At 60.4% G+C, this 69,316-nt stretch overlaps 1 protein-coding gene across 1 annotated transcript; it reads left to right on the forward strand.

The window, feature by feature from the left end:
• The first annotated feature begins 19,238 nt into the window (after positions 1-19,238).
• FOXO6 (forkhead box O6) lies at positions 19,239-54,682 on the forward strand. Its single transcript, XM_032710041.1, has 2 exons — positions 19,239-20,164; positions 52,247-54,682. The coding sequence occupies exons 1-2, from the start codon at positions 19,736-19,738 to the stop codon at positions 53,657-53,659; spliced, it is 1,842 nt and encodes a 613-aa protein (XP_032565932.1). The 5' UTR covers positions 19,239-19,735; the 3' UTR covers positions 53,660-54,682.
• The last annotated feature ends 14,634 nt before the right edge of the window (positions 54,683-69,316 follow it).

Consider the following 69,316-nt stretch of genomic DNA (forward strand, 5'->3'; position numbering starts at 1 on the left):
GGTCCAGCAAAGACAAGGTGATGGAAGATGTGCTGGGCCACTCACCTGCTGCAAGACACTTCTGTCAAGCTCCATCTACAAAATGGACCAGAAAAAATCTTTTCCCTTGAGTGTCTTGCAAGCTTTCCTCACTTGACACTGTTTGGGAAGGACCTGGGTGGGCTCAGAGGGGAGGCTGGTGATAGTCCCCACATCCTGTCTTCACCCACTGCCTTGAGCACAGGGGTGTCCCACTCCATCCCTCCCTGTGTGACACTGCAGTTACTCTGCTTGTCCCTTATACGTTCAGTGGTGACCCCATGGGCACAGACCAAGACTGTGGGATGCTGGAGCAGGATGAGCTTTAAGGTCCCTTCCAACCCAAACCATCCCATGATTCTACAATTCAATGCTCCAAGGGGCACGACCCTGCTCGGAGCACTCAGAGCCCAGTCCCAGTGCCTGGCAGTGACCCTGCCCGACACACAGAGGCTGTGAGTCCTGCTCACACCTGTGTGCTGCTGGCTCTGGGCACTGTAAGTAAGTCCTGCTCGTACCTGTGTGTTGCTGTCTCTGGGCACTGGTTCCCCGATAGACATTCCTGAGGACATTCCTGATGGCAATGCAGTGAATGCTTCCTTAATGAGGGACGAGAATCTGCGAGCCCATGCCAGTCTAACACGAGCAGGCATCAGACTGGGGCTGGTAGATGTCCCTGAATGTGGATGGGGGGGCTGGGAGTGCTGTGCCCATCAGCCCACCCTTGGGGCTGCCTCTCCCCACTGCCCATCTGATCGGGACATCTTGATCCTGCCAGGCCTTTGCCTTGCAGGACAGTCAGAGGTGGCCAAACCAAGCACAGATGTTCTTACCTCTGGCACGGATGTGGCTAATTCCTGTGGGGTTATATTTGGTCAGGATTCTGGGGAAACTCCCAGTGGGGAGGTTCTCTATCCTCCTACACCCCCTCCCACTTTTTCTATGTACCAGATGCCAATGTGCATCCCAACACTGCCTCATCCTCCTCCAGGGTCTCCTACTCTTGCAGTCCTTTCCCCATAACCAACCTGCAGCCAAACAGCTCTAGGGCTCATCTGTGGACTCTGGTGAGGAGTCATCTGTGAACAAAGACCAAGCAAGGTCTGCCAGTTCTGATTCTACCTGAGGTCCAGAATGTATTTAGAGTCAGGTCCTCTCCCTTTTCAAACTAAAGATATTTCATCCAGAAAACAGGTTTTCCAGGCCTGGGAAACCTGATGGCCCCAGTCCCGCAGGTGTCTTGAGTATGGCATTACCCTCATGCCAAGGGAACCTGCCAGCACCAGCCGAGGGTGATGCCCGGGCTTCAGGTTTCATCAGGATGGAAAGGGAAGCGAGATGGCACAAGCGGGTGTTGTGCAACCACGTGGAGTTACTCATGGCCAGATGCAGCATCAAGAACCTGCTTTTCATGAGGAACTTGACTTGCTAATGAGCCCCGAATCTGGGTCAGGCATTTCCCACAGTGGGGTGGTGGACGTGGGCACTGACGGCGCACGCGGGCACCTGGAGCCACGGGCAGAGCACCCGGATCGGCTGCGGCTGCCACAGCCACGGGGGGACTTTTGCAAAGCCTGTGCCTGCTGCCAGTTCCAGCAGGCTGGGGTGTGTGTGCTCCGCTGGGAATCTGGCCCAGAGATCAGCACAGAAACTTGGCTCTCAGCTGGAGGTGCCTGATGGGGACAAGTCCCTTCAGGCCCTGGCTCCGCCTGATGGCCACGGCTGCCCCTCCTGGGAGCAGAGCAAGGCTGCTCTGGGCAGGATACCTTATTTTCTTCAGCACAGTTCAGCTAGTCTGGGTGCTGCCTTCCCAAAGCCATCCTGGGGTGGGGAAGAGCTTGACCAAGGCTGTGTCACCAGCCAGACTCTGTCCCATGCCCCAGAGGTCCTGCCAAGAGCAGGTCCTGCCCCAGCTGAGCAGAGCAGACACCTCTGAGGTGGCTGCCTGGGTCACCACAGCACCCATCCAGCTCTGCCAGGGTGAGAAAAGCTTTCCCTGTCACCCACTTGATTGTGAGGCTTCTTTCCTCACAATCTAGAAGATCCTGCCATCCCGGGGGGATGCTCCGGCACCCAGCAGAGCCCCCAGTGCTGCACCACGGGGAAAACAACTTGATGGGACTTCCTGTGTAGGGTGTATGGTTTGAGTGTTTTATTCCAATAAATGGAATATTATTTGACCAAAATGTCAAGATTTGGGCCCAGCAGCCTGTTCCATTTGAATGCATGTCTGGGCTCTGGGTGTGAACATGAAAACTGTGCATTAAACAGGGGTTACGGTCCAGGTAAGTGGCTGATCATCCCGTGTGCCATCTGGGATGCCCTTGCCTGATTTGCAGGTTACTCTTGCCTTGTAGTCCTTGAATTCCTTGATCCAAGCAGCACATTGCGTGAAAATCAGTGTAAATAAGGCTCCTGCGGTTCTGCCTCTTGCCATCAGAGCCCAGCACTTGAGTCAGATGGACCAAAAACTGCTCTCAGCCACTTATTTATTTTTTAAAATGAATCCAGCCTAGAGCAGGATTATGTGGATTAGCAGCTGAGCATTCCCCTGCCTATGGAATATGCCCAGCCAGACGGATACGTGCTGATGGGAGCCCTTTCCTCCAAACATGACATGGATTTCCATGGCCTCTTGGCTGCTGCCATCCCAGCCCATCTGCTCAGCTGATCCGGGGGCTGCCTGTCCTCCCAGGGGGCCTGGCCCACAGCCATGGGCAGGGGTGCCAACCAGGGATGCTCCAGGCTTCTGGCTGCAGGACGGTCCTTGGAGATGGCGTGGATGCTGAGGGGGCTCATGGAGCAAAGGGGGTGCAGGGAGATGAGGGCTCCAGCAGAGCAGCCGTTGCCTTTACCAGCCAAGCAGGGGGCATTGTTTTAGCTCCCTGGTGAAATCCCAGCAGATTTGGGATGGAGGATGAAGCGAAAAGCAACAGAACAACCCCCAGGGCAGCTGGGTTGTACTGGACTCAATATTGTGGTACAAAATTGGGCTACAATTGGTGCTTTTCTAGACCTCAGAAGGCACCTGAGCACCTTGTGTGGGAGCATCCCCGGGACATGGTGTCCAGCAAGAGAGACTGTGGGAATGGGTAGGAGACACCCCCCCACCTGCAAAGAAAATTCCCAGTGGGTCCTGTATGGAAGCAGACAGCCCAGTTGCTGTCAGTAGCAACCCAGGGACAGTCAGAGAAGAGTTTCAATCCTAAAGGGCTGGGAGGGCTCTGAACCCCACGGAGGGGGAGCTGGAGCCCTCCTCTTGTCTACCCCATGCAGAGTCACCCCGGGTTCAGAGCCCCATCCCCAGGAAGGGACCTGTCCTCCAACCACAGGTTGGGGGGTGTGTGGGTGTGGGGGCCCAGCAGTGAGTGCTGTGGTTCCTGGTGCTGCTGGGAGCCCCTCACCAAGTTGGGTAGGAGGGCAGGATGGGGTGGGCAGCTGCACACAGGGCACTGCAGGCAGGACAGGCAGCGTGTGGGCAAATGGGGAGAAGCTATTTGGAAGGGCCTTTCTCTTTCTCCACCTTTGCTCCAGGATGATGCTGAGCACTAGAAAACACTTGCACTTGTGGCAGAGAAGGCTGTGCTGTGGGTTCCTGTCCTGCTCTAGGGAGCTGCTTGGCCTGAAGTGTGGATCCCACAGCTCTGCCAGCTGCCAGCTCCCCCTGCTCCCTGCCTGTGCCTGCCTGCCTGGCACAGGGTGAGCACCACGGCAGAGTGGGGAGCTGCCCAGCCCCAGCCTCGTGCCAGGGAAGCCCGTTTGGCTAAACAAGTTTTCACTGACACCTTTTTTTTTTTTTTGCCCCTCCAGTGGAAACCTTCCAGCAATTTTTCAATTGCTCTGCGCTGAGTGGAGCGTGGTCAGCTCCCTGCCCGCTCCCTGCTCCGAGCAGACAGCTGGCTCCTGCCCTGAGCTGGCCTGCCAGGCACGGTGCCAGGCGGGCAGGACGCAGGTCCCACGCTCCCACGCATGGCCAGCGGGTGCCAGGCAGCTGCAGAGAGCACTGGCACAGCCCAGGGCTCAGCCCAGGCTCCCAGCCCCAGACAGGCACTGCTCTGCCCCAGAGGAAGGAGCAAGGTCTGGGCCAGACCCCCTCCTGCAAGCCCGGTGCCCAAGGAAATACTGGTGCCTGGGTGTGCAGGTGCTGGTGACCTCCCATCTCTCCAGTGATGGCCTGGCACGGTCTGCCTGGGGGGCTGCACCCCTCTGCCCACACAGCCATACCCTCAGCGTGGCACTGCTCTGCAACCCTGGCCCTCTCTACACGTGCTCACAAAGGAGTTTCCCAGGACTATCCCTGGGATTAAAGACTAATTTTCTAGAGGGAGATGGGAGGGTGGAGAAGAGGGGGTATAACCAGAGATGGTCCCATGGAGAAAGGCAGAAATAACTGCCATGTTTGATGGTTTCCCTTTCAATACATTGCTGGTAGTTCCTGTCCTGCTCACGCCAGGAGTGACACAGGATCCTCCTGCCTGGCTCAGCACAAGAATGAATAGAATAGAATAGAAGGAATGGAATATTCTGAGCTGGAAGGGACCCACAAGAATCATCCAGTCCAGCTCCTGGCCCTGCACAGACACCCCAACAATCCCACCCCGGCCCTCAGAGCGTTGTCCAAACCCTCCTGGAGCTCTGGTAGCCTTGTGGCTGTGCCCACTGCCCTGGGGAGCCTGGGCAGTGCCCAACCAGCCTCTGGGGGAAGAACCTTTGCCTGAGATCCAACCTGAGCCTGCCCTGACACAGCTCCAGCCATTCCCTGTGGTCCTGGCAAGGTTTGGACACATATGAGCCATGAATCACTGAACAAGCACCAAGGAAAAGAAAGTGTTGAACAGCTTTGTCATTCAGGACACATCATTCCTCCTTCACAGAACAAGGCAGGAGCGTGTGCTGATAATCTGGGATCTTGTAATTAAATACCCTGCAGCCTGAATATGGATAAGAAGGCACAGTTATGGTTTTGTGGACTATCTCACTTGTAGCATTTCTGTGGGTTGGAGTTGCTTTGCTTTGCAACTTAACTGCTCGTGTAGGGCTGTAGCATGTGGCACACCATCAATCACGGGTGTGAAAAATCCCCCAGGCCACCAGAAAATGGAAACAATCTTGAATGCTCCTGAAGTGAAAGCACAAAGCCATTCCCAAGACATTCCTTCAACGGTGAAATGGCTTTTTAAGGAATCCAGACAGAAGATATAATAAGTGAAAATCTGTACAGAGAAAGAAAACCCCACCACCTGCAGCAGCACAATATGACAGGGAAATTCAGGGTGGAAGGACTCTGATGGTCTGTTGTTCAACCTTTTGCTCCAGGCAGGGTCAGACCAGACTGCTCAGGGATTTTTTTCATGATCAGTCAAATCCTGAAGGCCTGCAAGGACGGAGGCTGCACCGCCTCTCCGCTGCCATGTTTGACCTTTCTCATGGTGAAACTCCTCCCCCTATATCCAGTCCAAACTTGTTTTGGTTCATATCTCTTGTCTTCATCCTCCTACTGTGAACAATTGCAAAGGCCTGGATCTGCCTTCTTGGTGGCCTCCTTGCAGATCACAGAATCATAGAATCAACCAGGTTGGAAAAGACCTCCGAGATCATCAAGTCCCACCCTTGATCCAACCCTGCTGTGGTTACCAGACCAGGGCACTGAGTGCAACATCCAGTCTCATCTTAAAAACCTCTAGGGATGGTGAATCCACCACCTCCCTGGGCAGCCCATTCCAATGTCTGTAAAAAAATTTCTCTGTAATTCCTTTCTGTAAAAAATTTCTTCCTAATATCCAACCTAAACCTCCCCTGGCAGAGCTTAAGACTGTAAAGAGGGCTGCAAAGATCCCCCTGTGGAGGCTTCTTATCTCCAGTCTGAACAAACCTCATTCCCTCAGCCTCTCCTCACAGTGGGCCATGCTCCAGTCCATGGACCATCTCAGTGACCTCCTCTGAATTCACTCTGCTCTGTTGATGCCCACTGGAAGACCCAGAACTATGAGGTATCCAGCTGCAGTCAGTGAGTGTCGAGTAGAATTAGGTTCAAACACCTCAGCTCCTTCCAAAGCACCTCCAGCCCCGTGGTTGCATCTCCAGGCAGGTCCTCTCCCACCAAACACACAGGTGTGCAGTGAGGAGGTCACCACAGGGCTCCACCAGGGAGATCCTGGGGACAATTGATGAAAAACCGGGTAGGAGAGGGCTAAAAGCACCATCCTGGAGGCTGGAGACAGACCAGCAAACAAAGACATCAATGACACTTCTGAAAGAGGTGACAGTTTTCTTAGAGCTGCCTCACGAGGGGCAGCACCAAACTCTGCTCTCTGTGACCAGTGAAAGGACCCCAGGGAATGGCTGGAGCTGTGTCAGGGCAGGGTCAGGCTGGGTCTCATGCAAAGGTTCTTCCCCCAGAGGCTGGTTGGGCACTGCCCAGGCTCCCCAGGGCAGTGGGCATAGCCCCAAGGCTGCCAGAGCTCCAGGAGGGTTTGGACAATGCTCTGAGGGCCGGGGTGGGATTGTTGGGGTGTCTGTGCAGGGCCAGGGGTTGGATTAGATGGTTTTTGTGGGTCCCTTCCAGCTCAGGATATTCTGTGATTCTCTGACAGTCCAGGGAGATAATTTGTCCCCTCTGGGACAGCACCAAAACCACAGCACCTGCCACCCCCCAAAAAAACCTCCCTGTGGAAGTGGGAGGAGACGACACCATCCAGGGTGGAGATGCTCAGTATGGGGAAATCAGCTTGGCTGCAGCTGCTCCATGGCAGGGAAAGTGCAGCACCACCCTCCCCGGGCGCGGGGCCAGCGCGTCCCTGCACGAACAGGGAGGGAGCTGCTTGCTGGGGGGACACTGAGGAAAGCTCTTGAAGAGCTTTCGTGCCTCCCTGGAGCATGGATGTGCCCTGCACCAAAGGGACTGTGCCCACTGCGATGGCCCTACACTCAAACTCCAGTAAAAAGGGGCAGTGTTTGCTGCATAACCCGGGCACTCGCAGGGCTCTGCTTGCACCAGCCACAACGAGATGGTCCAGGGGGGCAATAAGTGGCCTGTGATGTGAATTTAGAGCTAATCCCGAGATTTCAGCAGCATCTGTGGGGGTGGAAGTGCTTCCCTGCCACTCCCCTGTGCCACACCCATGGCTCTTATGGGAGCCGCAGTGACAGTGTGCCCCTGAACTGGCACAAACTGGGGGTCCTGAACCTACTGTGGCAACCCCCCTCTGAACCAGCACGAACTGGGGTTCCTGTAGCTCTGCTTAGTGCATGAGGAAATATCCTGGAGCCTGATTCAACTGTGCTGCAGATGGGGGTTTGGGTGGCCTGTGCAGAGCTCTCCCCATGCCTGCAGGATGGAATACAGTGCACTACTCTTACAATCCCTGTCTGGGGGTTTGGGTGTCACCTTCAGCAGGTACAACCCATTGGTCACCCTCCACACCTGCTAAAGGCCTGTAACAACCTGCTGAGCTTCCCTTTGCTCTCCTTCAGACCCCTCTCTGTCTCTGGGATGCCCATAAACCTTCACAGGATGAAGCAGTTGATCTGCAGGGCTCCTTGTTCACAGTGCTCCCCATTTCTGTTTGGACCCATCAGCTGGTTCTTGCCACGTGCTGGGATCTCTGGGGAGTGGGGCAGGTCCTGCTGTGTCTGAGCATCACATTGGTGTGATGTGGCTTGCAGGGGTAAGGAGACAGTAGTTGGGGTTTAAAAGTTCCTCTCAGCTGCACTAGCTAACCCCAAGTAGGGGTGCACTGGCACTGGCAGATATGTTCTATTACAAGAAATAGGGAAATGGATGGTTTTTTGCTTTGCCTTTTGTGAGAGAAACATTTCAGTTCTCAAGTTGCACCAGGGGAGGTTCAGGTTGGATATCAGGAAAAAGTTTGTCACAAAGAATGGTCAGACATTGGCACAGGCTGCCCAGGGCAGGGGTGGAGTCACTGTCCCTGGAAGTGTTGAAAAAACAAGTAAATGCAGCACTGGCTGAAACGATTCAATGGGCATGGTGAGATTTGGTTGGAGATTGGATTTGATGGTCTTGGAGGTCTTTTCCAACCTTTATGATTCTGTGATTCCCCACTGACAGACTGACTGACCCCTTGGGACGTGCCACCAGCTGGGAGCTGCCCGTGCCTGAGCTTGTGGATGTTCCCCCTGAGTGAGGACACAATTCATGTCCACCCTGTGCACGGAGAGGCATTTTCCTATGGATTCCCATTCTGAAGTCTTCTGACACAAGTGAGGGAGCATGTAGGCGTTGCAGAGGAGGCTTAGGAGGTGGAGGAGTTGTTCACCCATTTTCTGTTGAGAGGAGGAGTGGGAATGTTGCCCCACTTGGGCCAGGGCAGGATCATCTGCTGAGCAGGGGCTGAGTGCTGCTGGATCATGGCCCTCAGGAGGTGCTGGAGAGGGCAGGGAACGCTGAGGTGCTGGAGCTCAGTGTTGGGGCAAGTGTTTTGGCACGTGCCTTCCCTGCCAGCTTCTCGTCTCATACGTGTTGCTTAACCAGTTTGTCCACAGCAGCCCAGTTCCTCCCTCTTCATCCCGGGGCAGTGGTGCTGCAATATTTCAATAGAGATTCACCTGGCACAGGAACAGTTCATGCCACACTCACTGGTGCCTAAAGAGTTCATAGAATCACAGAATCTCAGACTGGTTTGGGTTGGAAGGGATCTTAAAGATCATGCCCATGCTTTGGGCAGGGACACCTTCCACTAGCCCAGGTTGCTCCAAGCCCCGTCCAACCTGGCCTTGGACACTTCCAGGGATGGGGCAGCCACAGCTTCTCTGGGCAACCTGTGTCAGGGCCTCCCCACCCTCACAGGGAAGAATTTCTTCCTAATATCCAATCTAAACCTACACTGTCGGTTTGAAGCCAATCCCCCTTGTCTGTCACCCCAGGATGATCATGAACACCTCACCAGGGCAGCAACTCCACCACCAGGAAGGATTTCCCCATGGCTGCACCCCCAGGAAAGAGCCCCAGACCCTGCAGGACATGGTGCCCATGGCATCCACTATTCCTGGCCCTTGGCTGTAGCCCATAACCCCAGAAGTGCCTGGCCACCAGCCCTCTGTGTGGGAGAAGGGCGGGTGGAGATCAGAACACAGGCTCAAATCCAATGTGTAGGGCTCCATCTCCGCTGGTTGGAGGTGGTGCTTCCCAAAGTTTGGGCTGGGAAGCTTGAGGCCTCCTGACCCTTCCCTGGGCTATGAAATGCTTGACCCCGCTGCTGTGGTGCATCTCCACGTGCCTGGGTGCCGAGGACATGCCCGGGCTCGGGAGGGGATCGCAGGGGTCAGGTGTGCTTGTGTGGAGTGAGGAGGAGGCCTCGGGTCTGGGACAAGGAGCTCACCTACCACTCCTTTGTGCTGCAGCAGAGCCCACCTTGCACATCGACCCCGGCACAGCACAGCTCTCGTGAGCTCCACCGGGGTCAGGGGAGACTGAGGCAGCAGGAAAGGAGGGCTGGGAATGGCAGAAGGCCTGCACTGCTGCAGGCTGGAAGCAAAAAGCAAGCAGCAGGAATCGATCCAGCTGTTCCCTCCCCAAGGCCGTCAGGGAGCAGGTGACCGCATCCCCCAGGTCGCTCTGGGCAGGGCGGGACCCGCCGGCCCGGCCCCGAGGGCTGAGGCCGGGCTGTTTGTCTGCAAAGCTGTGCAGAGGAGCCGCTGGTGAGCGGGGCTCGGGGCGGGGGCCGGGATCGCTCTGGACGGGTTGGCCTTGCGGGGTGTCCTGGGAGCGGTGCTGAGGCAACTGGAGCAGAGGATGCTGCCGGAGCGCCCGGGGAGCGCAGCTCCCCTCCGGCACTCTTGGACAGCCCGGAATTTCCTCCTCCCCGTGGGCAGGGGCCGGGAACGGCACGTCCTCCCTGGCCGACCCCTCCGGCCGGGTCAGCAGGTCCCCGCTGGCCCAAGCCACAGGAATGCTGGAGCACAGACCGTTCGGATCCTGCGCTGGTTGACTTCAGCTCATTTAAAAATATCCTCTGACAAATACCTGCACAAACAAGGGAAAAAACCAAACCCACCTCACCCTTAAAAGAAAAAAAAAAAGAAGAGGATCTGTAATTTTCCACAGAAGGGAGGTGCAGCCCTTGGCCTCCCCGTGCCTTGCCCAGCACCGGGGGGTTCGCAGACCCCCGGGCCGGTGTCTTTGCCGGAGGCTCCAGCGGGAGCGGGTCCTGCCCAGCGGGGCGAGGCTCCGGAGATGGAGCACCCGCCTAAGGCTTCCCGGCAGGCGCTGGCAGGAGCGGGGGCTGCGGAGCTCGGCCGCACCCTGATCCCGCCTCACACCCGCGGCTCCCGCTCGGGGCTGCTCCCCGTGCCCCAGCCGGGCTGGCAGTGCCAGCTCCGACACCTCACCTCCCTCCCACGCGGGGCAGGTACCACCTGGCTCTCCTGGGAAAGGGCTCCCGGCAGGAGGGGAGTCCCTGACCCCAGCTGGGGCTTTGGCAAGTGAGGGCGTCGGAGGCAAGAAGTGCCTCCCAGCAGCACTGCTGCCCGCTAAAGCGCCGGCTGGGTTTGACAGCACTGGGAGATACGGGGAGATATGCGGGAGAAACTCCCAAAGCATCAATAGGCTGCCCATCCAACCGGGACAGGGAGGGGAAGCAGCAACTCAGCCCAGGGGGCAGTGCAGCCCCAGGTGGGGAGCAGGCATGGGCTGCAGCTGGGCTGGATGAGGTTGGGGTGCCCAGGCTCTGGACAGAGGACTCAGCCTGTTCTGTGAGCTGAGGCAGCCCTGGGGACAGTCCCCACTCCCTGGACACCCACGAGGCAGCCCCTGGGCTGCACACATCGGCTCTGTGGGAAGACCCCCAGGGCTGCTCGGGAAGGGGGTTGTGTGTCCCCGCCACGGAGCTCAGCCCTGCACCTCACCGAGGGGTCCTGAGGCACTGGGAGACACTCAGCCCTCCAGCATCGGGCCTCTGTGCCCCCCAGCTCAGCCCTGTTCCCCCTGCAGGCTTTCCTCGGGCTGTGGCATCACAGGCTGCATCTTTGCCTCTGGAAGGGCTCTCCCATCCATGCCCTTTCCTGCCAGGACTCCTGCTCTCCCTGCACCCACAGTAGGGCTGTCCAGGGAAAGTGGAATCTTTAGCACTGACTGGGGATGGTGGGAGTGGGCATGGACATAAACCCGTTGCAGACTCCCAGTGCAACAGCCCTGGCAAACCTCCCCTCTGGTTTTCCAGGATCCGTGCAGGGCTGATACAGGGATGTTTCATTCCTGGCTGGTGACCCAGCCTCCTGCCTGGAGCGTTTGCTCTCCAAGGGGCAAAGGAAGGTGTCTGGGCTGTGGATGGCACGATGTGGGCACCTGGCCAGCACCGAGGAGCAGTGGGAGCCCAGGGCTGTCCTCCAGGGCTCTCCAGGGAAACAACAGGGAGCCTTGGTCTGGTTAAATGGCACAGGGCTGGTGCTCAGTGTGGCTGGGAGAAGGTCCTGAGCGCTGCAGCTGGGTGCTGGGTGCTGGATCTCAGTCTGTGCAGAGTAGGAGAAGGCTGGATGGCTGTGGAAGGGTGTGGGAAGACCTGGAACAAGGGGTCTTTGAGGGTCTTGCAGAATTTGGGACATTCTTGTCCTGCTCCTGGCTGCTGTGGAGTTACAAGGTGTTCTCTGGAGCCCATGAACGTGAGGGCATTGCTTCCAGAGGGGGCCTGATTCTGCTTCCATAGGGAACCCAGCTCTGTTGCCAGATCAGAGGGCTCTGGGGGCTGCCAGCACATCCTGGCTGGGGGATGGAGCCTGTCCCAGCTGGAAGAACTCAGTCCTTGGCACAGGTGTGTGTGGGTGCTTGCATGGAGCATCTACGTGTGTGTGTGTGTGTGTGTGTGTGTGTGTGTGTGTGTGTGTGTGTGTGTGTGTGTGCATGGACACACACCTGAGTGTGGGCACACGTGCACATGTGGATGGGTGCATGTGGCATGTGTGTGCACAGGACACTGCACGCATGGGAGTGTCACACATATCTGTGTGTGTGTCTGTGCTCCAGTGTCCTGCCCTCCCCCCCGTTTGGTAGGGAGGGTGGGAGTAACCCCCAGATCCTTCCCACTCCTCTGCTCTCTCTCCCTTGGAAATGCTGTTATTTATATAAGAAAATATGGAAGTGCCTTCAGTCCCTGCTCAGTGACCTTCAAAACCATCCAGCAAATTGGGCTTGGACGGCAAGCCCGGCCAGATGGCCCTTCTCAAACACGCTGGCCATGCAACCGGGGCTTTACTCCTGGCTCCTGCTCCTGCTCCAAGGCAGCCTCGTAGAGCAGCACAGGCAGAATGTGCTCTGGGAAAGCAGCCACGCTCCAAGGAGGAGGTGCTGGGGCGGCCGCCAAGCTGGGCTGGGGAGGGACAGAGCCGGTGGCCAAGAGCCTTTGGGTTGGTAACAAATTGTGAAGCCCAGTGTGAAGTGTGGGGGGATCCAAAACTGGAGGGGAGAGGGCTGGATGTGGGCACCCAGGGTTGCCAGAGCTGCCTCCAGCTGGGATGGCTGTGGGATGTGTGAGCAAGCTGCAGGGTGCTGGGAGACACTGCTGGTGCTGGTGGAGATGAACCTGCAGGGGTGATGGGATGGTGAGGAGCTGGGCCAGGCCAGCAGTGGCTCCTGAAGCCCAGGAGAGTAAAGAACAAACCAAAATACCATCATCTAAGGGAAGACAAGGCAAGGGAAGGCAAGGGAAGGCAAGGCAAGGCAGGGCAAGGGAAGGCAAGGCAAGGAAAGGGAAGCAAAGGGTTAAAAGACCTGTCAGAGCTGAGCCTCTCTAGAAACATGGGAGACAGCTGGAAAAGATTGAAATAACTCTTTGCTATGTGTCTGGGAGCTGTGGGTGCCAGCGAAAGGTAGTCTCATTTCTGATAATATCTGGTCTGACACACTCAATGTGTTTAACAGTTTTCAGCTCACTCAGGCAGATGAGACTAACTAGGAAGCGCTCACACAGGGATTCCGGGATGCTGCATTAGCATGCAATCTGGAGAGGAATGTTCTGCCTCTAAATGCAAATAGAGGCTGAAGCTATTGAAGAAGCTGTGACTGATCAGCCTGAGGGATCAATCTCACAAATTCAGGGATGACCAAGCCTTGGCACAGGTGCCATCGTGCAGGGATGTTGGGGACCCCCAGTGCAGTGCCTGTAGGGGTGCTGGGACCCTTTGGCTCACCTCCACATGGGTCACCAACAGCACCAACCTGCCCAGTGTCACCAACAGCACCAACCTCCCCCAGTCACTGCTTCTCTCTCACCAATGGCCTCCCCTGTGGTCACACTGGGGGAGGTGGATGGTGCTGGTGATTCCCCCCGGGTCAGCAGCACCCACAGTGCAGGGACATGGGGCACAGTCCTATACAGACCTGGAAAGTGGAGAGGGGTCCTGAAGGAGCTCAGCTGCCATGAAATGGTTCCCAAGGGGACTGGCACAGCCCCGCTGATGACCTGTGTCTCTGGCAAGGATTTCATGCCCTTTTACCCGTGGGACACCAGTGCAAGGAATCAACCACATCTGCTAAGGTCTCTTGCCCAAGGGGTCCTCATTTAGCTGGTGAGGGGCTCTGTGTGGAGCTGTGATAAGTGTCTGTGAGCCATCAGGGTGATGTTGAGCCCAGAGGAGCTGCTGCAGCCCGTTGGACACAGGGAATTGTGTGCTGGGCTGCAGATTTCCCTGCTCTCGTGCTTGGCCATGGTGGCTGTGCCTGAAGGGGAGATTAGAGGGTGGACGAATCTGTTGCATGACATACATCATTTTCTACCAAGCAAAGGTATATTTAATCACAGGGAATTGCTGCCAAGAATTAGCATTGAAAACTATTATTAGGCATTACTATTATTAAAGAACAGATTTTCCCTAAATGCTGTTCTGAAGCAAAATTCAACACCTGGAGTGTGCACCAAAGATTGGTTGGAAATTTTGCACCAAAGGTTGGTCAGAAATTTTCCACCCATCTGGTATCACATGAAACATGGAGCCATCAGGTACAGTAGCCTATTGCTAAAGTATCTGTCTGTTTTTTCAGCAAAACTCCAACTCTTCAGAATGCAATGATTTGGGTTTTCAACTAATAAAAATAATTCTTGGAATTTCCTCAAATAAAAGCATGAAAATTTAGCCCTCTGTGACACACTTGGTTTGACACAATGTGACCATGAGCATGACCATGAAGGGGGGGACAAACCCTGCTGCTGTTGGACTGCCTGTGCCTCTTACACAGACTGGGGGTTCAGCATCAGCCCTTATGAGGTGGGGGAGGATCCAGACCTGAGGTGCACAGGCTGAATCCATCCTACCCTATGTCTCCCTTTCCCAGCAGGATGAAGGCAAATTTCCCTCCCTGCTACAGTTCTGGGAAGCTAGTCAGGTGCTGGTCTCACCTGGAAACCTGTTCTCTGTGCAGGGCTGACAGAAAACACTGCCTGGGATGGTTTTCCATCAGATAGCAGGGGTTTATTGGAATCAAATCTTTCCCTGGGAACCTGTCGATCTCGCTGCCATTTTCCCCAGGAAGAAGCCTCCCAGAATCACTTTGACTTTCTCCTTTCAGCAGTGTCAAAATGTTTATTCTGAGCATGTCAAAATACCCAAGTTCATTGCAGGAAAGTAAAAATATTTCATTCTGACTTTATCATTTCCCTCACTTAACTTCCACTTTATGTTCCGTGAAAGTACTTTTTAATCGGCGCCGCTTGAGCTCCTCTCGCGCCGCGACTTCCCGGGGAGGAGGCGACGAGGGATCGTCACACGTGTCATTTCCAGGGCCCAAATTAGCATTTGGGAGAATTGTCATTTCACAGGATGTGCTGCACGTATGGCTTTGCCTCCCAAAGCAGAGCAGGCGCCTCACACGCTGCTGGGGTTGTCTCGGTGCTTCCCCCCATCCAGCTCTCTGCAGACACCCAACAACTGGTGATTCCCATTGGGATCAGGGGCATGAGGTGAGGCTGATGGATGTGATGGGCACACCGGGGTGCTCCCCTCTCCCCTGATGCCACTCTCCCTCTATCCCCTGGTGCCCTTGCAGCTGGGAATGCTGAGCTGTGATGCTAGAAGCTGAATTTTTCCTTGGCAGTTGGACAAACTGGTCCCAAACACAGTCCTTGGAGCCTGCTGGTGGTTTTTGGCATGGGCAGATATCCCACCTGCCTTCCAGCACAGCCCTGCCCAGCGTGGTTCCTCCTTGCTTCCCGCAGCTCCATCACCACCTGTGGGGTTCTGCCCTGGACCCTGGAGCTGCTGGAATGGTGAAGGGGATGGGGGCCCCAAAACAGCTCTCAGGTGTCAATCTGGGTAGGGGTGGAAAGGGTAGAGGGGTTGTTGTGGGGTGTTGAACATGGGATGTTGTGGGAACCATTCAGATGGAGGAAAGATGAAGGTCCTGCTGGCCCGGTGGGGTGAGATGGGAGGTGACACCAGCACCAGAACAGCAAGCCTTGGCTCTGCCCAGAACTGCCAGGGAGATGGGGGAGCAGGAGCTCAGGCTGCAATGCCCTCCTGGGATCTGGTCCATGAGGAGATGCCTGGAGCAGCAGCTCTCCACCTCCTCCTCCTCCACCTCCTCCTCCGCCTCCTCCTCCTCCTCCTCCTCATCCCACAACCGGCCCCTCTCCTGTCATGTGGAGGGCTATGATCCCCCAGCTCTGCCCAGACCCTGCCCTCCCAGCTCCCCCTGTCCAGCGAGGGTTTGCCCTGGGGGGCAGTGCTGAGGTACCCACTGGAGGTCCCCCTGTTCACACCATCCTGAGACCATGCAGAGCAGTTTTGCAGGTGACTCGCAGCAGCCAAACATTGCAACATCCACCACCCCCAGGCACTGGAACATCCACCAGCCTATCCACCCACTGCTGGTGGGCACAGCTCCAGTGCTTTCTGGGGGCAGAGCTGAGACAGGGCAGGTACAGCCCCGCTCACTGACACCCTTGCGTGCGAGGAGCAGCTCACATGTGCATGGCAGAATGTGTCAGAGTTGGTCCTGCCCACTCCATCCCCACTGAGCTCCTGTTTGCCCTTTCAGCCTCACTCTTCCCACCTTGGAGGTGGTGGGCACCTTACCAAGGCTGGGCACATCTCTGTCACCCCTCCCCTCCCGCTCCTGAAGTGTGAGCTTCACACCACAAACCAAGCTGCTGAATGGCTTCATCATCATCAAGAGCAAACTGGCTCATGCCCCAGAGCTGGGGGGCAGAGGAGCCCCCTTTCCTGGCAGGATGGGCAGAGAGGGGGAAGCAGGACACTCCATGGAACACCTTTGTCCAGGTGCTGCTGGAAGCCGTCAGGGAAAGGACAGATTGGGGAGTTGCATCTGGCAGGGACTGCACTGGAATGGGAAAGATCATAGAATCTCAGAATATCCTGAGCTGGAAGGGACTCACAGGGATCTATGAGTCCAACTCCTGGCCCTGCACAGGACACCCCAACAATCCCACCATGTGCCTGAGGGTGCTCCTTGAGTTGTGGCAGGTTTGGGGCTGTGACTGCTTCCCAAGGATCCCAAGACCCTGCAGCACCAACCACCCATCACCCCCTTCCCTGTTGCTGCTGCTGCCCTGATGGCTCTACTCTGCTCTGCTCTTTCCCCCTGGACCTGCTGTGCCCACGCTCATCCCAGGCTCTGGAGCAGCGGGTGAGGGGTGTGCAAGGGATGCCAGGGATGGGAGCACCATGGGATGGGAGCACCATGGGATAGGAGTACCATGGGGTGGGAGCAGCTTTGGTTGCTTTTAGGTGCGAGGAGTCACAAAGTTGTCCAAAACAGGCCTGTCACCTCCCCCCTGAGGGCCATCCCTGTGTGTCTGGGGCAGTTCTGCTGTGCAGGTGGGGAAACTGAGGCAGCAGGGGAGTGAGCCCAGTGTGGTCCTGCAGAATTAGGCACTGATGAAGCTCCATGGTGATCTGGCAGCACGGGCAGGGAGCTCTGAGCGCTGTCCCCAAGGGATGAGTTGGCTCAGGGAGAGGCACCTGCTGCAGGGCAGGAAGAGAAGTGCTGCAAGAGAAAGGGAGCAGCACCAGGTAGGGACAGGCACGGGAAGGGCTGTGCAGGCTCAACCCTCCACTCAGCTCGGCACTGGGGAACTGGGCTGGGAAAACAAGACTGGAAGAGCAGGTGAGAAATGTGGGAGTGTTTTGACTAAGGCAAGACTGAGGGAAGAAACACTCCTGGCTCCAAATGGGCAAAAGGCTGTGGAGAGGGAACGGTTCTGCCTGTGGATCTTCGGGAAGGGGAAGGACGTAAACCACAGCAAGGGAAACTTGGGATAGTCGCTGGAGAAATGCTCTGGGGAGGAGGGAGGCACAGGGAGATGAGCACGGTAGCACCACTCTGGGGTCTGTGGGGTCAGGGGGCGTTTGGGGTCAGGTCTGTCCTGAGAGTGCTCTGGTACCCCCATAGCCAAGATGGCCAGGGCATGTCTGATGCCAGCCTGGCTCAGCCCTCCGGGGCTTGTGGAACCAAGGAGATGAGGGGCTTGGCCAGCAGGTCCCCAGCTGCCTGGTAGGGAATGAGGGAACACACCCCCCAAGCCTTCGTGCTGTGCTGTGCCCCAGGGACAGCTGGAGCCTCTGCAGCCACCACTGTCGCTGTGGGTTGTGAAACAGAGCACTTGTCAACTCCCGCCTGTGTATTGTATTATATTTATTATATTATATCTATTAGATTATATTATACTTTATTATATTATTAGAGCTGTCAGGCCGAGCACTCCCAGGCTGGAACCATCAGCTGCTCAGTTGCTTGGGTAACCTCAGCCCGTCCCCTCGGACCAGGAACGGGGCTGCAGGAGCAGGACCGCACGTGACTGTGGCAGGAAAGACACTGTTACAGGCACAGCTGGTGGCACTTAGGGTGACAAAGCCCGGGGGGATTCAGGGAGCTCAGTGACAGTGTTCCCAGGGCCAGCCAGGCACGGCGGGTGGGGACGGGCAGAGTGGCTGCCCGTCCTGGGGTGGTGGGGAGGGGAAAAAGGTGGGTGTGAGGAGGCGTGTGTTGGGGTGCAGGCAGCGGAGTGGGCACGGGCAGGGCTCAGGCGTGTGTCCCCCGCGGGTGCTGGGTGAGAGATGCGTGTGAGTGCAGGATGAGGTGTTTGCACCCTCGTGGGTGCCGGGGGTGTGCGGGTTGGGGCAGCGCCCCTGCCCTCCTGCCCTGCCAGGCCCCGGGTGGGCTTCGTGTGTCTGACTAAACATCACCGCGTCCCCTGCGGTGACACCACCGGGGAGCCACCGGGCTGCTGGGCCCGGCGGGCTGCGGGCAGGGCCGGGGTCGGGGCCGGGTCGGGTTTGGTATCGGGGTGGGAGCCGGGTCGGGATCGGGGCCGCCACAAGGTGGGCGGGGGGCATGGCCTCATGTGAAGGGGCGTGGCCTCCTTCTAGGGGGCGTGTCTGCCCGCGGTGGGCGGGGCCGCTCGCGGGATGTCCCCCGGCGGGGGCGTGGCCGAGGCTCTCGGGGGCGTGGCCCGCAGCGAAGGGGGCGTGCCCCGCGTTGCCCGGGGTGACGCGCGGATGCAGCCGGAGTCCGTGACGTCACCCTAGGTGGGCGGGGCCTCTCCCTCCTCCCCATTCATCCCCCCCTCGCGCCCGGAGCGTCCCGCCGGCACCGGGCCAATCAGCGCGCGAGGGGGGCGTGGCCGCCGGGCGCCTCCGGCCAATGGGGCGGCGGTGGCGGCCCCGGGGCTACAATGGGGGGCGCCCGGGGCGCACGTGGGGCCGCGGCGGGGCCGGGCGGGGGGTCGCGGCCCGGGCCGGGGCGGGGGGGGCGCGGGGCCGGGGTTGGGGCCGGGGGCTCCGCTCCGCTCCATCCCGTCCCACCCCGCCGCTGCCCCGCGCGGCGCGGGGGCACTCCCCTCCCCCGCCCTCCCCCCGCCCCTCCGGGCCCTCCCCCTGTGTCACGGCGGCGCCCGCATTCGGGAACGGGCACGGCGGAGGGAGGGAAGGAGAGAGCGAGCGAGCGAAGGAACGCACGAACGAGCGAGCGAGCAGCCGCTCCAGCATGTGGCCCGCCCGCGCCGTGGCGGCAGCGCGGCGGCGGCGGCGGCGGCGGGCAGGTGCGCGGCCGCTGAAGCGGAGCGGGGGGGCGTAGGGGCGGGAGCCCGCCCGCCGCCGCCCTCGCCGGCGCTGTCAGGTGCGTGCCGCCCGCCAGCATGGCTCCGCCGCAACGCCGGACCTAGCGCCGGGCCGCCCGCGGGAGGCTGCGCCCGCCGCGCCGAGGGCTCCCCCCGCCAGCTCCGTCCCGCTTTTCCCCCGCCCAGGTGCCCCGGAGCGCGCCGGTGCCCGGCCGAGGATGCTGCCCGCCGCCGCTCGCCCCGGTTCATCTGTTGCTGCCTGAGCCAGCCCGATGGATGCGGCCGCCCCCGCGCCCTGCCCGCCCGCAGCCGCCCCGCTGGCCGCCGAGCCGGGAACCGCTCCGGAGCTCCGCGGCTGGTAAAAAGCGAACCAAAACCAAATCCGAACCAAAAAAACACACCCCCGCTTCGGCCGGGGCTGGAGAGGCGGCCGAGGACCATGCAGCGCGTGCCCCGGCTCGGCGCTCCCGGCAGAGCCGCCTCCTAGAGCCGCCGGACTCGGGGCTCCCCCCGCCAGGACCCGAGCGGCTCCTCCTTCCCCTCTCCCCTCCAGCCGGGCAAGGAGCCCGCCTTCGCACTCCTCTCCTTCTCGAGATTTTGGGGTTTTTGTTGTGTGTTTATTTTTTTTTTTTTGGGTGGAAACCGCCCGTAACTCCAGGGGGGGGCTGTAGGGGGACGGCGGGGAGGGGACCATGGAAGAAAAGCTCCAGGCGCATCAGGTGGAGATCGACCCGGATTTCGAGCCGCAGAGCCGGCCCCGCTCTTGCACTTGGCCTCTCCCCCACCCCGACTTGGCGGCGGAGGAGGAGGATGGGGGCGCGGGGAGACCCCCGGCACTGGCGGCCGGCGGGGACGGAGCCGAGAACGCGGCGGCCCCGGTGGAGCGCAGAGTCGCCGCCGCGCCCCCGCCGCCCCCCGGCGCGGATGTGGGGCAGCTCCGCAAGGCCAAGACCTCCCGGCGCAACGCCTGGGGCAACCTTTCCTACGCCGACCTCATCACCAAAGCCATCGAGAGCTCGCCGGAGAAGCGCCTCACCCTCTCGCAAATCTACGACTGGATGGTGCGATACGTTCCCTACTTTAAGGATAAAGGAGACAGCAACAGCTCCGCCGGCTGGAAGGTACCTCACCCCCTGACCCCAACACCAGCGCAACTTTGCCCCTCTCCCGAAGGTGTGCCAGAGCTTGGAGGCTTCTCCTGGGGCAGCCGGAGCTTGGCTCTGGTTGGGCGGTCTGGGGGATCCCCGCTGTCTTCACGGTTGGGGAGATAAGGGCTCGGACAAGTTTTGGGGAGAGCCGGTGCCTCGTGGTGTTGCGTGTTAGAACCGGGGTGAGCTTGTCCCCGTGTCACCCGCCAGGCTCGAGCTGAGCGCCGGAGCGGTGCCACCGTCCTCCCGGGGGTCGGGGATGGCGACGGGCAGCGGGGTCGTGGCCACCGTGCTCCCGGGGGTTGGGGATAGCGACGGGCAGCGCGGTCGTGGCCGGCTCTCCCAGGTGTCCAAGCACCGGGGTCCGGTGAATGACAACCCCACGTCACGGCTCTCCTGTCCCTGCCGTGCCAGGTCCCCGCGTGCCGGTGGCGTGCCCGGGAGCACAGCCGGAGGGAGGGCTGTCCCCGAACAGGTGTCTCCGGGCTGGCTTGTACCCAGTGCGTCCTCTCGTCTCAGCCCCCGCCTTCCCCGGGGCTGCGTCCCCCTCCCGGGGGACGGCCGTGCAGGCAGCACACGGTCCCCTCAGCTCCAAGCTGGCATTCCCCGGCTCCGATCCCGGCTGGCACTGTGGGCTCTTTAGGATTCCCTGGCAGGGACAGTATTCCTGTCTTGCTTGGTGGGAGCTGGGGATCCCTGGCACGGGAGAGGGCACGGGGAGCGCTGGGTCTGAGGGTCACCCTGGCCCCTGCCCCTCCGGCTGGTGCTGCGCTGGGAAGGGGGAAGAGATCGGCTGTGTCCAGATGGTGTCAGTAAAAAGGAGTGGGTTTCTCTTAAGTCCTCCCCTAAGCCCTGTCACCTCCAGTGTGATTAGTGTGTGAGGAGGCTCCGGGGGCTCTTACACCAGCCTGCGACCCTGGCACGCGAGTCCTGGCTCTGGACCCGGCCCACCTCAGGGGGTCCTTCTTGGGTGAAAATGGGGCTCTTTTGGGGCAGGAAGGCTGGAATCTGTGGCACCTGTATCTGGGCTGTGGGGGCTGGTGTTATGTGGAGGTTGGGCACCCACTCGTGATGGGTGGGCAGAGGGCAGCCAGTGTCCCCCTGGTGTGGAGATTGGCCAGGGAAGGGTGTCGGGGCTGTGGAGGTGGCAGAAGGTGGTGGTTGTGTGGTGCCTCTCAAACCTCCACCCGGGGCAAGACCTGCACAGCCCTGGGCACGTGCTAGCAGAGAAGGGTCTCCCCAGGACTCACACCTGGTGGGGACAGCAGGGGACATACACTCATGGGGTCTTGGAGATGTGTCGGGGAGGTGTGTGAAGGCTCTGGACTGGGGCCTGGGAGGGCTGGGATGAGGAGCAAAGTGATTCCCAGGCAGCCACATGTGTCAGTGGGGGCTTCGTGGTGCATGATGTGCAAGGGGAGGGCAGGCTCAGGGTCCAGCTGCAAATCCAGGGGCATGTAGAGGGGCTACTTGCTCAGATGGGCTCACCTGTGTGTACCCTGTGCACCCTGTGCACCCTGTGATGGAATGCTCTCTCCTTTCCTGGCCCATCTCCAGGTTGGAGCATGTGCCAGGGCTCTGCCTGGGCTTTGAGCAGGTGGTTCTGCTGCCAGGACTGCACTACTGTGGGCTGGTTCCCCCATGGAAACCTCCCTTGCCCTCACAATGGCACTGGGATTTGAACCCCCCAGCTGGGCTGAGCAAAGAGTCCTGCCTCACCTGCCTGCGCTCTGGGCTGGCCCGAGCGGGGTGCCCAGGGCAGAGCGGGGTGCCCTGGAGCCTCTCCTGGTGCTGCAGGTGCTCAGTCTTCAGCTGGGGATGGTGGTGTGAGGGCTGACAATAGCCCAGAGCGAGAAGCAGAGGCCCCCTTTGTGCAGTGGTTTCACCAGACACCAGGATGTCGGGGGTTAAACACCTTCCCGACAGCTCCATATCACTCCTGACTGTCCCCTGCTCCCCCTCGGTGTCCCCTCCCCTGGGTGCCAAGGGAGCACCCAGAGTGCTGGGCAGTTGGTTTTGGGGTAGTGGGCACTGGTGGCTGTTTCAAGCCCTGTAGATGCCGTATCCCTCTGGCCCCAGGCCGGGGAGAAGCGTGGCAGGGCCACAGCAGTTCATCTCCCCGCTCGGCAGAGTCACAGGGAGGTCTCGGCTGCTTCTGTAATGAGCCCCTTTCAGCCTCCTCGTGCTGGAGGGAGCGGGATGGTGGAGGTCTGAGGGCCTGGCCGAGGGCTGCTGCTCTGGCAGGACTTTGTAGAATCATGGAAATGGTTTGGGTTGGAAGGGGCCTCAAAGCTCATCCAGTTCCACCCCCCCGCCACAGGCAGGGACGCCTTCCACTAGCCCAGGCTGCCCAGAGCCCCATCCAACCTGGCCTTGGACACTTCAAACCCTACTCTTGACTTCTCCAAAACCTCTCTGCCCTGCTCTGGCACTGGGAGGACCTTCACAGCCATACCCCTTCCTGCATCCAGCTGGTGGTGGGGATGCTGAACCCACACCTGGCCACGGTGTCCCATGTGTCCCTCAGGAGTGTGTGCCCCAGGCTGGCTGTTGTCTCTCAGATGGGCAGCATGCTGGCACGGGGTGTGTTTTGGGGTCAGACCTCTCCTCCGCCAGGCTGTGCTTTGCATGACATGGTTTCATAGTCAGAAACTCATGGAATGGTTTGGATTGGAAGAGATCTTAAAGACCATCTCGTTCCACCCCCTGCCACGAGCAAGCAGGGACACCTTCCACTATCCCAGGTTGCTCCAAGCCCCATCTGACTCTTCCAGGGATGGGGCAGCCACATCACTCATGGTGAACTCATGAAACCGAGGCACAGCACCCAAACCCCTTAGCTGTGCCCAGTGTCAGGACCAGGACCCAGCTAGGTGTGATGGGGAGCATGGGAGGGTGCTCTGGCTGCTGCCCCCCGGGATGTGCATCCCCCCTGCCCCCCGTGCTGCAGGGGCTGAGCCGGCGTGTCAGACTCGTGCACCGGGAGCTGCTGCTGCTGCTTCCCAATGCAGGGCAGCGGGTGCCTGCTGACTGACAGTTCTGCTTAATTAGGGAGTTGTTATTTTATCAATTCCAAAGCGCTTGAAGTTTTCTGCTCCAGCTCACGCTTCCCTCTCGTTAATGGGAAACCAACACCCTCCGTCAGAAAGGCAGCGGCACTGATGCATTTTAAAGGGTTCTGCTTGCTCCGGTTTGACATCCAAAATATAACAATCAAGCCATCAGCTGGTGGATGCCTGTTTGATGCGGCTCTGACAGCACTGAAAACCTTAATTTCCTAGCCCTCCCTCCTCCTCCTCCTCCTTTCTCTTGCCGGGTCGGCTGAGCGGCGGCACAGGGGCCGGGGCTGCCAGGGGCTACCAGGGGCTGCCAGGGGCTGGAGGCCCATGGGAGTGCTGTGTGCTCGGGGCTGGAGGCTGCCATGCAGAGACACCCCCCACCGAGTGCCACTGTCTTCTTGCAGGGCATGATGGAAATGAATTAGGGAGAAAAAGGTGTGGAAATGGTGTTTGGGTGAGAGTGTGGCCCAAGTGCCCATTGCTGCTCAAGGATTTGGGGCGTTTGGGGACCAGGGTGCTTCCCCTCCCTGCTGCACGTGGAGACCCCTGAGCTGTGACCACGGAGGCAGAGCCTGGCTGGGCATCCCAAGGGCATCCTCTAGGGGAGCAGCTCCTGGCTCTGTGGCTCTGTCACTGGTGCCACCCCCTGCCCCAGCCCCGGCCCTTGCCCTCTTGGATGGGGACAGTGCCTCTGGAGCGTTGCCCAGTGCAGCTGGAGAGGCTCCATCCCAGCACCTGGACCGATGGGGATGACTTTCCCCTCATGGAAGGCAGTCAGGGTGCCAGTGAGGGCACCCCCATGGTGCCATGGGGGTGGCACAGGGATGAAGAGGGGCCTCACAGGGGGGATGGGGTGACCGGTCTCTGGGGGTGCACAGCTCCTGTTTGTGCTGGGATTAGCCCTGGGGGTGCCCCCTGGCTCAGGGGGCTCTGCGGGGGCACAGCCCCGGGACCTCATCTGAATGGGGGCTGCCCGGTGGGGGCTCCCGTTGGGGCGGTTTGGCTCAGCTCAGCTCAGTCACGTATCCCATCTTCTCCATATATGGAGATTTTTCCAGCGGCACGGAGAGCCTGATGCTCCCCGGAGAGCTGCCCAGGGCCGGGAGCAGAGGGGCTGGGAGTGTCCGGTCACCCTGGGGACCACCCAGGGCCAGGGGGAGCTGCGGCTCCTTCACCTCAGGGACCCCCATCATTCCCAACAGCTCCTGGATAAGCCGCCCTGGCTCTCTGGTCTCCACAGGTGCAACACCCCTGGGATCCCCTCGTGTGAGGGGACCCCTCTGACACTTTCCTACAGCACAGGGAGGGTCCCCCCGGATGCTGGGCTGAGGTCCCCAACCCTTCAGCACCCCAGCCCTGGAGCAGGTGTCTCCTGCCTGTCCCTGGCTTCTCACAGGGATGGGGGAGCCCACTGGCATCCCCCCGAGCTGCCCTGATGCGCTGCAGCGCTGCCGGCGGCGTGGCCGGGAGGAATCCCCTTTCCTCCTTCCCACCTCATTTTTCTCTCTCCTTTTGGAGGTTTTCATCTTCTAATATTTTTTCCCCCTCTCTCCCCTCTTCTGGAATCGCTTCTCATGCAGCGCTAACTGCTGAAGTAACACAAACCTGCTAAATGGTCCAGCTTTATGATAGCATAAAAATGATACTACAGCAGCGAGTGGGGCTTTATTAAACCCCAGGGAAAGGCTCCAAATGAACAGCTTGCTCTGCTCTTAGCTTCCCCCCTACTCTCCCCCTTTATTTTTAATAACCACTGGAATATAAACTACAGTTAAGATCCCGTGGACTAGAAGAGCGCTCGCAGCCCAGCGTTCTCTCCATCCATCCCCCCGTGGATCCCTGTGTGCATCCCTCCCTCTGCTTCCCAGTGCTGGGATGAGAGGACCAGCATCCTGGCCTAGAAAATGAATTTTATAATTAAAAAGCCTTGTAAATATTTTTCTAGGGAGGCTGTTCTCCCAGTCAGGCCAGACGTGTTGTGGGAGTGAGCTCGAGCTCCTTGGCCGGGCTTCTCATCCCAGTGGGACCCTCACTGGGATGCTGCTGGCAGTGGGAGGTCCCATGGGCTTAGGGAATGTGGTTGGACACCGGTCAACCCTGTGTCCTCACACGGGGACCCCACAGGAAGGGGATGAATCTCCCCTTCTCAGTGCACCAACGTGTTCTGGGCACGGTTGGACCTCCATCCCCAGGCTGCCTGGGGTTCATCCCAAGCCCCACATCCATGCCCTTGGATGTTCCATGGGGATGCTCTGGAGCTGGGTCTGGATCTCCCCTTGCCCTGCCACCCCCCTGCACCCCAGCCTTGCCTGTGGGGAGGCAGCTGCCTGCCCCTGACCCCCCAGTGGGGTCCCTGCTCCTCGCTCCCATTACTTTTAATTAGCCTGACACTTCCTGTCGGCTCCCACCGAAGAGCCGAGGTGAAAGGCACTTTGGGTTATGGAAGGACACGGGAGGCTCGCCTGTCTGCCGCTCAGGCTCATTTTGGACAGCATCTGTTCATTATTATGTGGTGCCTTGGCCGGGCGCCAGCCCAGGAGAATTGAAAGCCCCGGCACAAAGCTCGCTTTCACCCGCCGCGGGGAGGAGGAGGAGGCACCCGACGCTGGGGGGGACACGGGGACCCCCAGAGCAGGCTAGTCCCTTCCCTCCCAGCAGGGCTACTCCAGTGTCCTGGGGCATCCTGAGCTGCTGCCTGCTACGGGTCTGTGTGGCTGTGGGGTGTTGGAGAATCACAGTCACAGACCGGCTGGGGTTGGAAGGGACCTTGAAGATTGTCTTGTTGCAACCCCCTGCCATGGGCAGGGACACCTTCCACTAGCAGGTGTCCATTCCTGAGAACTGCTGTTGTCCCGTGGGCTGGGGGGGGACAGCAGCAGGGGGCTGCCCCAGGGGTCAGCAGCAGGATGGGGTGATAGTGGGTTTTACGTCCTGGTGCTTACTTTGTCAGCAAGGGACTCATCCTTCCCCTCCCCACCATGCCTGTGCCACCCTGTGCATCTCTCCATGCCAGTCAGGGCTTGACAGCAGGAAGGCTCTTGGGCTTTGCTGCTGGGGTTGGTGGCACTTTGTATGCACCCAGCCAGGGATGCCAGGATGGGCAGTGGTGCAGCCCAGCTTGCTGCTCCCCTGGGGCCATGAGGCCAAGGAGGTTGCCCAGACAGCCCTGGATGCTGGCAGTGGGGTGACTCCCCCCCGGCTCCCCTGGTGCAGGCAGACCCCTGCCTGTGCCTGCCCACAGCGATGCTGCTGGGCACCCACTGCCTGTGCCCACACGTCTCCATTGGCACGTGTTCCCTCGCCCTCCTGTGTGTGTGTCCGGGGTGTGCCAGGCTCCCCACACACTCTCAGCCCATGCCTTGCGCTCGGATCTGCATCGGGGTGCAAGGGCAGTGTGGGAAGGACCCTCGGACCCACCTCGGGCCAGCTCGTACCAACCACTGCACCCCCCTCCTGGGAGCGTGGGCTACTGGCAGTGTCCCCCTGTCCTCGGGGACACAACATGACCTTGGGGGCACAACATGACCACGCTGTGGGCGGTGGGTGCTTTTGAAGACGTGCCCGTGGCTGGGTGGGTGGATGGGGTGGGGAGCCCAAGCCAGGGGTGCTGAGCAGCCAACCTTGGATTTACTTGGGAAGGGGGACGAAACAAAAAAACACCAACCCCAAAACCCCTGCAAAAAAAACAAACAAACAAAAAAAAACTAACGAAGAGATAAAAAAAAGGCAACACCACCACAGAGGAGAAGAAAGGCGAGGGTTGTTCGCAGCCGCCGCCGCCTGGCGCGGTGCCAGCCCGGGGACGCTCCGGAGCAGACATGCCAAGCTGTAATTGCAGACAGGCTCATTTCGGGAGACGAGACGGTTATTTTTAACTCGCGTTAAGGTAATGCACTGATCTCCTGCCTGTGGGTTCAAAAGTTCAACACCCCACCCCGCCCCAAAACCCCCTTTGCTCCGCCACCCCACGCGGGTACCCCCGGCGGAGCCGTGGGTGTTTCCCCCGGGAAGCGCATCCCGGTGCCCACGGCCCCCATGGCTGGGCAGCCTGGCACTGCCAACACCCTCGCCCTCCTCATGGCAGCCACGGTGTCTCCCGGGGAGTCTGGCTCATCTCCTGTGGGACTGGGAGGAGGCTGCAGCCAGGCCAGCCCTGGGGTGTGGAGAAGACGTGTGTCTGGGGGGCTGTGCCAGCCGAGGTCCCCGAAGAATGTGCTGGGGATGGTGCTGTGTGCCAGGGTGCCACGTCCTGCTTGGAGCCCACTGGGAAAGCCTTGCACTGCTCTCGGTGGTGGCACTGCCTACTCTCCAGGTCCCCGAGCACTTTCCAGTCACAGCCCCGTGCGCTGGTGACTGTGCTGCCCTGGGGATCGCTGGCACCTCCTCCGGCAGCCAGGCTGGCAGGGCAGGGTGGGGATGGCAGGACATGGGTTCCTCGGCCTGGACAGGGTTCCTCCCTGCAGGAGGGCTGAGCCTCTGGGCCACCTGTCTGTCTGGAGCAGACCCCAAGCCTGATGCTTCCAGTGCCATTTGGTGCTCCATGCTGGGGATATATGGCCACCTCAGCACTGGTTTTTATTTAAAAGATACTGCACAGTGCCAGGAGGACCTGGGTGCCCTCGGCTCCTCCGGGAGCAGCTTTGCTACCCTGGGATAGGATGTCATGTGGTGCCAAGCTGGGGAGGCTGGGGATGAGCCTGGCACCTGCTCCCCACCCCTCTGCCCAAACCATCCGAAGGGAAAGTGGAGCAGAAACGCCCCAAAACGTGTCAAGTTTGGATCTGCAATAGCCGTGATTAATCCTTTCCCTCCCCACCAGCCTCCCCCAGGATTCAGCAGCTGGGAGCCGGCGGGCAGGAGGCCCTTTGTGCTCCCGAGCAGGAGCAGCGTGGCCGGCCCCCTGTCCCCAAACGCCCTCTCGCCCGGGTTCTGGCGTCAGCGCTTTGCCAGCCGGCCGGGAACTCCCCGCGTGGCTGAGATGGCTTTTGTGCTCGCCTGGGACCGGCAGCTGCAGGTGCTGGGATCGGCGTTTCCCTCCCTGGGATGGAGCTGCTCTCGGCAGCACCGCTGAGCTCCGGGTTTGAGGGGAGCCACGGGGAGCTGAGACCTTCTAACCGTACTTTGTGCATTTTGCTGCTCGCCCGGGCTCGTCGCTGAGCCCGGTGGCAGCACAGCCACCGCCGGAGCCGATAAATGAGGGAGAGGAGCCCGGCTGAGTCGGGGGGAGTTGTGGGGCTGTTGACCAGAATGAGTTCAATGGGGATGGCACAGCAGGAGCTGTGGGGAGCCTGGCACAGCCTGAGCCATGGGGAGCCTGGCCAGGTTATTCCCAGACTGAGACCCTGGCCCAGCCGGGGGCATTTCCCGGCCCAGCAGGGCAGCTCTGCGGGGGGGATGTGGCCATGTGCTTTGCTGTGCGGATCCAGAGGGTGGGAAGGGCTGCCTGGCATCCCCCGCGCAGGGATAGGGAACGGAGGGGTGGGGGGTACCACTGGCTCCGTACTGGTGTCTGTTCCCGCTGGGGGGAGTGGGCACCGTGTCACGGCACGATGAGGTTTGGAGCATCCCCGGAGCCTGCCCGGGCCCTCGGATGTGTTTGGTGGCACGGGGTCAGAAACACCCACCGTGATCTGTAAGGATGGGAGAGACGGGCAGACCAGGACTGGGACTGTGCTTAGTACCACACTTAGGACCACGCTTTGACCACCTTTAGCAGGGGGTCCATTGGCTCCTTCCTGCTGTGGTTGTGGGGCACCGGGAGCCATCCCATCCTGCGGCACAGCCGGTTGGAGCTCTGACGGCTGCTGGGGGTGGGTTTCAGCAGGATGAAGGTGGGCAAATCCTCGGCTCTGCCCGGCCACACCCCCAGGTTCAGGTAGCCGAGACAGCGGCCATCCCCTCCTGCCTGCATCCTGCCCGCCTCCTGCCTGCATCCTGCCCGGCCAGCAGCCGCTCTCACCTCCTGTCCCAGGTGGAACGTGTGTGTGGGATGCAGGGAAGGAATTCACAAGCTCGTGGAGCGACAGGCTCATAAATTTCAGCTTTTTTTTTCGAGACTGTCAAACCTATGCCTGTCCCAGGGATGTAAGACAGCATTTTATTGCTGCCTGCTTGATGGTTGTTCCCTTCTCCTCCGTGGCTGTGATTTATCTCTGCACTTTGCGCTGATTGGATTAGAAGTTTAAATGCTAAGGGTGCATAACAATATATTTTTCTTATTAATATTAAAAAATCATTATTGGATTTTTTATAGTTCTGTTTTGAATTGAATCCCCTTGCTTGATTTATTCTCTCTCCCAGAGTAGAATTTAATGCTAATAGGAACAATCATTGCTTTGTTTTGAATCTTTGACTGTTTGGGAAACTTTCCCTGCAATGGGAAATTACAGCATTATTAAGAGTCCATTAAAAGAGGGTTTGCCCATTCCTGGCTATTACCTGCGAGCTGGAGGGAAAACAAAAAACCAAGGCAAGGAGTCTCTTTCCCAGGGTTTGTGCTCGTTCCCTTCCCGAGTGTGACTCAGTTATGGTGCTGGTTGTCACAATCAGCTCTGTTCTGTCGCGGGGATTAACGCAGGGTCCCGTTGGGTCGGTGCTGGGTGCTGAAGGTGTGTGTGGCAGTGGAGTTCACAGGTGAAAGACAGGAGCTGGTGGGGGACTGGGAGTGGCTCCTCTTCCCCCTGGATTTCATAATTTTCAGGCACATATGGGAAGCAGGAGAGCAGCCTGAAAAAATCTGATGTCTTCGGCAGTGTGTCCCTGGGGCTGTGGGTGTCAGACGGAGGGAGGGCGCTGATTTCCTCCCTGTGACACCCTTCGTCCTGCTGTGGATTTTAAGCCCTCTGCCCCCACGAGGGGACCAGCCAATGCCCACCCAGCCCCAGGACCCACTATGTCCTTGTGGTTGTGCCCGCTGTGCCTTGTGTTCCGGCAGCTGCTGGATGGAACACAAGGCACAATGCTGGGCAGAGCCCCGTGGGCAGCCCTGAGGAGCAGGGCCAGGCAGGTGGGATGGGGCAGGGGCCGGGGACACGATGCCAGGCAGCTGGAGACGTGCCTGGGCTGCAGCAGGGAGCTGTGCCAGGCTTGGCAGGGCTGGCAGGGCAGCACAGCCTGCCTGGGCACGGCAGGGCAGGCCTGGGCACCATGGCCCCGGAGCGCTGGGGGAGCCAAGGGTGGGGTGTGGGGTGTGGGGGGCACGGGTGGGAGCGGCAGGAATGTAGGCCCCGGGCACACAGGAACCTCCCTGCAGTGCTGTGCTGTGCCAGACCACTACCCTGCACCCCAAAACCCGCTCCTGGCACCCTGTGCTCTGCTCCCCAAAGCCTGCACCCCAAATCCTGCACCTCAAAACCTGCACTCGGCACCTCATGCCTTGCACCCCACACTCTGCTTCCCAAACTCGGCACTCTGCACCCCAGGACTTGCATCCTGCACCCCTCATTGTGCTCCCCAAAGCCTGCACCCCAAATCCTGAACCCTGCAGCCTGTGCCTTGCACCCCTCACTCTGCTCCCCAAACCCTGCACTGTGCACCCCAGAACCTGCACTCTCCACCCTTTACCCTGCCTCGTACTCCCCAAACTGTGCTCCCTGCACCTGACGCTCACACTCTGCACCCCAAAACTTGCACACTGTTCTCTGCATCCTGCATCCCAAAACCTGCACCCCAAAGTCTGCAGCCTGCACCCCACCTGCCCAGACCCCCACCATCCTGCACCCACTCCCCCAGTGCAGCCCGTACCCTGAACCTGCACTCTGGGAAACCCACCTGTGCTTGCCAGAGACCCCGAGCTGTGCCCACCGCCCTCTGCCCTGAGTATCATGTCCTGGGTGAGCTCTGCCCCTTGGAGTCGAGATGGGGCACTGCCGCCTGCCCAGAGGTGGGATTCCCAGTTGGCCCAGTGCACTCTGAGCACTGGGATACTTGCTCTTGCTAGGACTCTGTGCCAATGCCCACGAGCCCCAGTGTGCTCAGCTCTGCCTCCTGACCCCTCTGTGCTCTGTGGGTTATGGGGTGTCACTGGGGGGAACCCCTGCCCCCCATGGCCCCATGGCACACCAGCACCAGCAGTTGGGATGTCACACCAGGTGGGTCTGGGGGTACAGTGCCGTTCCTTCCTGGGTGGGGATCCCCAGCTTCCCAGCAACATGTCCTCAGGTGTCCTCCCACGTGCCAGGACCTCCTGGCTGAGGTTTCCCGCTGCTCATTCCAGGCCAGGCAATGCTGGGATCCCGGCAGGATCCGCTCACCCCCTGTGCAGATTTTTTGGCTGAGCCTCTCTTGTTTTCCCTCCGTCCTGGAGCCTGAACTAGCCACGCAATGGGAGGCTCCTGCCAGTCTCCGTGTCAGTGGTGAGGCCAGAGGGCTTTGAGGGGGGGACCTGGTAGTGGGGAACACGAGGTTACCCCAGGGATGCACGGTAGGGTTGGGGCAGGTACCTCTGTGCCCATCCCTGAGGGGCAGGGACACCTCTCCATGCCCATGTGGGGCTCAGAGGGGCAACCCCACAGCTGGGGATTGGGGAGTGAGGTGGGGAGATGTTGAGTCCAGTGCTGTGGGAAAGCTGGGGTGCAGTGCTGGGAGATTTGGGGTGTGGACTGTGCAGTGTGGGGTGCAGGGCTGGGAGATTTGGGGTGTGGACTGTGCAGTGTGGGGTGCAGGGCTGGGAGATCTGGGGTGTGGACTGTGCAGTGTGGGGTGCAGGGCTGGGAAGTGGGGGGTCCTGCAGCTGCCACAAAGCAGCAAAGGGAGACACAGGGCTTGCAGGGGCCCCAAAGCTCCCAGTTTAGCCAGCAAGGTACCCAGCTGCAAGGGTCTGAGGCAGGGACCCCAGCCAAGATGCACGGGTGGCTCCTCAGCCAGGGACAAGATGCCTGGGGTCCCCTCCTGCCTCACTGAGGCACCCCCATGGTGGCACAGCCCCAGGGAGGCAGGACCAGTGATGGTCCTTGGGACCCCCTCCCTGCCCCCAGCCCTCCCCACAGCCCCAGTCCTGCTCCTGCCTGCAGAGAGGGAGCAGAACCGGGGGCTCCTGCAATTATCCTCGTGCCCTGAATAATTCATGGCAGCAGACTCCAGCAGAACCTCTCCCTGCCCTGCTCCCAGCAGCCACCCCCCAGCACCGCCTGGCTTTGGAGGGGCCAGGAAAGGGGGGTCCGGGCCGGCTGGAACAGTGGGGTGGGACAGAGGGGGGTCTGTCCCTTGTGATCTGCTGCCAGGATTGGGGGCGACGTAGGCAGGGGATGGGAGAGTGGGTACCCCCGGGACCATTGCTGCCTTCCCACTGCCTCCCCCCTGTGCCTCAGTTTCCCCCTTGTCACGGTGCTGGGGATGCTGGAGGAAGCTGGATCGACACGTAGGTGGTTTTGCTGCCTGGCTCAGGACCTTTTAGGGGAGGGTCTCTGCACAAACTCACAGCCCCCCATCCCCTCCAGCCATTTCTGCAGAGCTGGATTTACTGCAGGAGGAGCCAAGCCCCCATCCAACTGGGATGTGGCTGCGGGACCGGGAGCAGCGAGGGGTTAAACGCACTAAAGCCGGTGTGAAACTTTTGGCGGAGGAGCCGCAGGCAGAAAGTGCATTTGTAGCCGCAAGTGGCTGCCTTGAAGACGATCCAGATTTGTCTGGGAGCCGTCTGCTGCTAAAACCCTTTGATCCACTTACTTCTCCCCGGGGAGCTCCCTGCAGCTCTGGTGCTAATGCCCCCGTGGCGACAGGGGCTGAGCTGCCAGACGGATGCAGGGGAGACCCCCCTCCCGCTGCCAGGGAAGGGAGCAGCCGCAGAGAAACGAGGGGCGGCAAAAACAGAGGGGATACAGGAGCGGTGCCACCGGGCTTCATCTGTGGGGTGCAGGGGGTGGGAGTGCCTTTGGCTGCAGGGGGGGGGGGGTGGAAGGAGCATTGCCAGGTGATTGCCAAGATCAGGGCAGGGAGGGATGATGGTGTCATGGGGAGGGTCTGCACTGTCGGTGGGGGGTTCCCTGCCCTGTGGCCGACTGCCCCAGTGCTCAGTGGGGGGATGTATCCTCGGCAGCCAGACCCACTGGTGATTTTGGGGTGGTGAGGGCTCAGATAATGTCCCTCCTGCCTCCCTGCCAAGCCCCAGAGCAGGATGCAGCCTGCTGTGATGTGGAGGCAGTGGTGCCACATATGGTTATGGGCATGCTCCTGGGGACACGGTTCCTATTCATCCTCACCCTGTCCAGCCCCAGAGCCCAGGTTTTGGGGCAGGAGGACTGGCCTCGTGCCTGGCTGTGCTCAGGCAGTTGGGGGTTGTCCCTTTGTCTGTTTATAACCATTCCAGTGTGTGGATCACTGGGATCCCTATGCCAACCTGTTGTGCCCAGCCAGGGGCTGTGGGGATGGCTCTTGGGTCCAGGGAAAGTTTGGGGTGTAGGGAGCTGGTTTCAAGTCAGTTGGGCAATATTTGCTGGTGGGGAGGTTTTTTCACAAAGGAAAAGCAAATTTGGGTCAAGCAACTCAGATAATGAAATGGCTGAAAGGGGAAGGCAGGAGATGGGCAGGCAGGAGGCAACTCCAGTGGAATAAATGGGATATTGGCTGTTTGGGATTATAGGGATTCCTTTGCTTTTACCATTAAAAAAGTTTAAAGACAGGGAAGCTGAAATCAGTTGCTGTACTGGACCTCAAATCACAGAATCACAGCCTGATTTGGGTTGGAAGGGACCTTAAGGCTCATGTCATTCCACCTGGGCAGGGACATCTTCCACTAGCCCAGATTGCTCCAAGCCCCCTCCAACCTGGCTTTGGACACAGGGCTGGGGCAGCCACAGCTTCTCTGGGCAACCTGTGCCAGGGCCTCCCCACCCTCACAGGGAAGGATTTCTTCCTAACATCCAATCTAAACCTGCCCTCTGCCACCTAAATGAAAAATTCCCATTTTGCAGTGGGTGTCAGGAGTGAAGGATGTGTTCAGGTTCTCCTGCGTGGGCAGCTCCATGTCCTGCCCTGCCCAGATCCCATCGTGGATGGGTGTCACCCCGGTGGGGATGAGGGTCCCTGGGGGTCCTGGGAGGGCAGCAGTGCTGTGCAGCTGGGACAGCATCAGCCATGGGGCTGGCACGGGGCTGAGCCTGGCAAGGGGGGCATCCACGGGGGCTGTGCCTGCACAGAACTCCCATAGGCGAGTTGTGGATGGACCTGTCAACCAGAGGCTGCCAGTCTGTGCCCAGAACAGGATGGGGCTGTGGGCAGGAGAAGGGGGTCAGTGACCTCCTCCCTCCTGGGGGATGGCACAGGGAGCTGGTGCTCAGGAGGGTACATAGTGTTTTGGGATGGCGTTGCCTCTACTGCTGCCAGCAGCCCGTGCCGCTGCCAGCAGCCCTGACCGCCCTGGCGGGGAGGGGAAAAGCCCTCGGGGCGCTGGTGGAGCCGCGGGAGAGGCCAGAGGACGGTCAACCCGGGAACAGCCGGGGCTGGGGACGGTCACGGCGGGGTCCGGAGTGCTCTCGGAGGGCCGCAGGGGTGGGATGGAGGTGTGAAGGGAGGCGAGCGGGGAGCGAACAAAAGCCGCATTGAGTGACAGAGCGCGGCCGCCAGCGGAGCAGGAGCTCGGCCAGGAAAAACAGGGCCTGGAGCGGGGAGCACATCGTGTCCCTGGCTGGGGCCGCCGGGGCTCGGTACATTCTGTAGCGGAGGGAGCTGGCGCGGGGACGGGCTGGCTCGGCTGCCGCGGCACAGCTGACCCGGGGACACGCACGGGGGGCTCCCCCGGCGCTGCCCCGACCCCAGCGCTCGGGGGTCATCGGGGTAACGAGCCCCCCGGACCCCGCTCCCACCCCCGGGGGGGTCGGGGGCGCCCCGGCTCTGGGTCAGCGCTGGGGGAGGCGGTGGGCGCTGGGGGGCCGGGATGCAGGCGGCGAGCGGGCGCCGTGCCCAGGAATTTGGGGATGGTTTGCAGGCTGCGCTGCCCGGGCAGCAGCGGCTAATTCAATTAGGGCTCCGTGTCACGAAGCCGGGAGGCCGGCGGCGTGTGGGGGCGGGCGGGGGCCCCACGGGGAGGGGGGTGGTGACCGTCGGAAGGGCTGCCAGAACCCCTGGGGAATCAGCGGGGTGGGGGTGTCCTGACCCCCCCACCTCTGCGAGGAGACCCCCGGGCAGGGGGGCTGTGCCCAGGCTGGCACCGCAGGCAGGTGCCCCCAGCCCGGGCTCCCCGTGGAGCTGCGGGAGGTGTCACCCCCGGGCACTCGGACCCCTCAGGATGGCCTTCAGGAGGCAGGAGTCGGGAGCAGCTGCTCTCCTGTGAAGTGTGACTTCCTACCTCTTCCACTCCTCCTCCCTGTGCCTTGTCATCCTCTGTCCCCCTCCCCTGCTGCAATCCGCATTCCCTCACTCCCCAGGAACACCCTAAAGGGAATGTCCAGGGGGGCTGTGGATGAGTTCAAACCCCCGGGTCGAGGCTCAGGGCATTGTCTCCTGCAGTCCAGAGCTGGTTTGTTCTGGTGCTCTGGGCACTGGTTCCTTCTGTCCCTTTTTGGATGTTTTATGACACCCTCCCCCTCCAGGTGCCTTTTTTTGGTAGTTTTATTTCCAAGTGTCTGATTCCTCCAGCTGCCAGACAAGTCCCTGCTGCCAGCCTGGACCCGGGGAGGGTCCTTGGGCCATGGGATGGCTGATCCCACAGCCCAAGGAATCAACACCAGTTTGTGGGGGGCAGGTTACTGGGGCTATTGCTCCAGAGACACCCACCAGCAGTAAAAACCAGTCCTGAGGATGCTGCAGGGCCTGGCTTGGAGCATCTTGATGTCTCCTCTCTGAGGGCAGCGGCCCCATGTCAGGGGGGCTGTGCGGAGGGGGGTGGATCCAGCCCCTCCTCGAGCTCACTGGGACCGGCAGCTCTGGCTGATGTAATTCCTGCCATTACAGGTAAAACTGCTCCGCCTCGTGTGGCAAACTCTCCCGAGAGAGGCAGGAGGGGTTGTTGTGTTGCTGTTGCTTTGCAGCAGCCCACAGGGATCCCGCTGCCTCCCCAGGGTGGCTGCCTCACCCTCCTCCCCCTCCTCCTCGGGCTGCCTGCGCCGGCTGAGTCCTTCCCAGAGCTGTGCCTGGGGATGCAGAGGCTGCACCACGTGTTCCTCCCCGGCCCTGTTGTGGCTCCCCTGGCTCTTTGTTACCCCTGGTCCTGCTGGTTTTCTGCCTGGGCTGGCAGCATCCCTGCATCCCACTGCCTGCCTGTTGGAAGGATCGCTGCCTTCCACCACCTGCCTGCTGCCTGCAGCCACTGTGTGTGCAGGTGCAGCCCAGGGACCACTGCAGTGGCTTGGCTGTGGCTTTCCTGCCTCCCTGTGTGACCAAATAGCACTTGGAGAGGGGAACACCCCGACTGGGGCAATGGGGCATCCCCGCGGGGAAAGTTTGGGGCATTGGGGAAAATCTTGGGGTGCTCCTGGTGCTTCGGAGTCCTTGGAGGGAAGAGCAGAGACTGTGATTGAGCCAAAGGTGACACCCCCCCTCTCTGGGGTGGGCTCACTGCCAGCCCCCTCACCATGGGCTGATGGTGGGGGGCTGCGGGCAGGGGAACTGCCTGGGCATTGTTCTGGGCAGACCCAGTGTGGGGGAGCAGGGAGCAGAGTGCTCAGCCAGAGCCAGGGCACAGCAGCTCATCTCTCCCTGCTCCACCAGCCCAGCAGAGCAGCCCTGGAGGGGTGACAGTGTCCCCAAGGGGCAAGTCCCCTCCTTCTCACCTCACCGGTGCCCCAGGGGGATGGCAACGTGAGGACCAACCTCACTGCCCCCAGGGCATGTGCCACAGGGCAGGACCCCCCTTTGGGTGGCAGGCAGATGAAGAAGAAGCCGGGGTGCATTGCCAGCCCCCACCCCAGCACCCACCTTACCTGCAGGATGTCGCCTGCTGTTTCCCTGGCAACGGCGATGGCATCCCGCACACCTCGGGCAGAGTTTCCCTGCATCCCCTGCGATGTCATCCCTGTTTCCCGGGTAACCCAGCATCCGGGAGCTCTGGCAGGCTGGTAGTGGGGGTCCCCAGCCCACCCCCTGCCTTCTGCTGTGCCCAGCCACGTGCCACCCGACAGGACCCAGGGAAGGGCTGTGTTGGTGTGGGGGCTCGTGGTGGCCTTGGGTGGTGGGGACAGGCTGACAGGTCCCAGGGATGCTCTTTCCAAGGCATGGGATGGGAAGGTGAGGCACATGGCCCAGCAGGTTTGGCGGATCAGGCAGCCCATGCGCTGCTCACTGCAGGGGCCTCTGGGTCTGCCTGGTGTGGGAGCAATGGGCAGCTCAGGGGTGGGAGGAGAAGCAGGGCTTGGGGACACGGTGCCCACCCTGTGTCCTACCTGGTCCCTGCACAAAGGGCTGGGGACTGTGTCTGGGCTTGTGGGCAGACAGTTCCCAAGGGAAGAATAGCCAAGGGATGTTGGGAAGTGTCCAGGACACTTGTCCTGGTCACCTTTGAACGACTGGTCTGGGCAGGAGTTGTTAACCTCCAGGAGGTCCCTGGTGAGGTGTGCTGAGCATCCCAGTCCATGCTGGTGCTGGGCTGTTTGGCTCGAGGTGATGTCCTTCATGCCATGAACCCATCCAGGGGTGAAACACTGGGCAGAAAGTGTCCCCCACGCTCTGTGAACAGCTTTGCTGCTCGTCCCCAACAGCTTTGCTCCATCCCATCCCAGGCAGCAAATCCCCCCAGCTCCCAGTGCTCGTCTCCAAGAGACCAGATAAACCCTAAGCCCCGTGGCACGAAGGTGAAGTGCTGGATCCCAGGGCAGGGGAGGTCGGGACCCCCAGCTCGTTGGCTGGGAGCCTCCCAGGATGGTGGCAGTTCCAGGTGCTTTCTCCACCAGTGGATTCAGAGCCTGGAAATTCCCCTGCTGAGGCGGCTCAGCCCTGCCCAGGGAAGGGATTTGGATGAAACCGGAGCCTGCGTGGGCAGTGGCCGGGATTTCCCCTGGATCCCGTGCTCTGCCCTCTGTGCTGGGCAGCCAGGGGCTCCTCTGGGGTGTTTTTGGGAGCCACAGCCTTGCTGGCAGCCAGCCCCTCTCCTGCACAGACCCCCATGGGAGTATCCCCTCTGTCAGGGGCTCCCTCGCTGTGCCCTGCACTGCCCACCCCGAGGGGATCCAGCTGCCCCTTCCTGCCGGGGCAGGGGGGTGTCCCGGGGGGGCTCCTCTTTTCCAACCCACCAGTAGGGCTGTGCCCACGGGGCGCAGCCTCGTGTGTGTGAGCAAGTATGTCAGTGTGGGGTGACCCCAGGAGTCTGTGGGGTGACGTGAGGGGTCTGTGGACTGCCCTGTGCCTTGCTCAGCTGTGGGAGTCACGGGCAGAGTAGTGCAGGACACCCAGTGACCCCAAAAGGGCTCAACGGGTGCCTGGGTGCTGCTGGGTGCTGGCAGTGCCTGGGAAATCCCTGCCTGGAGAGTTCTATCTCTGGCACAGCACGTGTGGGGGCACAGGAGGGGCTTCAAGCCCACCCTTGGGCAGGTGCTGAACGCGGGTCTCCCCTCCTTCCCTCCTCCCTGTGCCACGGGTAAGCCCAGGCTGGTGGGACCCCCCGGAGCTGTGGGGGCAGGGGGGCACCATGAGCAGGGGAAGAGCAAAAACTCTTGCTCTGGGGGTCAGTGAGTCCCAGCACAGCCGGCGGGGGGGGGCAGCGGGGGGGGTCAGGAGATGGGGGGCATGGTGGGGTCTGGGAATAGGGGCACTTAAGGGGCTGCTGGGGATGGGGGGCACAGGAGAGGGAGGCTGGTAGTGGGGGTATTTATGGGGTGCTGGGGGTGGGGGGCACAGGAGAGGAGAGCTGGGGACAAGGGGCTGCAGGATGGGATGCAAGGGGTGGTGTGGGCCGTGGTTGAAGGGGGGTGTGTGGGATGGGCACAGGCTGTGCCCCTGAGTGTGTGACTGGGGCTGTGTGTGACACCCCACTGCAGGTTGGGGATATCCTGGGCAGGATCCTGGCACAGGGCCTGGGGCTGTTGTTTCAACCCCTCTGAGAAAAGGGAGGTTTTTCCATCTCCCCTCCCAGAGCAGATTTGCCTTTGGCTCCTGCCCAGCATCCAGTGGGGACCAGGAGCCCCCAGGAGATGCCACCCCAGGGCACTGTGATGGTGCTCCTTGGGGCACAACAGGGATGGACCCCCATCCGTCTTCACCCTCAGGACCCTCTCCTGGGGATGTCACCCTTGCTGTTAGTCCCTCACCCCACACGCTGTGCCAGTGACCCCTAAGAGCATCCTCCTTGGGGACAGGGCACCTCAAGAGTGCCATCACCCCCTCCGTGGGTGAGAGGGGTGGATGTCTGGGGCGGCTGGGCTGGCCCAGGGGGTCCAGGCTGGGGCTGTGGGACACAGCAGGTGCCCACAGCAGGGTTGGCTCCTGCAGCACCTCCTCCCTTTGCTACCGCCTCCTCTGTACCTCAGTTCCCTGTGTCTGCAGCAGTCCTGGGCTGGGGGGACACTCACATCCCTCCTTCCCAGGGAGCTCCAACAGGGCTGGAGCTCCAGAGACACCTCCAGGGGCCTGTGCTGCCCTTGCTCCACTTGCTGGCTGTGGCTGTGTGCTCGGGGGGCTCTGGGGGGGGGTGTGACAGGGGCTGCTCCCAGCCAGGGTCTCCCCTGTCCCCCCCTGTGTCTCACTGTCTGTCCCAGCAGGGTCTGGGGGGAGGAGGGAGCAGCCCTGGGCACACACTGAGACTTCAGTTGCCTGAGTGACACAAAAGGCTCGTTGGGCTCAGCCCTGCTGGGACAGCCCCGGGGTCCGTGGGGGTGTGGGGCAGCCCCCCGTCTGTGGGACTGGCAGGCAGTGGGACCCTGGGGGCAGGGCTGCCTTCCAGGGGCTGCTTTGGGGGGGCCTGATGTCCCTCAGGTCCCCGTGGCAGAGGGTACCACACTCGGGGGCATCTCAGCTGTGATGGCATCTCCAGGCTGACATTCTCCTGTGGGGCCGTGGCACACGGGACACACCCTCGGCAGGGACATCACTGTGAGGCCACTGCCTGCAGTCTCTCTGGCCGTGGTGACATCTGGGATAGCTCCTGCCACTGCCTCCCTGTCCCCATCCTTGGCCAGCTCCAGGGGGGCTGAGTTTGCCACGTGGGTGACCACGGGGGACTGTGCCCCTGCAGGGGCTGGTCCTGCCTGTCCCAGGTGGGCTGTGCCCAGGACAGGGGCTCGGTGCCCTCTGTCCCCTGTGTGCAAGGGGGGACAAATGAAGGTGCAAGTGTAAAAAAAGGGAGTTGTGTGGGGTTTTGGTAGAATCATGGAATGGTTTGTGTTGGAAGGGATCTTAAACACATCCAGCCCCACCCCCTGCCATGGGCAGGGACACCTTCCAATAGCCCAGGTTGCTCCAAGTCCTGTCCAACCTGGCCAGGGATGATCTGAAGGGTTTCAGTGTGTGCTGGCAGGATGGGCTCTGGGGCTGGCTGGGGATGGGTGGTGTAGGGCTGAGAGGGGTGAGGCTGAGCCAGGAGGGGCTGGAGCCAGCCCATGGTGAGTGTTGCAGTGGGCTGGCCTGTGGGCAGTGCCCTGCAAGGGACATCAGTGTGGGGACATGGGGACAGCCCAGAGCCTGCCAGGACAGGCAGGGGTGCCATGGGCTCAACTGGGTGGACCTGACCCCACCATTGGCTGGAAACTGCTCCTTATTTTCAGAGATGTTTTTAAAATAGTGCTTCTTGCCACGGTTCTGCACAGCAGATCCCCACAGTGAGGATTTTCTCTCTCCCTCAGAGGCATCACTGAACCATCCCCTGCCCCACCCTTGTGGCCTGAAACCTGCAAACTGGCACAAACATTTGTTTTCTTGAGCAACTGTGATTTTTTGTTGTTGTTGTTGGAATAAAATTGTTCCATGAAAAATCTCTCAACCAAGAACATTTGGTGGTGGGGATGTCCCTGCTGTCCTGGCCATCCCTCTGGTCCCCATCCCCCTCAGGGCTGAGAGCCCTGAGTTCTCCCAAGCTTTTGCCATCTGTGCTTGCTGGTGTTGGGGTGAAACCTCTTGAAGGAAGAAATTCTTCCCTGTGAGGGTGGGGAGGCCCTGGCCCGGGTTGCCCAGAGAAGCTGTGGCTGCCCCAGCCCTGGAAGTGTCCAAGGCCAGGCTGGACAGGGCTTAGAGCAACCTGGGCTGGTGGGAGGTGTCCCTGCAGGGGGTGGAGCTGGATGATCTTCAAAGTTCCTTCCAACCCAGACCAGTCTGTGATTCTGTGATTCTATTTGAGAAGAAAAAGGCACCTTTGCATGCCCAGCCAAACCAGTTTGCAGAGCCTGTCCCTGCTCCAGCAGCCAGCACAGCCCCGGGGCAGTCCTGGTGGGACACAGCGTGTTGGGCAGGGTTTGGCTTTGCTCCCTGGCTCCTTGAAAGCTCTGTGGCTGGAGCTGGAGGACACAGCACAGAGGGGCTCCCAGCACCCCTGTGGGCTGCTCCCCAGGGTCACACAGGGATGTGGGGCAGGCGGGGAAGACCCGGAGCAGAGCAAGCCGTGGGGGAACACGTGTGGCCCAGTCCTGGCTCCCTGCCCGGCTCTCCACGCTGTGCTGGGAACAGTCCAGCTCTGATGCAGCCCTCAGGCTGGAAATCAGGACAGCCTGGATGGAACAGGCAGGGGGAGGATGGGGCTGGACCCACACCTCGCAGGGTCTGCGGTTCCTGCTGCTGCTGCTCAGGGAGCTGCTGCTCAGGGTGCTGCTGCGTGTGGTCGGTGCTCTGGGACAGGACAGCAGAAGGGTGACACGTGGCTGGAACCCACGTCCCTCCCAGGTGGCCAAGTGACCCAGAGATGGTGTTTCATGGCACCCCACAGGACGGTCACCCCCAAGGGTGTCTGAGCATTGCTGTGTGATGCAGGATGGTGCAGGCTGAGTCCTGCTGCTTCCCTCATCTTCCCGCAGGCAACAAGGAGCTGGGCGGTCCTCTCCTGGGAACAGCCAGCTCCTCTGCCTGGGGGGTTTGAACCCCCCATGGGGGCTCAGCATCCTGCTTGGGGCACCTCCTGGTGGGTGCTGGGTCTCCCTGGGGTCTCTTGGCATGATTTGATGTGCCCTTGCCAGGGATCCAGAGCAGCTCTGGATTCACTCAGCGTGGGCACAGACAGGGCTGCCTGGTGGCACTGGGGCACTTGATGTTCCCAGACAGCCCCAGCCTCAGTGCCAGCAGTGGGGGGGGCAGCCAGCAGGGAGATAAGGTGGCACCCAAGAAAAAGGGAGTGTGGCTGCTTTAATGATTTGGCTGCAGTGAGAACTTGGTGTGAAGGAAATTGAGCCCAGGGGAAAAAATCCTGTAATTTCATGCAAAAATTACATGGCAGCTCCAGGTGATTTACTGCAGTTATTTTGGTGGGCAGCTCTGGGGTGTCATTAGAGCATTACTGGATAAGTGGCTGCTGGTGGAGAGGGTCTCACATGTTGGAGAGGGGTCCAGGCAGGCTGGGGGTGGATTTTGTCCCCAAAGGACAAGGATGGGGGGGTTGATGTCTCTCACCTGGATGAAGGCACCTTGCAGAGCCTCCCCAGCTGTGCTGGAACCCTGTGGCTTGGCAGCACCCCTGGAGAGGCTCCAGGTCCCATCCAGCACTGGAGTGGCTCTGGGGGAATGGCACCCCATATGAGGGTCTCTTGGAGAAGGGAGTGCTCAGCTCAGCCTGGCTGGGGAGCAGAGCTGGGGTTTGTTAGCACAGGGCTTGGTGCCAGGGAGGTTCCAGCTGTGGGTATCGGGGTGCTGCACACTGGGGTGCTGGGGCTCGCTGGAGCTCTTGCTGCAAAGGGTGGGGGGCAGAGTCTGACCCATTTCTCCCTCCTTGCACAGCACCCCCTGCCCCACAGCCCCCTGTCAGCATCCCTGTGGGGCTGGGTGTGAGCTGGGTGAGCAGTGGGGGCTGGTACCAGTCCCCAGAGCTGGGCGAGCAGGCGGCTGTGCCAGGGCCAGCTCGCACAGAGGTGGGTGACACAGCCACAGCTCACCTGGGCCACCCCCCCGCTTTGGCATTGTTCCAGGGATGCAGGACACGTGTGGGGCTGGGGGAAACAGGAGCTGGGCAAAGGTCCTGGCTGTCCCTGCCTCCTGCCAGCCCCTGCACTGGCACCTGAGCCTGCAGAAAGGGACTCCACAGCCAGGGTGGGTGTGGATTCAGCCCGTCACCGTGGCATCAGGGCACTGCAGCCCTGCCTGGCCCTGCCTGGGCCATGTCTCCGGGAGATACCCAGTGCCAGCTGAGCCTGCAGAGGGGTTCTGTGTGCCCACAGCTGCCTGGTGCACCCCTGGGGCTCCTGCCCGCCTGCAGGGAGCGGGGAAAGGCCAGGCTCTCCCAGAACACCCCCTACTCCCGCGGGGTTGCCCAGCTCCCCAGCCCTGCCCACGCTCTGCCCATGTCCCTGGAGGGCAGTGTGTGCCTGCTCGTTATCCACAGCCCTGCTCTGATCTAATGAGCCCTTCAGGGAGCACGTGGGGTAGGACAGGGAGTGCTGGGGGATTCATGGAGATGTGGCTCTGCTCATGGGATGGAGAGGGATTACTGCCTTCCCCATTGCCCCTGGGCTCCTCCTCTGCCCCTGCTACCCCTTCAGGGACAGACAGGCCTAGCTGGGAGGGCAGCATGGTCCCCTTGGGGTGATGGGGCAGGACAGGGCTTGGGACAGACACTGTGGGGTGGTGGGACCTCTCCCCTCCAGCTGCACTGGAACAAGCTCTTCTGGCCCCTCCTGTCATGAGCCAGCTTGGGCAGGGACATGACTGGAGGAGGGAGTGTCATGCAGAGCTCCAGCAGTCAGGAGAAGCCCAAGGGGTGTTTTAGTGCAGGCTATGGGAGCTGGATCGACCATGCAGGTGTTCCCCAGCACTGGAATCACCCAATACTGGTCCTGACGCTGTTCCCATCCATCCATCCATCCATCCATGCGTTCATCCATGGGCTTTGGGGACCCAGAACTCAAGGAGCATTTGGACAATACTCTCAGGCATGTGGTGGGATTTTTGGGGGTATCCTGTGCAGGACCAAGAGTTTGACCTGATGATCCTTGGGGTCCCTTCCAGCTCAGGACAAGCCACCTCACTGGAACCCAGTGTGAACCCCCCTGACCAGAGTGGGACGTAGAGAAGATACTGGTGCTATGCCTGTCCCCTCTGGACTGCAGGGAAAAGCCATTCCATGAGGATGGGCACTGCGGATGCTCTCAGCAAGGTGCCCAGGGAGGGGCACAATGCAGCACCCCCCAGGGGCAGAGAGGGTGCTCTGGTTTTGAAGGGGACGTGCAGTGGCGGCAGCTGGCTAAAATAAAGCAGCTGCCATGGCAACAGCAACAGTCCCAGGGCTGGGATGGGGATGTTGGACCATGCCTGCCACCTCTGCTGGCACCCTGGTTCCAGCCTGGGCATGAGGAGTGTCCTGGTGTGCCTGATCTCCCTCTGCCAGCTCCCTCCTGGCCGGGAGGGGTGCAGGGGGTCTCGCACCTCTGTGCAGCCCTAAGGGCCGAGCCCAGCACTTGGCACCCCCTGGGCTCTGTACTGAGACAGTGTGTGGGGACACTGCAGTGTTGGCACCCTGGGCAAGGGCTGTGGAGCGAGTGTTGGGCAGGGGGGCTGCTGGGGGCTGTGGGGAGTGGTGGGCGGCTTGACTGGCATCAGTCATGTCTCCAGTGGGTTTGGGAACTGCTTGCAGAGCTCGTGGTCAGGAGGAGGAGGGAGGGACCGAGGCAATTGTGGAACAACCTCTGCTGCCAAGAGTGCAGGGGCAGTGAGGGGCAGTGCCGTGCCAGGGTGTGTGTGGGAGCTACACTGGGGGGCTGCACCAGGCTCGGACCCACTGTGAGCCACCCACTGTGGTAGAGCTGGGCCAGGACCAGCGCTGGGCCAGGCAGGGGATGGGCGTCACCCAGGGGCCCACCCAGTTCTGTAGCACATTTTTTGGCCCTGAAACTTGCCCGAAGCCCAGGCAGCCCCAGCCAGGCTCTGTCTGGGTTTGGGGGGTGGGATGGGGCTGGAGAGTCCTGGCAGAGCATCAGGGTCTTAGTGATGGTTCCCGCCTGGACCTTCTCCTCCAGGAGAGGTTGGTCTTGGACACACCATCACCCAGCCCCAGGGAATGGCGGACGTGGGCAGGGGGTGGCACAGCCTGGCCCCAGAGAGCAGGGTCCCAGCTGCATTCCTTCTCCTCCAGAGTGTGGGACTTAACTGGAGCCATCCTATTGCCCCACATCTGTGGGGCAGGGCAAGGCCGGACTCCTGCCCGGTCCCGGAGGGGGGCTGGCACGAGGGGTGGCACAGAGAGGGGCCGGGGGGGGGGGGTGTTCAGGGCGGGGGCTGTAGCACGGAGACCCCGCAAGCGCAGCTGCCCCGGCACGGCCCCGGGGGTGATTAGCGGTTCCTAATGAGCTGCGGCCGGGCTGGGAGCGGGGGGCTGGGGGCGGGGATGCTCCGCCGGCCCCGCCGCCTCGGGCTCCTCGCGTGTCAGCCACCTGCGACGGGGCCGGGGCGGGCACGGCCCCTCACGCCTCTAATGGGCATTTGGTTCAATTAGCAGCACGTCAGCCCCGCTCGGCTCAGCCGACGCGCTGACCCGAATCCGCTGCCTCCGCTCGCAGCCGCCGGCGAGACCCCCGCGGCGGGGAGGCGGGTGCCTCCCCCTGCCCCTGCCCCTGCCGTGCCCTTTCGGGGGGCACCGGGCAGCCCGTGCACCCCCCGCCCAGCTCCAGCCCCGGGGAAGGACGTGCTGGGGAGGGGGGACAGCCCCAGCTCCCGAGTGGGAGATGGCAAACGGGACCTGGGCATCAGCTGGGGGTGCAGTGAGTGGGCAGTGGGATGCTGAGACAGAGCAAGGGGCTGGGAGGGCTTACGGGTCATTGAGGGGGGCTGGGGGGGCTTACGGGGCACTGAGGGGGGCTGGGGGGGCTTACGGGGCACTGAGGGGGGCTGGGGGGGATTATGGGGCACTGAGGGGGGCTGGGGGGGACTTATGGGGCATTGAGCTGATGGAGCAGTGCAAGGGTTTTGCTGTGGGATACTGTAGGGCACCACAGAAGTACGGCTGTGAGGCACAGTGTGGGAAGCTGTGGGGTGGTGCAGAGGGCTGGTTTGGGGGTCATGTGTGGGGTGGTGCCAAGGGCTGGCTGCGTGACCACAGGGCACTGTGAAGGGCTGCCCGGGGTGGGAGAGGGCAGCACGGGGGCTGCTGTGGGGCAGTGATGCCCCGACGAGCAGTGGGCAGGGCAGGGCTCAGGCTGCAGCCATGGAGCAGAGCTTTTCCCACACGCACGGCAGCAGCTCCAAACTGCCTCGCCGAGCCCTGTGCCGGGGGCTGCTCCTTCCAGACATGGCACTGTGTGCCGTGGGGCAGTAGGGAGAGGGGCAGACCACGGGGGCTGCTCACAGCAGAGAGGCGGGCGGGGATTCCCAGTGTGCTGAGTCCTGTCCCTGGGGAGCCTGGCGTGAGGCTGGAGGAGCCCTGTCACACGGTGGGCTGGATTTACAACCGCCTGCCTCCCCTGGCTCCGGCTGCTCCGGGTGCTTCCTGTCACGGGGTTCACCCACCCGTGTGTGGAAGGCTGGTGTGGGTCAGGTTGGGGTGGGGTGGGCTGCTGTGAGGCTGGTATGGGGCTGATGTGAGGCTCGTGTGGGGCTGGTGTGGGGTTGGCTGATGCACCTGCAGCCACTGGAGGCGTCGGGGGTCTCGCCCACTCCCTACCCTTGGCATAGCACAGGGATCCGGCTGCTGTCATCACGGGGCCCCCGTGAGCATCTGGGGTGCCTGGCATCCCCCGGTGTGTGGGCTGCACTGCCACGTGTGCCAGCTGCCATCTGCTCGCCAGGCGGGTGTGGGCCCTGCACGGGAGGCGGCGGTGCCAGGGCTGGGGGGCTGTGCTCAGCCGCCGGCTGCTCCGGGCAGGATGGTGATACCAACGCAGGGAGCAGGGTTGGCTGTGCTCAGGGGAGGGTGCCAGGAGGCCACGGGGATGGCCACCGTGCTCTTAGCTGCTGGTGCCCGCGGGCAGAGCCGTTTCTTGGGTGAATAGGATGTCTTCGGGGGTGTCACCGTGGAATGTCCCGTGCCACCACCTGCCCTGTACAGCGTCCCCAGGGATGGAGCCCTGTCGAGGCTGTCGGCAGCCTCTGCCCTCCGGAGTACTTCCTCCAACAGTGGCAATTTTTGTGTGCAAGAAGTGAATAAGCATCAATTAACCCCTGGAGCCGTCCTTGTGCTGCCAGAGAGCAGCCGGCAGAGCTCTTGTTAGTCTTGTTGTCCCTGTCCCCGCTTCCTCCTGTCAACAGTGTAAGAATCGCCACCAGGTAACGAAGGGGCTCATTAGCTGGATGGACCGGCAGCCTGGGCTGACAGACAGCCCCCAACACACCCTGGCCGTGGGGGTCTCTGAGAGCAGGGCTGCGAGGTGTGGGATGTGTGGCGAGCAGCTGGGCTTGGTTTGTGGGTTTGCTTGGAAAACCCTTGGTGCTGTAGGGACAGTGGGGACTGGTGGCAGCCCAGGGACAGCAGTAGGGACAGCAGAGGGGTGCAGGGGATGTGACAGGGATGGAGTGGGTGCACGGGGCCCCTCGTTTGCTCTCCCCAGCTCTGGCTCTCCGCCTGTTCTCACTCAAATCGCACTTGTTTCCCCTCACCGTGCTCTCCTCGGGGCACGCAGAGGGATGTTCAGCCCCCCTCCTTGTACCCCAACGCTCGTGGGCACCCCAAGGCCGGAGGTGTAACCTGGGCATGCTGCTGGGGTGGGGATAGGCAGGTGCTTGGGACCCTGCAGAGGCCCCTCTGGGTCTGGCAGCGATGCCCATCTCGGGGGTCGGTGCCTGGCTCGCTGGTCGAGGCTCGTCTCGGGGGTCGTTGCTCACTTCGGAGGTCCTGTCTGGACAGAGGACATGGGGAATGGCTCTCACCACAGCAGCATCATCATCTTCATCGTCGCTACCAGATGCCCATTGACAGTCAAGTCGCTCTCTCAAACAATGGGTCTGGCTAATCCTTTTACAATGGGACTAATTGCTAATCAGACCGATTTCACACTGCCTGTTCCCCTGACAATGAGGCTCGCCGGAGGAGGGCTCCTGGGGGGTGGGGGCTCTGTGGGTGCCCACAGTCCCCCCTCAGGCCCCGCAGCAGGACCAGCCCTCGGCAGACGGGCACCGGCATGGCACCAGGGTCTTCCAGCTTGGCAAAGCCTCTGGCAGCTGGTGGCTGGGGCTGGCACGGGCTCAGCCTCGTCCCTCCCTGGTGCCAGCCTGGGCTGAGCAGGGCTCCGCTCCACCTGCAGCCCCTGGTGCCACCTCCGGCCCTCGCCTGCACTACCCAGACCATCCCGTGCCCTCGGCAGAAGGCCGGGGAAGCGGTGGAACCCGAAGGAGTGGGTGTCACCCCCGGACGCTCTGGGTGTGCGCTGGGGGCTGATGCTCCTTGCCCGGTGCCATTTGGGTACCTGGGGCTGTGGATCCCAGAGAGGGGCTGAGCCTTCCGAGCGGGGCGAGCAGGCAGGGGCGACACGGGGGCACAGGGGACGGGGAGGGGGCACAGCGGACGGGGAGGGGGCACAGCGAGGGTGCAGGGCATGGCCAGGAGTGCAGGTTGCTGAGAAGTGGTGCAGGGCAGAGAGGGGCAGAGCAGTGTCAGAGGCATCGCGGGGACCCTGGGGCTGGCACCAGCCTTTCCTGCACCCCACGTGCTCTGCCTGACTCCAACCCCTGCCAAGGCAGCTGCTGTTGGGGGCTTTTGCCAGCCCTCATGTCCCCCGCGCGTCCCCTGCCTGCTCCTTGCCAGCTGAGGCTGGGGCTGCGGGAGCCGGGGGCTGCCGGGTGGTGAGGGGGGGCAGGTCCCTGCCTGCCTGCTTTAATCAGCTCCCGACCCGCCCCGGTGCAGCCCCGGCCCCGCTCCGTGCGCCCCGAGCCGCGGCCAGCCGAGCATGTCGGGGTGCTAATGAGGAGAGAGCCGGGCCCGCTGCACCTTGCACTTAATTGCTGCTGTCTGCTGGCTCTTAATGAAGCTCGGCTGCAGGAGAAGCAGCAGCCTCTCCTTCCCTCCTCTCCCTTGGCAGTCTGACCCTGTCAGCCCTGTAGCCCTGTTAACCTGCCCAGTGTCTGGAACTGGTGTGAGAGCCTTGCACTGGAGCTGCGGGGTGGGGGGAGGATGATGAATGTCATCCCCATGCAGCTGTGGCATCCCCAAACCCTGCAAACCCCAGCCCCTCTCCCCGTGCTCTGCATAGCAGCTCTATGCCAGCTGCACAGGGTTGCAGCAGCTCCTGCCTGCTTGGCTGAGCAGACTTGGGGAGTGCTGGTAGGGGGGGACTGCAGCGATCCTGGGAGTCCTCCCTTCCATGAGGGGCCCAGCAGCTTCACCCCAGCAAGCCCAGCCCGGGCATCCTCAGCCCCCAGTGCCTGTGGGTGCAGGGCAGTGCCTGGGGCTGAGCTGGCTGGTGGCCTTGGCCCTGCCAAGGCAGTGACAGCCACGTGCTCTGCTTCTGTCCCTGCCGCTTGCACGGCAGCCTGGTCGTGTGGAGGAAAGCTCGGGTCAGCCTGTGGCTCAGGGAATGGTGCTGGAGGGGTCAGGGGCACTCTCCCTGCCAGGCAGGCTGGCCAGGGATTGGCTCGCTCTGCTTGAAGGTGACGAGCATCGTTTGGGCAGCTCAGTGTCCCGACTGCCCCCCAGGCCCCTCCCCAGCCGTGCAGGAAGGGGTTAACAGCTGGCCCATACCTGCAGTTGCATTTTAAAGATGTGAAATTAAAGCCCGTAATTTATTCTCCCCACACACGAAGGAGCAATTAGTTCTAAACACGGCTTAATCAGTCAGCGCGAGATTGATTTCTGTAGACTTGGATTTGGTGGCTGCTGGCGAGGAGCCAGCCTGGGAGCAATCTCCAAATAAATGAAGTGCAGAGAAGTAAGCCATTACATAATATGATAGATGAGGCTGGAGCTCACTCTCCTCTTCATTAGTATTCCACTGTACACCACAACAGCACCAAACTTTCTCCCCGGCACCGGCACCGTGGAGTCCTTCCCCTCCCTGTCCCTCTGTCCCTCCTTCAGCTGGGCAGGATCAGGGAGCTGCCTCCCCCCTCCAGCAGCCCCTGCCCAGCCCCGAGCCACGGGCAGTGCTGGGGGAAGGGACTCTACACTGATGCTCTTCCCTGATGCTCTACACTGATGCTCTACACTGAGGCTCTGCATCTTACCTTTCTCCTCTGGCCCCTGGGAAACTGAGGTACAGGGAGCTGGGGTGGCATCCCAGGAGCTGCACATCAGCAGGGACAGGCAGGAGTCAGGATCCCAGAACAGTTTGGGTTGGAAGGGAACTCAAAGCTCATCCAGTCCCACCCTCTGCCATGGGCAGGGACACCTTCCACAGCCCAGGTTGCTCCAAGCCCCGTCCAACATGGCCTTGGACACTTCCAGGGATCCAAGGGCAGCCACAGCTTCTCTGGGCAACTTGTGCCATCCTCACTGCCAAGAATTCCTTCCCAATATCCCATCTATCCCTGCCCCCTGGCAGTAGGAAGCCATTCTCTGTGTCCTGTCCCTCTATCCCTTGTCCCAAGTCCCTCTCCAGCTCTCCTGGAGCCCCTTTAGGCCCTGCAAGGGGCTCTCAGGTCTCTCTGGAGCCTTCTCTTCTCCAGGTGAACTCCCCCCAGCTCTCCCAGCCTGGCTTCAGGGCAGAGGGGCTCCAGCCCTGGAGCACCTCTGTGACCTCGTCTGCTTTAACAGATCTGTGACCTTCCTGTGCTGAGGGCCCCAGGGCTGGATGCAGCACTGCAGGTGGGGTCTCTCAAGGGCTGAGAGAGAGAATCCCTTCCCTCGACCTGCTGGCAACTCGTCCTCGATGCAGCCCAAGATGGTCTCTGAGTGCACACAGCCAGCTCATGTCCAGCCTCTCACCCACCAGAACTTTCTCTGCAGAGCTGCTCTCAATGGGCTCCTCTCCCAGCCTGTATCACATCCTCACCTCCTCTCTTCCCCAGGCCAGGGCTTTGAAAGCATCGCCCCATGGTCACCCCAGCCTGTCACCCCCCAGGGCAGGGACAGCTCGGGGTGCTTGTGTTGGGTCGTGACCCCCACTCCTGCCTCCTGCAAGGCCATCCCTGCTCCAGCCAGGGAGCTGCTCAGAGCTGTGGCCGCAGCCCGAGCCAAGGGAACCAAATGCTGCTCTCAGCAGGGAACCCCCTGAGATGCTGGATGTGGAGGAGGGAGCCAGAAGTGTCCAGGGAGGAAGCAGCCCCCAGCCAGTCCTGCTCTGGGCAGCGAGGGTTCTGCTGGGTTTGCAGGGTGTGTGTCCCTGCCACCAGAGCCAGGCTGCAGACACCCAGAGAGACAGACTGTCAGTGACACGCATTTTGGGGACAAGATCTCACTGGTGCCAACAGGTAGCTTTGGGCTGTGGTGGTGCTGATGTGCCCTGCACAGGGTGTGCTGAGGGAGGAGGGGAGCACATCCTGAATAGTACCGGGCAGGGGAAGGGGCTTGGAGTCCACTCCAAAGGGGATCCCTCTGCCTGTGGAGCTGGTGGAGAGTGGGCTGGGATCCTGGGATCCTGCAGAGGTGCAGGCTGTGCTGGGAGCATCCCATAGGATCTGCTAGGGCTGGGAGAAGACCTGGACCTGTGCATGGTCCTGATTCTGCCTCTGCATTTGTCGCCTCCTCACCTTGTCCCTCCCTAGGCTCCTGCCAGGGAAGAAAGGTCCCCTGAGACCCGGCCCTGCCTGCTGCAGGTCCCTGGGATACAGGGACACCCCTGTCCCTGCCATGACAGTAACTGCACTAACACAGAGCTGGTCGATGCAGCGAAGGGCCGTGACCACGAGGTCCTGGAAATGGGATGCCTGGCACTGGGATGCCCAGCAGGGCTGTGGGAGGGACCCACCAGCTGAGCCTTCCCGGTCCCGACCCCTCTGGCTCAGACATCCACGGTGTCCCAGGGGATGGAGCCCAGGTCCCCCATGATGCCCCGTGTGCCCCCCAGCCCTCTGGGTATCCCCTCCCTTCTGGGGTGCTGGAGCTGCTGCTGACGTCCCCCTGTCCTTGCTGTCCCCGCAGAACTCCATCCGGCACAACCTGTCCCTGCACACCCGCTTCATCCGCGTGCAGAACGAGGGCACCGGCAAGAGCTCCTGGTGGATGCTGAACCCCGAGGGCGGCAAGACGGGCAAGACGCCGCGGCGGCGGGCGGTGTCCATGGACAACAACAGCAAGTTCCTGCGCATCAAGGGCAAGGCCAGCAAGAAGAAGCAGCTGCAGGTGACACAGGAGCGCGGGGAGGACAGCCCCTCCTCCCAGCAGCCCAAGTGGTCGGAGAGCCCCGCGTCCCACGCCAGCGACGAGTACGACGCCTGGGCGGACTTCCGGACGCGTGCCAGCTCCACGGCCAGCACGCTGAGTGGGCGCCTCTCGCCCATCATGGCCAACCACGAGCCCGACGAGCTGGAGGAGGACGACGGCACCCCCTCCTCCCCGCTGATGTACCCCAGCCCCTCCAGCACCATGTCTCCTTCCCTCAGCGCCCGCTGCTCCGTGGAGCTGCCTCGGCTGACCGACCTGACCGGCACCATCAGCCTGAACGAGAGCCTCGGGGAGAGCATGCTGGAGGACCTGCAGGACGGCTACGCCATGAGCCCGAGCCAGCAGCTCCCGCCAGCCGCCCTGCGGCAGCGCAGCTCCAGCTTCACCTTCAACTCCAAGTGCTCCAACATGGGGGCTGCCGGCAACACCTACTGCGGGACCATCTACAGCCAGCCGGCCATGGGCCTCATGCGCCGCCTGCCCATGCAGACCATCCAGGAGAACAAGCAGGCCACCTTCTCTCCCGTCAGCTCCTACAGGAACGCCTCGCTGCAGGACCTGCTCTCCTCCATCTCCTACGCGCACAAGGAGAGCATGGTCCCGGGGGACCTGCCCCTGCCGCAGGCCAGCCCCATGGTGCCGGCCCGTGGCCACAGACACAACCCGCTGCTGTGCGGGGGCGGGGAGCAGGGCCTGTCCTCCTACCCGTCCCACCCGGGCTCTCTCATGAAGAGCGGCGCGTTGTACCACCCGTCACCAGCCGGCCACCACCCCGCGGTCAACACCAGTGCCTTAGCCAATCCTGTCAGCCTTATGAGCCTGCCCAGCGACTCGTGCAGCATGGCGGCCGTGCCGCACCACGGGCACCTGCATCCCTACGCCAATAACCAAGGGGCACACATGAGCCTGCTGGATTCGCTGCAGGGCCCCTACCCGGGGGCCGTCCACCCCCCCGTGTTGGGCCAAGACAGGTTCCCAGCAGACCTGGACCTGGACATGTTCAACGGGAGCCTGGAGTGCGACGTGGAGTCGATCATCCTGAATGACTTTATGGACAGCGACGAGATGGACTTCAACTTCGACTCGGCCCTCCCGCCGCAGAACGGGCTCAACGTGCCTGCGCTGCCCGGGGGGCCACAGCCCACGAACCAGAGCTGGGTGCCTGGGTGATGCCCGCCCCGGGGGGGGGCTGACCACCGGGAAGCCACGAGGGGAACATTGAGACTAACTTTTTTTTTCCTTTCTCTTCTGCCTTTGTTTGTTAAGATGGGCGAGAGCCGTCGGTCTGAGCTCGAGGTCGAACACGGAACACAAACCGGAGGGTCAAATACTGAGATGGAGGGGGAGGGCCCCCAGCCCCACGTGTGCCCCGTCTGCTGGGTCCTCCCATGGGCATCTTCAAGAGGACACAGGGCAGCTGAGTGGGAGAGGCAGCTGGAGCCAGACGGATCCAGGGGGGTAGCAGGAAGGGAAGGCCTTTCCAGATGGTCCCAGTGCCCCACTGTGATGGTGCCAGTTTGATTTGCCCTTGGGCTGGGTGACGGAGCGGTGACAGCTGGTGGTGTGATCGTTTCCCATGGGAAGGGACTGTTCCCTGAACCACCTTGGGAAATGAGTCCTCTGGGTAGAAGTGTCAGGAGTGGGGACCCTGCCCCAGTGGGGGCGGGGGGCTCGTCACCCCTCAGCCCTGGTGGAGGTCAGAGCTCTGCCAAGCCCACACATCCAGGACACCTCCACAGGGAGTGTCCTTGTGTGGCCCCAGGCAGGTTCTCTTACCGAGCAGTGAGAGGGGTGGTGATGGAGGGGAGGGGGTGCAGGCAGCAGCCCTGGGAACAGCATCTGGGCAGCCCCCTCGCCTGCTGGGGGCTGGGGGTGCCCCAGGAATGCTGCAGTCCCTGCCTGGGGCAGAGGTGAGCAGGGCCCGGGGGGGTCCTGCTGGGAGTGATGTGCTGCTGGAATGGGTCCCCTGTGCTGGAGGCTCAGGGGCAGCTCGCAGGGTTGGGGAGGGGGGCGTATTTATTTGATTTCATGCACTCTTTTGCCATTGAGTTTTTGCATTGGAAGGAAGAAAGGGTCGAGCTTAGGGACAGGAGAGAGAGGCCGTGGGCAGTGCTGGTGGCTGTGTCCCGTCACAGGGCTCATCTTGGCTTGGCCATGGCTTTGGGTGCTGAATGATGGGGTAAAAGCTGTGATGGGGGTCACCCTCAAGAAGGGGAGGGTTGTGGTGGCCAGGCTTCCAGGTGCAGGGTGGGGTCCTTCCTGCCCCAAACCTGGGTGACCCACATTGCTCAGGGAGGTGCCATAGGGCTCACAGCCAGGGCTGTGGGGCTCCAGTGGTTCACTGCCCATCCCCAAGGTGCCAGGAGAGCTGGTCCAGGAGGCTGTCAGCAAGAGGGGTGCACTCGCCCTCCAGGGGCCAGGGCTCCATGGGGATGGGGACCACAATTCACACGTGGTCCTGCTGCGTGCCAGGACCCCAAACTGGCCCCACTGCCTCAGTGGGGCAGGAGTGGGCCAGGGGGCCACAGCCATCCTGCACAGCTGTAGGGCAGCTCTGCCCTGGGTGCAGGGGGGTTTTGGAGGGGGCAGGCTGGTGGGCAGCAGCAGCGACTGGTCCGTGCTCTGGAGGCACTGGAGGGGCTGGGAGGATGTGGTGGGAGCTGTTGCTCTGTCCTGTGGAGTCTCTGCTCAGCCATCTTTCCTCCTGGGCACCACAGGCTCTCTCTGACCCCCAGCCCCTGCCTTGCAGCAGGGTCAGTCTGCTGAACCAGCACATTCTCCCAGCCCAGCTCTTCCCTTCTCGCCCCAGGACCTGCTCCCCTGGCACAGTGCAGGCACCGGGTCCCAGCTGCAGGGACAGTGTGGCTGCCCAGAGCGAGGGCAGGGACCTGTGGGTGGGCACCTCCTGCTCCTCTCCTGACCCACAGGGCGGGCTGTGGCAAAGTGTGACACAGGAGCCCCATGTGCCACCGTCCACATTTGACCAGGGCACACGGCAGGCACAGTATCTGAAGACATTCTTACAAGTTAATTAATTATGTTTACATTATTTGATCATGTACAGAATTTAATATATTCTATTATATATAATCTTTCTTGAATGCTTTTTTAAAAAGGGTTATTCTTTGGTCAGGATCATTACCACATTCCTTTTGTACACCACCTTTCGTTTCAGGCATATTTCAAATCCTTGGAAACCGGTCGCAAATGGCAAATTAATCCCTGGCCCCCCAGTTCAGCACGTGGGGTGTGAGGGACCCAGAGTCAGGGAGGGCAGGGAGGGCTGCCCTGGAGGAAAAAGGGGGGCTCTGCCCCCAAGAATGGGAGAAACAGAAGGGGTCCTGGCTCTTCCAGGCATCCAGTGTCCAGGCACAGCTCCAGCAGCACACCAGCACACCAGGCCAGCAGGCAGGCGTTTGCAGATGGGATTCTCTGGCACACAGACCCCCAAACTCCCTGTGGTGTCACAGACCCGACCATCGGTGTGAAGGGGGAGCCACACCAGCAGCAGGAGAAAACCCTCTCCTTGTCCCATGCCTGCCCCCCTCCCGCTGCCCCCCTGCCCCGCTGCTGGAGCCCCTCGATGCCCCGGGGCACGTCCCATTGCCCAGCTGTCCTTGTGGTTCGTGACCGTGGGGTTGTCGTGTGTGCGGTGGAGTCGTGTTGGTTTTGAAGCGTCGTGTGTTCAGTCGTGTGCGGGGCAAGGGACGGCGGGGGGCAGGCACAGAGACCCCACAGTGGCTGGGACCCCGGGCCAGGGGGGGCTGCAGGGGAGCCCAGGGACCCGGGGGGGAGGTGGTGGTGGCACGGGGGGTTTCGGGGCTGTGCTTGATGCCTGTGGGGCAGGTGGGTCCTTGGGGTCCTGGGGGTGGCTGGCACGGCTGTGCCCTCTGTGAGTACAAGTGTGGGGTCACCAGGGCTCTGTGTCACTGTGGGGTGGCCGAGGGTTCTCTCTCTGAACACGGCGAGGCCCCCTCACGTCCCACCTCACTCAGCTTCACCCTCCCTGCTCCATCACCCCCTCTCCCCCTGGAGTCCTGAGAACACGGAGCTCCCTCTGCTCCCAGCCCTGCCTCTGCTCAGCCCTGCCTGGAGCTGGTGTGGGGGGATGCCGAGGGGCCCCCCTGGTTTGCTCATACAGTGGTTTTGGGTCCGTCCTTTCCCTCGTATTTATAACTGTACAGACTGGGGGGGAGGGTCTGAGGTCATCTCTCACCACACATCTATCGTAGGCAATGGTAACTTTCTTGGTTGTGCTATTAGAGTTTGTGTATGTGGCAATGTAAAGAACTGTGTATAGTGCATTGTACAGCATATTTTCATGAATAAAATTGTTTTAAATATTACAAGGTGAGGCTGCTGCTTGTGTGCCTGGGCTGAGATGGGGGGAAGGTTCCCCCAGGGAAGCTGGGGAACCTGGGGAGAGTTACCAAGGAGAGGATGTGATGTTTGGTGACACTGAGCTTGCACCCAGAGCATGGGGATGGTTGGGTTGTCAGGTCATAGAACCATAGAACCATAGAACCTCTGAGGTTAGGAAAGCCCTCTAAGACCATTGAGTCCACCCATCCCCCCAACACTTCCACACTCACCACTAACCCCTGTCCCCAAGTGCCATATCCACATGTCTTTTAAATCCCTTCAGGGATGGTCACTCCAGCACTGCCCTGGGCAGCTGTGCCAGGGCTTGACAACCCTTTCCATGAAGAAACTTTCCCTAATATCCAGCCTAAACCTCCCCTGGCACAACTTGAGGCTGTTCTCTCTTGTCCTGTCCCTTGTTCCCTGGGAGCAGAGTTTGACACCCCCCCCCCGGCTCCCCCCTCCTGTCAGGGAGTTGCAGAGCCAGAAGGTGCAGTCCCACCTGGACACACCTCTGGATATGGGCCTAGACAGTCTATAAGTAAATGTATTTACCAATATTTTCTGAGACTGATGTCCTGCCCCAAGGTCACTGCTGTCTGGTGCACTGGTGGGGACAGTGTCCAGCTCGTGTCCTGCACCTGCTGTCCCAAGCCCCCTCCCTCCCTGTGAGGCTCCCTGGATACAGCCCCAGTCACTGGCCTTTCCATCTGCTGTTGGAACTGTTTGGACCAAAATTTCCCCTTTATGTGGTTGATTTTATTTCCTGCCCAACCTCATTCCACCCCCTGCCATGGGCAGGGACACCTTCCACCAGCCCAGGTTGCTCCAAGCCCCGTCCAACCTGGCCTTGGACACTTCCAGGGATCCAGGGGCAGCCACAGCTTCTCTGGACAACCTGTGCCAGGGCCTCCCCACCCTCACAACAATTCCTTCCCAACATCCTTCACAACAATTCCAAAGCCAACAATTCCTTCCCAACATCCCATCTATCCCTGCTCTCTGGTAGTGGGAAGCCATTCCCTGTGTCCTGTCCCTCCATCCCCTGTCCCCAGTCCCTCTCCAGCTCTCCTGGAGCCCCTTTAGGCCCTGCAAGGGGCTCTCAGCTCTCCCTGGAGCCTTCTCTTCTCCAGGTGAGCCCTCCCAGCTCTCCCAGCCTGGCTCCAGAGCAGAGGGGCTCCAGCGCTGGAGCACCTCTGTGGCCTCTTCTGAACTCTTCCCACCAGCATTATTAGGCCTTTCCATGGCAACTTGATGCACAGTGCTCCCCACTGTGCAGATCACCTGCAGTGTGTCCCTCCAGCACCCCCTGTGACATCTCAGCAGAACATCTCTGCTCCCAGTGCACTGGGGACACAGCCCAGAGCATCCTCCCCATTGCTGGTGGGACCAGCCAGGGGGACAATCCCCTGCAGACCCTGCAGTGACAATCTGTGCCCACTCATAAGCTCCAAAATGTGGTCTTAACCAATATGTTTTTTGGGTTTTCCTATTTTTTATGAGAAAACACACAGTGTCCAGGTGATCCCTTGCTGCTCCAGTGTCCTCAGCAAACCTCCCCTCCTCGACAGAGAAATGCAATCCTGTTTTTAAAGGAAAAGAGGAAAAAAACCAACAGGAAGAAAGGTGTCAGATTGGATTAACAGGATCTTGTTTCCATAAATCCCTGTTGATTGGCATTAATTATATCACCCTTTGGGATTCTTTATTCATTGCATTCCCTATCAGCTGTTCCACTATTTTCCCTGGGATCAATGTCAGCCTGACAGACCTGAAATCACCCACGGCGCCCTGTTTCTCCTTTTAAAATATTAGCCCAAACCTCCACTTTTCTCCCAGGGCCCTGGAAATTCCTGTGTGCTCTGCACCACACCAAACCCCAGCTCTCCAGGATGTCCTTCAGCCCAGTGTCCTGGTTTTCCTCCCTGGACTGCAAACCCCCAGTGCTGGGCACCGCCCGACAGCTCCTGAGCAGGGCCCCCCTGGCTGCCCCCCCTGCAGGGGCTCAGCAGAGCTGTGCTGACAGCCTGAGCCTGCTCTGCACACACTGACCTTCTCCCAGTGCCAGCTCCCAGTGCCACCACGGCCCCAGGAGCCCGGCAGGCTTAGCCTCCCACCGCTCCCAGAGCACCCACAGCCCTGCCCCGAGCAGCACTGGGGGGGTTGATGCAGTGCCAGGAGGTCGGGCAGGAGGGGGCAGGGGCTGTGCTGGTCTGAAATGCAGACTGGCTCAGGGACACCCTCCCAAGGAGAGTCTGCTCTCCTGCAGCCGGGCTCTGACAGCCTGGGCTGGTGGAAGGTGTCCCTGCCCATGGCAGGGGGTGGAACAAGATGAGCTTTAAAGTCCTTTCCAACCCAAACCAGTGTGTGATTCTATGATTCTGTGAAAGAGTTGCATCCCACCAGTAGCTCGTTCATGGTACATGGATACCCTGGATGCAGCCAGCCTGTCATGCAGATTTAGGAATCCAGGCTGCTGGTGAAGCCCTGGTGTCCTGCCCTTTGGAAATGCCTTCCCAGACACGAGCTCAAAGCCACCCTGCAAATGGCCGAGCCACCAAGCAGACACACTCCCCAGCAGGACTCTGAGGCTGTGGATGGTTTCCATCTGGCTGTGAGGATGGCCTGCTCTGCATATGTCCCATGTCCCACTCTGTGTCCTGCCCTGGGGATGGGCAGGAAGTGGTGCAGCAGGAGCACGTGGCAGCTGCGGGGTCCTGAGCCAGGAACAGCTGCACACAAGGTGCTGGCAGGGCCCCATCACAACAGAGGTGCTGCTGACTGCCCCTCTGCCAGCCCCCCTCGTGTCCCACTCTGCCAGGACCCGCTGTGGAGGTGCTCAGCCAGCACTGACACCAGCTGGAGAGCAGGGGGTACCAGGGGACAGAGTTGGGCAGAGTCCTGGGCTCTAGCTCAGCTCAGGTCTCCAAGAGGAAAGCTCTGGGGATAGAGAACAAGGCTGAGAGATCAAGAGCTGGTTTGTCCAGGTCACACTGGTTCCCTGACTGCCCAAGGAACCTTTGAGAGGCTGCACAGAGCTCGTGGTCCATGGGAGCATTTCCTGCCCATCCCAGCCATCCAAGGGGGCTGGATGAAGGCAGCAGGGCTGAGCAGGGCAGATGGCTCAGCCCACGGCAGTGCAGCCTGGCAGACACTGGAACATCACTGCAAGAGGATGCCCAAGCCCTGTCCCCCAAAGCATCCCAGTGAGGAGGCCTCTGAGAGAGCAGGAGGTTCATGTGGACCCCAGAGCATGCAGAGCTGAGGGCAGGGATGTGGGAAGGTGCTGTGGAGAAGCAGGGTAGGGAATGGACCAGGTAGGGGCAGAAGAGGGTTGGTAGAGTTCCTGGTGATCTGCTCAGGAGAGAAATGTTCTGACATAGGGAGCTCTAGGATGTGAGGAGCTGGGGGGCCCAGGGCAGCTCAGGCAAGGAGCCTCTGATCCTGCCCATAATTGGGCTGCACTGGGTGCTCCAGGTGAAGAGCAGAGAAAGCCAAGCACCTCCATCTTCATGTCCAGTTGCAAGGCACCATTCCCTGTCCCATTCCTGCAGGCAGAGCTGGCCCATCCCAGCAGCACAGGGTAGAAAAGAGGATTGTGGGGCTGAGGAAGGTTGGGAACACTCAAGCAGAGCACCATGAGGGATCTGCCTGCTGGTGGGAGTGGGGCAGCCCCTCGGGGAGCAGTGCTGAGCAGGTGAGATGTGCTGCTGCTGAGCAGGAGGAGGTAGAGGCTCATCCCACAAAGCTGAGCCACCCCAGGCACTGCCAAAGTCCCTTCCCATGCCCAGAATATGCAGGAGGAGGACAGGGAGCTCAGCATCCCCATCAAGACACAGGGAATGGGGAGAGATGGAGATCCAGCATCTGCCTGCTGTCCCTGCTCTCCCACCCACACCAGCTCTGCTCTGCCTGTGGGAACATCCCTGAGGGACAAGGGACACATCTGGAGCCACACAGAGATTTGTCTTCATGGACAGGCTTTGGCTGGAGAGTGGGAGGGTCTCCAGCAGCTGTGGCTGTGCCGTTGACCCTTCCCAGCCCACCCTGCCTTGACACAGCCAGGACTGGCTCCTCTCACCAGTGCTGGCTGCAGCTTGTCCTGAGAGGATCCTCTGACATATTTTACTATTCTACGAGGTAACTGGAACTTGAGAGGCTTAATTGGAGAGCTGCAAAGTGTGCTGCTTTCTGCTCCTTTGAAGACAGCAGTCCCTGCGTGGCCACGAATCCTCTCTCCACTGCACCACCGCCCTCCCCATTGCCCCTCTGCTCCATTAAAGCTCCTCAAAGCTCCTGGATGAACCAGAGGGATCCAGCCCATGGGCACGTCACCGTGTTATCCCTGGGGCTGAAGGTGAGGTCCCGAGGGGGACAGAGGCTCCCTGATCCAGGAGCCAGGCCGGGCTGCAGCACCCCCCTCCCAACAATCCCACGGGCAGATGGACCCACAGCCACCCTTGGAGAGTGTGGAAGAGGATGGGGACAGAAGGCTGTAGACAAATAAGGAGGAAAGCCTTCAGGAGCATGTGTCTGTCATAAGATACTCCCTTGCAGAAATCTTGGAAACCTTAGAAAGAGTTTTTGCTCAATGTTATTAATTAAGGCAAAAGAATCCCCATATGGAAAGAGAAACAGTCAAGTTATATTTTTGCTAAATACGTGGCACCATATGGTAACATACAGAGAATTGGCCACATAGGCAGCCTAGAATATATGTTACCATATGTTCATATGTACTTTATAATTTCTTTGTTTTTGAAAAAGGGCATTGTCTTATGGGGCAGAAATGAGCAGCCCACCCCAGGGAGGAGGAGAAACAGCACAAGCTGCTCGTGCTGAATGAAGCCCAAGGAAGCAACCCAACCACCTGGGCTGGGGGCTGCCAGGATGAGCCAGCATGAGGGCAGGGAGAGCTTCCTCCCTGCTCCTCATCCACCCCTGCATCCTCCACGGTGCTGCCTTGGCACGGGCTGCGTGGCTGATACACCGTGTGCAGGCTGGGGACACCCGGGGAGGAGGAAGAAGAGGAGGAGGAAGAGGAGGAGGAGCAAAGAGTTGTCCCCAGGAAACCTTCATTTCCTCTCAGCAAAAGCAAGAGAAAAGAGGGAAGAATCTGCTGGGAAAGAGTGTAGACCTTGGGAAAGGGCAAAAATCCTCCACTGCCAGGCTGTGGGTGCAGCACAGGCCCCCTGTGTGAGTGAGGGCTGGGCCGTGCCCGGGGTGTCCCAGGGGCACAGGCTGTGCACACACAGTGCCCCTGGGGGCAGCTGCCTGTACACCTTGCACAGGTGTGGGTGAATGAGCACCCCCCCACACCGTGGGTGCTCCTGCATCCCCCCCCCAGGGATGGGGAGCCGTCACTCAGGAGGCAGCTCCCTGGAAATCCAGCGCCAGCCAGAGCCTCTGGCACTGAGTGCTGGTGACCGAGTGTGCCAAAGCTGCAGGGGGGTGTATGGGGGGCCCTTGGGGCTGTGCCCACCTGTGCTGAGCCCTCACTGAGCTCATCCCCCAGAGTGACTGGCAGAGGGCTCTGGGCAGGGTGTGCACACATGCACAGGCACGGGTTTGCACAGGGGGGCACAGGGTGTGCACAGGGGGGCACAGGGTGTGCACAGGGGGGCACTGTGTCCCCCTTGGGGGGGCTGTCACAGCATGAGACAGCCCATGATGTCCCCAGAGCACAGGTCCTCAGAGAGCACAGCCCCAGCTGTCCCCAGCGGTGGAGCACCCAGTGCTGTGCCCTCCAAGGGGATGGGCAGCCATGCCCCAGTGTCAGAGAACTGGCACAGGGGGCTGCTGGCCAAGGATGCCCCAGCATTTGTTTGGCCCTACTCAGTACAGCCCTAATCGTGGAATCATGGAATGGTTTGGGTTGGAAGGACCTTAAAAATTATCTCATTTCATCCCCCCTGCCATGGGCAGGGACACCTCCCACTAGCCCAGGCTGCTCCAAGCCCTGTCCAACTGGGCCTTGGACACTTCCAGGGATGGGGCAGCCACAGCTTCTCTGGGCAACTTGTGCCAGGGCCTCCCCACCCCATCACAGCCAACAATTCCTTCCCAATATCCCATCTGACCCTGCCCTCTGGCAGTGGGAAGCCATTCCCCCTTGTCCTGTCCCTTCATGCCCTTGTCCAAAGTCACTTTAACTGTTTTTTTTTCCAGCTCCATTTTCCCTTCATCCTCCTCTAAGGACAGGCTGGAGCTTTGCCTTTCCCACCCCACACATGGCCCCAGCTCCAGTAGCACCCTTGGCTCTGGGGAGCAGCAGCTCCTCAGAAGTCAGGATTTAATCCCAGTTCCAGAGCAGAGACTCAGGGCTTGTGGCTCATTAACAGCCCATCAGCCTGAGGGCTCCCAGCCTTCCTCAGTGCCCTGGAAGGCTGGGATGCTGCAGGGAGCTCTGCTGGGCTGGGACTGTGCTGAGCACTGCAGGCAATGCTCTGAGGGGAGGCAACACATCTTCCTTCCCAAACCCACCAGCTCCCTGGCTGGACTCTCAAAAAGCATGCCTGGGGAAAACTGTGGGGCTACAACCACAAGGTGAACACAGAGGTCTGTGCCAGCAGACACCTTCACTGCTGGCACTGCTGGGTGTTTGTTCCCAGGTCTGTTTGGAGCTCTGGTGACATCCCACAGCTCAGCCCTGCTGCAAACACACCTGGCAGGTGCCCAGCCCCTGCTGAGTGCAAAGTTCCTCCTGCTGGAAGTTTCTTGGCTCTCCTGGTGCCGTCTGCCCTGCCCTGTGCATGGAAAGGACTTGATTGCAAACACATCCCTTGGTCCAAGGAAGGTGAAGGCTGCAGTGGAACTGTGTGTCCCAACAGGAATAAGGGCTGCTCCTGTCTAAGGGGGTGACACTCAGTGTCCCCCATCCCATCCAGCGTCCTGAGGGCTGTCCCCACTCCCCACTGGGTGGCTTTTCTCCAGCCATGCATCAGGACCAGTGCCAGTGTCCCTGTGTCAGGAGCAAGTCCTGACCTGGGTGGTCTCTGGCACCCAGTGCTGAGGCTCAGGGGTGGGGGGGAGGTGTGGGAAGCCTGGCCAGCCCTAAAATCCTTCCTGTGCTGGGCCCTTGCAGGGACCAGTGCTGGTGGTGGGCTGAGCCTGGGGCTGGTCTGCAGCCACCATCCTGCAGGAGATTCCCCAGGTGCCTGAGGTGGATGTGAATCCCAACTCCCTGGGTGATGCAGGGTAAGGATGGGGGTTCCCCTGCACCCGCAGGGGATGTGTTTTTAAGAGGATGAGCTTTTCCTTGCTGGCTTCTCAGGAGCAGGAGGGTGGGCTGTGCCTGGAGGAGGGGGGACTGTGGCAGCACCCAGGGCTGGGGTGGGATGCAGGGCACTGTGAACAGGGAGTCTGTGCCCTGCAAGGCAGCTCCAAACCTGCAGCCCTGCCTCGGTGTGGTCCCTCCGGGTGGCCAGAGCAGGACATCATCCACACTAGTGCGCTGGAAGGACCCTTGGCAAGGGGAACGGCTGGGTGTCCACCTGCCCAGGGACAAGAAAGTCATTGAAGGGAGGCAAAGGAGGGCGCAGACGTAGCCGGGGCTGAGCAGAGATGCTGTACCCCCATCCCAGACTGCGGGCAGGCTCCCCCGGCAGGACCTCCCTCCCTGCCTCTCCCGGCACGTCGCAGCTGGGAGCCCTTTGTGCCGAGGGCTGGGTGGCTGCGGCCGCCCCAGCCAGCCCTCTCCATCCTCCACACCGTCCCACCGCCCAGCCAGCCCTCCCGACCCTCCCCACTGCCCAGCCAGCCCTCCCCATCCTCCCGACCCTCCCCACCGCCCAGCCCTCCCCGCGCCCCCCGCCCGCCGCCAGTCGGGCTCCACACGCGCAAAGGCAGGGCTTGCTTCCAGCCCCACTTCAGAGCCCCCCCTCGGCTTCGGAGGAGCTTCATTAAAAGGAAACACAAACCAGAAGCAGAAGGAAGCACTTTTAAGTTGCTGGCAGCTTTGCCTGTCTATGAGTTATGAGGTCTTGCTTTATTCATGGGGCAGGAAAAAAATGCTTATCTCCTCGGAGTCCATTATGTTTCATTTGGAGCCCGGGTGCAATCGGTTCTTTGGCAGAAATATCCCGGTGCCCCGCTCACCCTCCCGAAACTTTATCTCCCTATTTCATTACTGGGAGTTGCGCTCGCCCTGGTTTATCAGCGGTGATGGAGTGGATTGCTGACTTCTCTGCTGTCCTAGCAAAAATGAGGATGGAGACATTCTGCTCCAGGTTCCTGCTATTTTCAGAGACCTTGGCTGCATGATTTATTCATAAAAAAGCCATTATTTATGCCAAAGAAAGAAGACAGAATGGGTTAGCTTTTTAAGTGCTTATAATGCATTATATGGTACCTTAGCCTGCCAGACATCATTTATAATTGTAGAATCCCTTAACCTCCTTTTTCTGTTTTCCCTACCCTTCACATCAGTGCAGAGGGTGATAGCAAACTCGGTAATTAGCAGAAGTTGACAGATGTGGCAAGGAGAGGTAAGGTGAAATATCATCGGAGACGTTTCCCCAGCACCTAAGTGAGGAGGGACCCTCCCTCCTCCCAGCCTGATCTCCCAGCACAGGCAGAGCAGGGAATGGAACCACCAGGGAGGATGAGCTCATGGGATCTGACACTGGGGTTCATCCAAGCCTCTGCATCCCAGCCTCAGGCTTTGCTGACGGCCTGCAGGTACTCCAGCTGGTTCCCGTCCTGAGAAACACATCCCTCCTCTCACCTTGGGGTGCTCCAGGTCCCCACTGCTGCCATCAGCACCCCTGGGGCTCCTGCTGGGGTTGTCCCAGCCCTGGGACACTTGCTGTGTCACAGGGGTGAGATCCCCTCAACTGGTCCCAGGGGGACTTCAGGCCCCAAGCCCCTCTTCCTTAGCTCTTGCATGATGAAAACAAATTTTAGGATAGCATCAACCAAGGAAAAAAGCCCCAACCCTCTGAAATTACAGAATCATAGAATCAACTGGGTCAGAAGGGACCTCCTAGATCATCAAGTCCAACCCTTGACCCAACCTCTCTGTGGTTCCCAGCCCATGGCACTGATGCCACAATGTGCTGGAGTAGAAGAGCAGGGGCTGTGGGCTGAGGGCAGAGCTTGGGGCTGGGGCAGCAGCAGGAGCTCTGCAGCCCCATCACAGCTGCCAGGGCCTGTCTGTCCCCAGCAAGAGCTCCCAGGGCTGGTGTCAGGCCTCCTGTCAGCCCTGAGCTCAGCTGGAGGGCTCCCTGCCAGCCAAAGGGCTCCTTCCTCACTGTTCCTGCCCTCAGCCCCAGCCTCGGGGTGGGAACAATGTCTGGGAGCACCTGCAGCACCACCTCCCTCTGGAGAGGAGGCACCCCCCGAAAACAAGGCACTGAGGGGCACCTCAGACATCCCATAGAAGCACAGGATTATTAAGGTTGGAAAAGCCCCCTGAGAACATCGAGTCCAACCATTAACGTGTCTCCTGGGCCTGCTGCTGTCACAGTCTGTGTCCCCTCATCACTGCCAAGGGTCTCATTAAGGCTGAAAGCAGTGGGAAAGGGATTTCTCTCCTGGGTCTTGGAGGAGACCACAGCATTCCCAGTATAACCCATTCTGGAGGGGGTGCAGCCATGCTTCTAGAGGCAACTTTAAATCACAGGCATCAAATCTAGTGAGTGTTGGGGACCAGCCTGAGTGTCTGCACTGTGCCTGGATCCAGCCTTGAATGGATGAAAGGAGGGAAAGGGCTGTTTTCCCAGGCTGTGGAAGCTGAGGGGCCTGCCCTGTGTGTTCCCCATGGGCTGCAATGTGATGGCCAAGGGGCCAGAGCCCCCCACCAGGTCTCTCCAAACGGGGGAGGGGGCACATCCCGTGAACATTCCCAGCTGGCACGAGGTGCCCTCGCTCTGGACTGAGAGACAAAACAGAAGAAAAACAATTAGTTCTTTGGAGGTGAGGGGAGTGAGGGGAGCCTTCCCCTCTGGCTGCCTGGCTGAGCTGCCTTCCAGTAGTAGAAAACCCCCATTAAAAGGCAGAGCCATTTCCAAACTCCTCGAGTTCAAAAGCAGAGACAGAAATCTCAGCTCTGATTTTGCTTTTTAAGTCTAAGATAAATAAAAACGTAAGAGACGGGAAATAATGTAATGTAATCATCAAGGAGAAGAGAAACCAAAGGCTCCACTCTCACATACACACGCAAATATAAACACACACGCAGAACACATTTTAAAACCAATTAAAATCCCTTTGCAGAGAAAGCTCTTTCACCCACTCCCTGGGATACAGGCTATCTGCTTCCTTGGCACACTGGATATGAATAATTAAAAGCTAAACATATGTTAAAAAATGCAAACAGTACATGATCCTGGAAACTTCCTCTCCTTATTATTATTTCCACAAGAAAGCTGTTAAATGGTTATAAAACTCGTGAAATACGCCAACCTTGGCATCTCGTGTGATTCCCTGCTTTGGCTGGGAAGGAGTTAAAACCATTTGGCAGAGACTAACCCATTAGGCCTAATAATTATGAAATTATAGAGGTACTCAGGTGACTGTTAATTTCACACATACTGTTCAGCTCGGTGGCTAATGAGAGCCTGAAGAACTCAAGTGCCTCATCTTTCTTGTTGAATGGTGACCTGCAATTAATGAGCTTCTGCAAGAAAAGGCAGCATTTTGCACTTGGGGCTAATAAGATGGCTTTTGTGCAGCAGCATTGTGATACCAGGAGCTTTCGAATGAAGATTAAGAACTTTTCTCCTTATTTATTTATGAGCACTACGCAGTCCAAGAGACCACACATGCAGAGAAGCAGCCCTGGTGTGAGTCTTGGAAGAAACTTAAGAGCACAGTTGCTCCAAGGCACTGGCAAAAATCCTCCTTCTCCTGCACTGGGTAATAATAAGACAAAATTGTAGAATCCCCATCCCTGAAAGAGTTCAAGGCCAGGTTGGACAGGGCTTGGAGCAACCTGGGCCAGTGGAAGGTGTCCCTGCCCATGGCAGGGGGTGGAAGGAGATGAGCTTTAAGGTCTCTTCCAACCCAAACCACTCTGGAATTCTGCGACTCTATAATTCTCTGAACTAGCAGGGAAACAACTGCAGGGCTCTCACCCATGACAGGGAGGAACAGGGCAGGGTCTGGGAAAAAGAAATGGGTCAAGACCCCTTTTTCCCCCAGGGGTGCCCACACGTACACACACACCCCCCCTTCCCTGCCAGAAAGACCCCAAAATAGGCCCCTTATGTGACTGAGCACAACTCCTGCCTTTGTGGTGATCTCCCTTTCAGGGCCATGAAATCAATCCTGGAGGTTTCCAGAGGCACTGACATATTTTCTGGCTGCTTCCAGTCTTGCGTTAGTGCTGTGAAAACTGGCTGGCTGTGTGTGCATGAACCCCTGGGACTACAGCTACTGGGCAGCAGAGCCCAGGCCCCAGCCAGGCCCTCCCAGTCCAAATGGAACCATTAAGGCTGGAAAAGACCTCCAGGATCATGGAGTGCTCCCTGTGCCCGATGCCCACCTTGTCCCCCAGCCCAGAGCCCTGAGCCAGTCCTTTCTTGGGCACCTCCAGGGGTGGGGACTCCAAACCTCCCTGGGCAGCCCCTGCCAAGGTCTGACCACCATTTCCATGAGGAAATTTTCCCTAATATCCACTCTAAATGTCACCTGGTGCAACTTGAGGCCATTCCCTCTCCTCCTGTCCCTTGTTCCCCGGGAGCAGAGCCCGACCCCCCCCCACCCCTGGCTCTCCCCTCCTGTCAGGGAGCTGCAGAGCCAGAAGGTCCCCCCCGAGCCTCCTTTTCTCCAGGCTGAGCCCCCCCAGGTCCCAAACCCATTGTTGACTGTAGCTCTCCAAGTACATATATTTGTTAGAACCCAGGATCTCCCTGCCCTCGCTCTGTCAGTGTTGGTACACCTATTCTTGGTGGCAGCATTATCATAATCATTGTTATCAACAGCAATTTTCTCTCCGAACGCCTGCTTTGTTGACATTTGCTTTATTCACACACCCATGGAGCAGTAACCCCCCATCAGCTGAAGCCAATGAGCCTTTCAGGGTGTTCACACCTTCACCTGTGTCGGAGCAGCTCAGAAATGTCTCCTCCAACAGTCCTGGCCATTCCCTTTCCTTCAACTGGCCTGCTGGGTCTTGACCTCAGTCTGAGCTCAGGCATCAGCAGAAAGAGAAGCTGGACCAGGACTCAGGTATGTGGAGCACCAAGCTGGGATCCAGCAGACAGGGGCTGCTTCCCTGGTCCTTGTCTGTGGGTTGGGAGCCCACCCTGAGGAGGTCTCGTGGTGCCTGGCTCTGGTTTGTGCTCCTGCCATTCCCTGTCACTAAAGCCCGTGGCCTCTCCAGCCTCCTGGAGACACCAGCTGATCTGTCAAGAGTTTCCCAGACACAAGTCTAACAGAGAAGATTTCTGAATACCTTCCTCAGCAAGGACTGTCCCCTCCTGTCAGGTAGGTACTGGTTCTCCGTGGTTATGTTCTTGTGAT

The sequence above is a fragment of the Chiroxiphia lanceolata genome, chromosome 24 (genome assembly GCF_009829145.1).
Source record: "Chiroxiphia lanceolata isolate bChiLan1 chromosome 24, bChiLan1.pri, whole genome shotgun sequence".
NCBI classification, from domain to species: domain Eukaryota; kingdom Metazoa; phylum Chordata; class Aves; order Passeriformes; family Pipridae; genus Chiroxiphia; species Chiroxiphia lanceolata.

Excerpts from the sequence above, each read along its gene's own strand:
- FOXO6 (XM_032710041.1), top strand. The coding sequence starts at position 19,736 with ATGGAAGAAAAGCTCCAGGCGCATCAGGTGGAGATCGACCCGGATTTC. Across the intron at positions 20,165-52,246 it reads ACAGCTCCGCCGGCTGGAAG|AACTCCATCCGGCACAACCT; the intron begins GTACCTCACCCC and ends CTGTCCCCGCAG.